This window comes from Zingiber officinale, chromosome 7B (assembly GCF_018446385.1).
Source record: "Zingiber officinale cultivar Zhangliang chromosome 7B, Zo_v1.1, whole genome shotgun sequence".
Taxonomy (NCBI): domain Eukaryota; kingdom Viridiplantae; phylum Streptophyta; class Magnoliopsida; order Zingiberales; family Zingiberaceae; genus Zingiber; species Zingiber officinale.
This window is the reverse complement of record NC_055999.1, coordinates 35,754,445-35,826,533: the sequence shown is the minus strand read 5'-3', so window position 1 is coordinate 35,826,533 and position 72,089 is coordinate 35,754,445. Positions and strand designations below refer to the sequence as shown.

At 41.2% G+C, this 72,089-nt stretch overlaps 1 protein-coding gene across 2 annotated transcripts; it reads right to left on the bottom strand.

Moving 5' to 3' along the window:
* Window positions 1-35,804: 35,804 nt before the first annotated feature.
* On the bottom strand, window positions 35,805-36,759 carry LOC122003682 (protein SPEAR1-like). 2 transcript variants are annotated; one of them, XM_042558758.1, is made up of 4 exons: window positions 36,454-36,759; window positions 36,269-36,364; window positions 36,062-36,175; window positions 35,805-35,974 (listed from the first exon to the last, which is right to left on the bottom strand). In XM_042558758.1, exons 1-4 carry the CDS (start codon window positions 36,607-36,609, stop codon window positions 35,888-35,890), a joined length of 453 nt encoding a protein of 150 aa, XP_042414692.1. In that variant the 5' UTR covers window positions 36,610-36,759; the 3' UTR covers window positions 35,805-35,887. The 2 variants fall into 2 exon arrangements, with proteins under 2 accessions (XP_042414692.1, XP_042414693.1); XM_042558759.1 differs by having other exon boundaries at window positions 36,269-36,361; window positions 36,454-36,692.
* Between the last annotated feature and the right edge of the window lie 35,330 nt (window positions 36,760-72,089).

Sequence of the window (72,089 nt, the reverse complement as noted above, 5' to 3'; positions counted from 1 at the left end):
ATAATTGGGTTAAAAGAAGTATATTTTGGGAGCTACCTTATTGGCAAACAAATCTTAATCGGCACAATTTAGATGTGATACATATTGAGAAAAATATCTTTGATAATGTTTTCAACACTATCATGGATGTCAAAGATAAGACGAAGGATAATGCTAAAGCTAGAAAAGACTTGGAGCAACTTTGTAGCCGTCCTGAATTGCATTTGATTGAGCACTCAAATGATAAAGTTTACAAACCAAAAGCATCATACACTCTGAGCAAATTACAAATGAAAGAAATATGTTTTTGGGCTAAATATTTAAAATTCCCAGATGGATATTTGTCAAACATATCTCGTTGTGTAAATGAAAGCGAATACAAGTTTATTGGGATGAAGAGCCATGATTGTCATGTATTTATGCAAAGATTATTGCCTATTGCATTTCGTGATCTTCTTTCAAAATCAATTTGGGAAGTATTAATAGAATTGAGCAATTATTTTAGGGATATATGTGTGACTACATTGCAAGTAGAGCACATGGAACAAATTGAATTAAATATTATTGAGATACTATGCATGTTTGAAAGGATTTTTTCCCCCAGCTTTCTTCAATTCCATGGAGCATTTGCCAATTCATCTTGCCTATGAAGCTAAAGTGGGTGGACCTGTACACTATAGATGGATGTATCCTTTTGAGAGGTATTTTTTAGAAAAATTTACTAATTCACGTCGATGATAGTTATATATACCTAATAAAAATGCAAAATTATTTTAAATTTTTGTATCATTTGAAGAAAAAAGTGGGTAATAGAGATCGAGTTGAAGCTTCTATTATTGAAGCTTATATGATAGAGGAAGTCTCAACATTTTGTTCATCATACTTTGAACCAAACATCTAATCATGACTAAATCGAATTCCACGAAATGATGATGGAGGAGCAGTAGATTCTTCTAGCGGGTTGCCAATTTTTATTTACCCAAGACGAGCACTTGGCTCTCGAGTTGTAGTTAGATATCATAAAGATGATGAGTTAAAAGTTGTCCATTGATACATCTTGATGAATTGTGATGAGATCATTCTACTTATAATGTAATTTCTTTAATCATAAATTTTTCTCTCATTATTTTGGCAATTGAGATTTAAAAGTCATAAATAATCACTTGATAAATGTAGAAAATTTATTGAAGTAAAGAAACAATAATATTCAGGGATCAATGACAAGGAACTTCAAATATTATGTGATTAAGAATCTCCTCAATGGTTACTCACTTATGTACGTTTGTAAATTAAAATCTTAATTTATACATCAATTTTAAATTGTTTATCACAATATTTTTAATCCATTTAAGTTTAATTTTATTTTAATGTTAGATTCAAGAACATCCTTTTGAGGTTGATGATGACATAAAGAAGCTAGCATATGGTTCAAATCAATGGGTTTAAAGTAAAAAAGGATACTTTGTCAATGAATTTAAATTCGAGACCATGGAACATGGGCATGACAAAGCAACATCAAATTATGGTGTTTGTGTGTTGGGGAGCACCATCAATGAGTATGAAGTGGACTACTATGGGGTGTTGGAAGATATTCTGGAATTGAAATATTATTGTCTTATGTAAAATCTAATTTTCAAAAACTTAGTTTATAAAGGTTAATATTTTTCAAAAGTGGATGTAAAAAAATTATTTTTCAAAACTAATTTTACAAAATATTAAATAAAAAAAAATTGAATTAATTCTCTCCCTGAACCTAACATAAAAAAAAACTATCTAACTAATTAGTTACTTACTGACTATCAAAGGATAGCAGCTTTCACTTGGTTAGTCAGGTTAAGTCAATTGTAATCAATTAGTGTTTGACTAAACTGAATAACTTAACCTGATTGATATGTGTTTTGTATTTAACGCCTTGACTTGTGTTGATGCACTGAAATAAGCATCTTAAGTCTAGGCAATCTGTCTATGCATCTCACCCCTTTCTAAGTTCAGAAATACACAAACAAGTTAACCCTAATGTGTTGGTGAGACGCTTAAACCTTAGATCTATAGGAGCATGCTTTCTAAGTGATTGATCTATTCTAAGGCTAAATCTGATTTTCAAAAATTCTAAAAATGGGAAAATTTGAAAACATAAACGTTTTTATCCTAGAATTTAAGAAAAACATTTTTTTTTAAAAATAATTTATGTAATTTAAGAATCCTAGTCTATTAATTAGAACAAGATAAGTCAATATCTAAGATGCAATATAACTAAGTCAAAATACAATAGTCACGATAAAGTACACATAGTTGCGATCTAGTCTATCGGGATGATGAGGAGAGTGGTCCGGACCCCAAGGAGCGTAACATCTATATCAGCTCAGTATGACGGGTCCGGTCATCCTCTCAGGAGCTGCATAGATCACATCGAAGGTAGGAGATCTCCTGTTGCACGTCTCGTCGTAAGTCAGAGACCTCCTGCCGCATCTCCCGTCGTAGGTCGGTGACCTCCTGCCGCATACCTCAATGAAAATCGGAGACCTCCTGACAGAGACTCGTCATAGAAAGCTCAAGTCCGGTAACTCTGTCGCCTAGAGTGCGAGGAGCGGGACGTGGTTCTCGTGCTGGGGGTGGTGTCGGGGCCAGAGCGGCCTCGCCGAATAGTGCGACCATAAACTCATCCTGCTCTGCCTCCTCCTCCTGGGCATCTGGGTCAGGCTGGTGCTGTGCCCCCCTCCGCCAAGATAGGGCACCCTCATCATCTATCTAGATACCTCTTAAAGAGAAGTTCCTAGATCCTACAACATCAAACTCGGTCAGGACTCGAACATCACCTCTGGTGATGTCAATACGTAGGGAGGCAATATATGCTGTCAAAATGTGACAGTATGACATGTGAATTCATGCATTGGTGGTGACTCCAGCTGAGTAGATAATAGTCTGAAAGATATGTAGGCTAATGTCTATATCTCCTTACCGAGCAGGAGGCGTGCCCGTCCGGATAAGAAGCATCCCTTTGACACGGGAAAGCTAAGTAAAGGGAGATTGCTCGGTGTAGTATTGTCGAGCGGACGTGTCTCGGTTGAGCTACCACTACTCGGCCCACAGTGGGACCCACCCGTATGTCTCCTCGTACTCTTTTGGATGTTTGTGTCACTGACAATAGAGCATGTTCCGCTGGTAAATCGTACGATAGAAGCTTCTAGATTGTTACATCAAAGATATGCATACTCGCTTAAGGAAAGATGTCAGAGGCACTTTTTGACTTATCTTGTCCTAGGACACTTGGAAAAACATGCATATGCTTTGAGATATGCACACAGGTACTACAGTGACACTATAAAAAGGGGTTACCAACGATAGGAAGAGGTATGCGCAACATTATCATTTTACACGCTCTTTTGCTACAACATTCCTATTGTTTTCTACATCGCTGGAGACTGACTTGAGCATTGGAGGGTCAATGCCGGGAACCCCTTCTCGGCTCTGCACTAATGCTTTTGTGTTGTAGGAGTACATGAAGTCTTCATCGCGTCAAACTCCGAGCTACATCCCTAGCTTTCCATCTTCTCCATTTTCGGACAAAAACATATTATTTATTTTTATATATTTTTAATTATTTATTTTCATGTCAATTATATATAATTTTATATAAAGAGAGTTTTATTATCCAAGAAAGTAACACAAAGAAAATTCATCATTTTTCATGAGAGAGTTATACCATTAATAAACTTTTGATGTGGTTCATATTGACATTCTAGTATCCTTTTAAGGTGTTTTGTTTATAATCCATATATTCAGTTCTTTTAACTGATTAAAGTTCTAGAGGTGATCGATCTGGTCCCATAGAAAGTTTTTACTAACTATCAAGATAAATTTGAAAGTGTGCATGACTCCTCGCCTAGTAGCCAATATCCCAATTTTTTATTCCACTGGAGGAAAATATCTTACAATGTGTTGTAGTTAAGAATCGAACTGATATTTGATTAATCTACCAAACGTATACCTTGTCGCTGCACCATCGTCCAAGGGACCATTTTAATGTGCAATTAAACCATAAGATATGGCAATTAGTGATTAGTGACCTTAAGTTGGTAAATTTTAACAAATATAAATATTAACTAAGTTACCTGATCATGTCCGAGAGTCGAGGTGAAGGACGCTGGGGACGTGGGGCTCCTGTTGACCGTGTGTGGACCTCCGATGAGACTAGCCTGTAAGCACAAAAGTGTCAGTGTCGAGCCAGGGAGTGGTTCCCCGAGGATGGCCCTCCGACCCTCAAGTTAAATCTCTGGCGAAAGCAGCAAGCAAGCAAAGAAATGAAAGTGGCAGCATAACTGTAGCTACAGTAGAATGAGCATACCTTTGTCGAAGCCTGGAGTCCTTTATATAGGACTCCCAAGGGTGCGTGTGCATGCTCCTCGAGGTGTGCACGCATCTCAAAACTTCCCCTGATGGGACATGTCAGAAAAGTGTACCTGACATCATACCGCAATAGTCCGAGCATATCTTGACAAGACAGTGGAAGCTTCCGCCATACGATTCTCTGTCTGATCATGCCACCAACCATGCTGTCTGTCTGTAGCGTGAGTCTTGAGGAGGATATCAGTCGATCCTACCTTTGTCTGTTAGTGGGTCGAGCGAGTGGGCCGCTCGGCTAATTCCATTGTCTAGGTCGAGCGGGGAGACCGCTCGGCTACTTCCACTGTCTAGGTTTGCTAGGTCGGGTCTGCGCTTCGCTGGCTGTGATTTGATCTACGGCCGATCCGGATGTCCGCTCGGCACATGCCCAGTTGCTCGGCACATGACTTGTCGGTCGGCACCTGCTTTGGTGATAGCCTTTGAGTGTCGGAAGCTCTGTGTGAGACCGAGATATAATAACGTCGGACCAGCCATTCCTTAGTCCGACCGGCTAATGGGGTTGCCCGGTTGGACGCTAGCCTAGGGGCATTGACCGTCTTGACTTTGACCTTCCACATGGCATTGACCTCCTACGGGGCAGGGCCCAACCTTATCACAGGATCACATGGCTCCCCCTCAAGTCTAGTAGAAGGAGGCGACAAATCCGACTGACTGGACAAGGTAGTCTGGTGATTGGTTGGCCGATCGACCAGTATGTTGGTTGGACCCCGACCGATCTATATAGGACCGATATTTAGGGCCGCTCGGTGTTCTGAGGGTTTGCGCTTGGAATATTCTTCCTTCGGTGATTTTAGATGAGTGCGAACTGCTCGGTCAATGCTGACGTAACCCAAATCTCTTCAGAATTCGTGCAAATCACCCCCATTAAGGTCGAGCATGCGCCCACGTCTAATAATGGCACCCATTAAATGTCGCCTTGTGAGAGTGTGCCACAAGTCATCGCCGTGATCGCTATGCATCCGAGGTGATAGCTACCCTGTGGGAGCCTTCCATGTGTCACCGCCGCACGTCCGAGGTGATAGATGTTGGTGTGACGTCTGGCAGTTTGAATTCAATGGTTGGATTTGTGCTTCGATGTTTGTGACCTAGATCAGATGGCTCCAATCGACCGAGCCCGACCTATAAAAAACCGTACCACCGCCTTCGTCCCCACTTTGCGTCTCCTTTTCCTACGGCTGTCGGCGACCCCGAGCGACCAGTGCTCCAGTGACCTTGCGCTTCTCGGCGATGATCCACTGCTCTCTGCGGCCCCCTTTCTCTTCCTTGTAAGCCTCCCCAAACCTCTGTCATTGATCTTCCACTATTCTTTCTCCGCCACGCCACTGTTTCGGCGACTGTTTTACGTTTTTCCTTCCTTTTGTCCATCGAGCTTTCTGTTTTTCGATTTTCCAGTGATGGAGGGCTCTTCTTAGCTGTCCAACCCCGCTCCCGATCTCTGGTACAACACCATGGAGACTCAGTTCGACGCGGGCGATGCTGCGAACCTTATAAATGCGTTTAACCTCCCCTCTGACCACAAGATAATCCTAGCTTACCAATCCGATTAGCCCCCTAACCCGCCGACCGGCACAGTTTGTTTCTTCCGAGACCAATTCGTGGCCGGTCTTTGATTCCCCATCCATCCCTTCATAATCGAAGTCTGCAACTACTTTCATGTCCCTCTTGCCCAACTCGTCCCCAACTTATTTTGCCAGCTGTGCGACGTGGTCGTGTTATTTTGAGTGCACGGAATTCCATTAACCCCTTGGGTATTTCACTAATTTTATTATCCCAAGCAGTCAGAGCTGGGCACCTACCTCTTCCAGTCCTGGGTTAGTCTGGTCTTTTTCGATAAAATGCCAACTTCCAATAAACATTGGAAGGATTAGTTTTTCTATATGCGACTCCCCGAGCGGCCGAGCTTTCGTACCAAGTGCCAGGTCGGACTGCCACCTCAACCAGTCCTGCAGAAGTACTGAAGTCGGTCAGACTACCATCACGCAACTAACCTGCTAGTTGGCCTAAAATTTAACATCCACAAGCTATTGCCGGAGGGTGTGATGTATATTTTCGGACTCAAGCCCGATCCGAATGAAGCTCCCGAGCAGCATAGGTATGAAATTTCTCGGCCTTCTTCTCTTGAATCTAATTGATTCTTTCCTTCTTTCACAGTTGACATCATGTTGCGCGCCCGAGCAGCTGGTCTGATGAAGATGAAGAATGCTGAGATAGAGGCAGTAGCGGTGAAAGAGATGGCGAGCCTCGGTCTGACTTCGGTCGGCTCTCATGAGGGCCAGAGCGAGGCAGCGTAAATTGAGGGAGAGGGTGCCGCCGATCAGACGCCCCGTACTAAACTAACTGTAGACCCACTCCCTCCTGAGTCACAGCCTGCCACCCAGGTCAAAGGCTCGGGGTCCTCTAGTGCCTCTATCCAGGCACAAGAGACGCCGCACAACCACCCCATCCCATTTGGCTACTTCGGTAGTGCGTTCTCCCGAGCGAGGTGGCACCTCTTCTCCGGTCATTCCTGAGATAGTGGAAGCCATTTCCTCTGATCGGACCCCCTCATTTGTTGATCTGCCGCCCGAACATATCGCAATCTAACCACTCGCATCTCTTCCTCTGGCTCGACGGAGGGTTCTACGATCCGGCATCCTTCCGGCCTCGACCTCCCAAGCTTTTGGCCCCGCGGCTTCTTCTCAGTCAGTGCCAACCAGTCGGTGCTCCATAATGGCAATCCTCCACCTCTCAACGGAGGAGTTTTTGGCGGCCGACGATCAACCGCGAACTCCGGAACATCAAATACTCATCTGCGGGCCACTCGCCATGGTTTAGGAGGAGGCTCAAGCACGTGTTGTAACCATGCCTCCAGGACTACTCGCCGACAGCCACCTGCAAATGTCCACTGGGGTATGTATGCAATGATCTATTCATGATTTTACCTCTGCTCAGTCTTAACATTCTTTCGTTCCGTGACAGTACTAGGTGGAGAGCGTGGCAATGTGTTGATGTCTTACCTTCGTGGAGGATGAGTTGAAGAAGCTCAAAATCTCTGGTGGTGCCTCTTCCTCCCAGGGGCCATCCACTGCCCAATTGCAGGCCGATCTGGAGAAATCCAATAAACCCCTGGAGGCTGAGCAAAAGAAGTCTGCCAATCAAGCCATCATGCTAGGTGGGCTCGAGACTCAGGTGAAAACTTATGACCACAAGATCAAGCTGGCCACCAACAAGAAGAATCGTGCCATAGCTGACATAGAGCTGAAGAACTAGGAGGCTCGGAATTTAGCCGAGAAGCTTAGAGGGTAGAGGACCTTTTGACCGCCGAACGGGACATCTGTTCAGTTAGGGAGGCTGATCTCCAAGGGAAAGTGAGGACCCTCGAAGGTGCTCTGGAGTCCTCCCTCGCTACACTGAAGTCTTACCAGGATGCCAAACTGAGCCACTTTGAGACCATGAAGCAAGAATACCTCCGCTCAGAGAAATTTACCAACAAAGTTGTTAATCGGGTCGTCCGGAGTTTCGAGCTGGCCATAACCGAGACGTTCAACCAGTTGTAAGTGAATGGGCATATCTCTGCCTCTCTGACTGATGGTCTCGTCGATTGGGCCCAGCTGAACAAGTCGATGTCGGATGACATCTTTGACTATCTCGAGTGAGGAGGGATCCTGTAACCTTTGAATGTTTGACTGCTGCTCGGCAACTTTTAGTTTGTTATCAATGAAATCATTTTGCAATTCTTCCTCGCATGTTTTCTTGTCTATCACAGAGCTTTCGACTATATAGGCCCGAATGGGTGTCCTGCTCACATTTTAATCATTGATAAATTCATCAAGGTCATACCTCTAGGTTTTAAGGTCCCCGCTCGACCCTAGGGTTTATAGTCGCCGCTCGACTCTAGGGTTTAATGTCGCCGCTCGATAATTTGGCGAAGGCTGGAGTTTAAGGTCATCGCTTGACCATCAATGGAGAGTTGGGTTTAATGTCACCGCCCTATGAATTGGTGAAGTCTCGGGTTTAAGGTTGTCGCTTAACCGTCGGTGGAGACCTGGGTTTAATGTCACCGCTCAACGATTTGATAAAGACTCGGGGTTAAGGTCGCCGTTCAACCGTCGGTGGAGACTTGGATTTAATGTCATCGCTCGACAATTTAATGAAGTCTCAGGTTTAAGGTCACCGCTCGACCGTCGGTGGAGACCTGGGTTTAACGTCGTCGCTCGACGATTTGGCGAAGGCTGGAGTTTAAGGTCGCCACTCAACCATCGATGGAGACCTAGGTTTAACTTTGCTACTCGACAATTTGGCGAAGGCCGGAGTTTAAGGTCTCCACTCGATCATCGATGGAGACCTGGGTTTAACGTCACCGCTTAACGATTTGACTTGCCGTTCGGCACGATCTTTGGCAACCTTTTGCTTTTGATTTCAGTTCTGCACTCAAATGGCGCATGGATAAAAGGAAATACATTGATTACATCAGCGCACCTCTTATCGGCTCAGTATGCTGGAGATGGTTTGCGCTCCACGGACGTTTTAATCATCGTCTATCCTCATACTCTAGGTAGTAGGCGCCCAAGTGGAGCTTCTCCATGATTCTGAAAGGTCCGGCCCATGGAGCTTCCAACTTGGTGATATCACCAACCGACTTTACCTTCTTTCACACGAGGTCGCCGACCGGAAATGATCTTGGGATCACCCTTCGATTGTAGTTCTGCCTCATCCTTTGTCGGTAGGCCATCAACCGGACGGTGGCTTTAGCACGTGCCTCTTCCACCAAGTCCAGCTCTGGAAGTCTCCACTCGGCGTTGTCTCATCATAGTGTTGTATCCGGTCAGATTCTACTCCAACTTCAACGGGGATGACCGCTTCATCACCATACACCAAGTGAAAGGGGGTTGCTCCCGTTCCTTCTTTGGGGGTCGTGCGGATCACCCACAGTACGCTGGGGAGTTCATCCACCCAGCTCCCTCCCATATGGTCGAGCCGTGCGCGTAGGATTCGCAATATCTCCCGATTGGCGACTTTTGCCTACCCATTACTTTGAGGATATGCTACCGAGGTGAAGGCTTGCTGGATGTCATACCCCTCCCACTATTCCCTGAGTTCTTGACTAACGAATTGTCTCCCATTGTCCGAGATGAACCAGCGAGGGATGTCGAATTGACAAATGATGTGCTGTCATATGAACTTCATAATCATCTGTTCGGTTATCCTGGCCAGCGACTTGGCTTCAACCCACTTAGACAAATAGTCGACCGCAACAAGAAGGAACTTCCGCTGACCTGTCGCTATTGGGAAGGGTCCAACGATATCCATGCCTCAATGGTCAAACGGGCAAGACACAGTAGATGCTTTCATTTCCTTGGTCAGTCGATGTGAGAAGTTGTGATACTACTGATAGGACAAGCATGTGGCAACTGTCTGAGCGACATCCTCTTGAAGGGTCTGCCAAAAGTATCCAGCCAAGAGGATTTCCCTTGCTAATGAGTGGTCGCTCGAGGGCTCGCCGCAAGATCCTTAATATATCTCTTGTAGTATGTACTCGACATCTTCTGATTCGACGCACTTAAGCAGAGGTCTGGCGAAGGCCTTTTTGTAGAGTTGATCCCCGATCAGATTGAACCGATTGGATCTTTTTCTCAATAAGTTTGCCTCTTCCCGATCGGAGGGTGTAGCTCTTGATCGCAGGAATTCTGCCAGTGCCGTTCTCCAGTCGCTTGGGAAGGTGAGCCCCTCCATCCGATCAATGTGGGCCACCAGGGACACCTGCTCGATCAGTTGTGATATGACAATCGGGGATAGGGAGCTGGCTAGTTTGGCCAATTCGTCTGCAGCTTGGTTCTCCGTGCGGGGGATCTTTTGTTTGATGACCTCCCGAAAATTAGCCTTCAGCTTTTCAAAAGCTTTAGCGTAGAGCTTGAGCCTTATGTTACTTATCTCAAATGTTCCAGTAAGCTGCTGAGTGACTAATTGAGAATCCGAGTGAATGAGAACCTTAATAGCTCCGACGTGTCAAGTGGCTTGCAGACCGGCTATCAGCACCTCGTATTCGGTTTCATTATTTGTTGCCCTGTAGTCCAGCTGAACGGACAGTTGCATCCGTTCGTCCTGAGGGGAGATGAGTAGTATGTGTAGGACCGTTAGATTCGATAGAGGGGGGGTGAATATCGATTCGAAAACTTAGAGTATAAACGCAGCGGAAAAGTAAAATAGACACAGATATTTTTTACTTCGTTCGGAGCCTGTGACGACTCCTACTCGAAGGCCCGTGGTCCTTGACCACTTTCGTTGGGCAATCACTAACAAGTCGAAATATGATTACAGAATAAGTACAGGAAATGCTAGTGAAAATAAAGCAATACCGACAAGGAAATTAAATAAAAACGGAAGGAGCACTTTGTCGGAGCGTTGTTGGCGTCGCACTGAACGTCGAGTAGCAAGACCAGCAGTAGAAGAGTTCTCAGATGAAAATGATTCTGAAGCTCCTGTCTGGGGCTTCTTTTATATGCTGTTCCAGGCGCCTGGATCCCTTCCAGGCGCCTAGAATGTGACGTAGCTGCTCAAACCGAGATGCTCCACGTGGCGATGCGCAATCAGGATAAAGTTTACCTCCCGGGCGCCCGGACCTCCAGGCGCCTGGATTCCTTCCGGGCGCCCGGACCCTGTTTTCCCGCAGAATTCGTCCTGCACGACAAACGTTAGTCCGGAGGCAAATATATATCTTGTAAAACAGATTGTTAGCACAATCAACGTTCAACAAAGTAATAGCAAAGAGTATGACTTAGATTCCGTCTTTCCGAGACCGGAATCTAGTCACGATCTCGACTTAGACATCCGAAATGGATCTAAGCTGGATCGACGCCTAATGTTCCCTTCCCGGGAACGCGTCCTCGCAGTCACTCCCCTCACTTCCTCGCAGTCACTCCCCTCCAGTGACTTACCTCACTTACCTGCCAGACGTCCGGTCAGCCCTTCGACCCGTCTGGACTTCTCGCCAGCTATCCGGTCAGCCCGTCGACCTAGCTGGACTTCTCGCCAAGCGTCCGGTCAGCCCGTCGACCCGCTTGGACTTCTCGCCAGCTATCCGGTCAGCCCGTCGACCTAGCTGGACTTCTCCTGCACACTCGATCAAAGTGTCAGACAACAACAAAACTAACTTAACCTATTTGTCATTCATCAAAACCTGGGTTAAATCGTTAGTGCTAACCGCACCAACAATCTCCCCCTTTTTGATGGAATGACAACCTGGTTAAGTTAGTGAAAACATATGCAAGAAATAACATGCATTTATGTGGTTTTAAAGTTAGTTTGTATTTTCAAATTGGTTTAGCTAACTTAACCACCTAACCCTCCCCCTTTGGCATTCATCAAAAAATAAGCAAGGGTAAGCAATCATAGTGTAGAGTTACTGTAAAAAGTAATCAGATTTTGAAACATATCTAAGTTTGGTTCAATTTTTAACACCAAGTTAAAGAATAGTCAAGTTGACTTGGGGGAGACAAGTTGAATTTTGAAAAGTATAAATTTAAAGTTAATCAAGTTTAACTTTTCAAGTGTATAAATATTTTCAAATCAGGTTTTTCAAATTTACTTTTCATGTTTAACTAACATTTACTTTTCAATAAGGTAAATTTTCAACTTCGATTTTTTAAAAAACAAAGCAAAAATTTAAACAAGTAAGAATAATTTTTCAAGAAGTAAAATTTTTGCCAAAATAAATTTTTAAGGATAATTTGATAAAAGCTAAGTTTGGAAAGTTGAATTTTCAAGCATATGTTACAAAAACTGAATAAGTTTAAATTTGCTATATTCAACTTTTAAAATCAGGTTTAAAAAATTAGGTGAGATTAAATTTAGTTAATTTTAACTTTTTGAAAACTGGTATTTTTAAAAATAAGTTAGTTTAAAAATATATTTTTTTTAAAATAAAGTTAATTTCTCTCCTTGAACTTGATACTTAAATTTAACCAGCTGTCTAACCAATTAGGTACTAACTAACTATCAGAAGATAGTAGCTTTCACTTGGTTAGTCAGATTAAGTTGATTATAACCAGTCAGTGTTTGACTTGACTGATGAACTTTAATCTGATTAATATCTGAGTTGTATTTAACGTCCAGACTTATGCTGATGCACTGAAATAAGCATCTTAAGTCCAAACAGTTGGCCTATGCATCTCACCCCTTTCTATGTTTGTCAAACACAAGCAAAGTAAACCTAAGGTGTTGGTGAGATGCTCAAAAACTAGTCCTATGGGTACATGCTTTCTAAGGATTCAAAACTAGTCTAAGGCCAAAACTATTTTTGAAAATCTAAAAATGGAAAGTTTTGAAAACAAACAAGTTTAACTTATTAGTTAAAAAACATTATTTTAAAAATAGTTGAAAAAGAATCCTAGTATATTAAGCACATCCCTAATTTTCGCCGTAAGTTGCTAAATTCACTTTCAGGGAGTGGTTTTGTAAAAATGTCAGCTAAATTTGATTTGGACTCAATGTACTTGAGTTCAATATCACCTTTAGTAACATGATCCCTGATGAAGTGGTGCCTAATTTCAATATGTTTGATTCTTGAATGATGCACAGGATTCTTGGTTAAGTTGATTGAACTTATATTGTCTATTAATACTTTTACATTTGTGATATTTAAGTTGAAATCTTTTAGAGTATGCATCATCCATAATAATTATGCAACACATTCGCCTATAGCTATGTATTCTGACTCAGTTGTAGATAGAGCAACACAATGTTGCTTTCTACTAAACCAACTAACAAGTGATGGACCTAATAATTGGCATCCACCACTTGTGCTTTTGCGGTCTAATTTGCATCCAGCATAATCTGAGTCAGAATATCCTATTAGTTCAAAATTATTTGTCCTAGGATACCAGATTCCTACATTTGTTGTTCCTTTAAGATATCTAAAAATTCTTTTAACTTGTGTCAAATGGGATTCCTTAGCACAAGTTTGGTATCTAGCACACATACTAACTGCAAATCGGCTTGCAGTTAAGTACAGTAGGCTACCTATTGCACTTCTATAGTGTTTTAAATCAATTGGTTTTCCATTTGGGTCACTGTCTAAGATTGTGTTTACTGCCATAGGTGTTTTTATTTCTTTTGTATTTTCCATTCCGAATTTTTTAAGTAATTCTTTGGTGTATTTATGTTGATAAATATAATTTCCTTCATTTGTTTGTTTGATTTGTAATCCTAAGAAATAGGTTAATTTTCCCACTAAGCTCATTTCAAATTCTTTTTCCATTAGATTAATAAATTCTTCTAAAAATTCTAAATTTGTTGAGCCAAATATTATATCATCTACGTATATTTGTGCAATAAATATGTCTGTATTTAATGATTTAACAAACAAGGTTGGGTCAATTTGACCTTGTTTGAATCCTTTAGATGTTAAGTAAGATGTTAGCCTCTCATACCATGCCCTGGGTGCTTGTTTAAGTCCATATAGTGCTTTCTTTAATTTAAAAACATAATTAGGGTGTTCTAGACTTTCAAACCCAGGAGGCTGACCTACATAAACTTCTTCTTTAATTAGTCCATTGAGAAAGGCAGACTTAACGTCCATTTGGTATAGTTTGAATCCCTTATGGGCTGTATAACTTAGTAACATTCTAATAGATTCTAATCTGGCTACTGGGGCATATGTTTCATCATAGTCAAGTCCTTCAACTTGACTAAATCCTTTGGCAACCAGCCTAGCCTTATTTCTAGTAATTTCCCCAGTTTCACTTAGTTTGTTTCTGAATACCCATTTTGTTTCTATTATTTTCTTGTTCTTAGGTGGTGGAACTAGGTCCCAAACTTCATTACGCTCAAATTGGGCTAGTTCTTCTTGCATAGCTATAATCCAATCTGGGTCTAGTAGGGATTCATCCACAGTTTTGGGTTCAATTTTTGAAATTAATGAAATTTGACTTAGGTTTCTAAAGGATGATCTGGTTTGAACTCTTAAGTCTGGGTCACCAATTATTTGATCAATTGGATGATTTGGGTTAACCCTTATTGTTCTAGGAGGTTGATTCTCTTGATGTTGTTCCTCTTCTTCATGACTTAGAGTTTGGTTGGTTTCTGGAACAAACTCAGGTGTTTGTGTAGATCCTATGTCTTGTTTAGTTTATTCAAACTTTACATTAGTAGTTTCTTCAATTTTTAAGGTAACCTTATTGTAAATTCTGTAGCCTCTACTATTTAGGGAATATCCTACAAAAATTCCATTTTCAATTTTAGAGGTGAATTTTCCTAAGTGTTCTCTTGTATTTAAGATAAAAACTGGGCACCCAAATACCTTAAAATATTTTATATTTGGTTGTTTATTATAAAACAATTCAAAGAACGTTTTGTTATGAGTTTTATTTATTGTTGTTCTGTTCTGTACATAGCAGGCTGCTGCCCAAAAGTATTTAGGTAGGTTATACTCATTTAACATTGTTCTAGAAGCTTCAAGTAAGATTCTATTTTTTCTTTCTACAATTCCATTTTGTTGGGGGGTTTTAGGGCATGAGAACTCATGATGGTAACCGTTTTCTAGACAAAAACTGTTAAAGTTGTGATTTTTAAATTCTCCCCCGTTGTCACTCCTAATTCTTTTAATTTTAATATCTTTTTCGTTTTCAATCTGTTTGCAAAAATTTGTAAAAATTTCAAAAGTTTCATCTTTATGTTTTAAGAATTTGACCCAAGTAAACCTAGAATAATCGTCTATAATTACTAAGCAATATAAGTTTCCATTTATAGATTTGACTCCATGGGAGTCAAAAAGGTCTAAATGTAGAAGTTCTAAGATTGAGTTAGTTTGTGGTTGATTTGTTTGTTTGTGGGTTGATTTAGTTTATTTGCCTTGTTGACAAGCATTACATATGGTTGAATCTAAGTTAGGTAACTTTGGTAAGTCTTTTACAAGTCCATTTAGTTTACTTATATTTCTAAAGTTGGTGTGAGACATCCTCCTATGCCATAACCAAGTTTCTTCTTTTTGTGTTAAATAACACTTAATGGAAGAAATGGTTAAGTTGATGGCATAGATGTTGTCTTTTCTAAAGCCTTTTAGGCTTATGGTAGGATTATCTAGATGTTTGATTAAACACTCTGTAGATAAAAATTTGACCTTATACCTAGTATCACACAATTGACTTATACTTAGAAGATTATATTTAAAATTTTCAACAAGTAAAACATTTGTAATTATAAAGTCTAATTTTAATTCAATATTGCCTATACCAATTACCTTGAGTTTGTCGTTGTTTCCAAAGGCAACTGTTCCTAGGCTTCTGTAAGTGAGTTGAGTGAATTTGGTGTGATCTCCAGTCATATGTTTGGAGCAACCACTGTCCAAAATCCACTTGGTTTCCTACAGTAAGTAGGATTTAAAGTTAGTCTTTTGAGCATGCAAAAAATTAAAATTTTGAAATTAATTTTTTAAGTTTAAAATTAGAATTTTGAAATTAATTTTTAAGTTTAAAATTTTGAAAATAATTTTTAAGTTTAAAATTTTGAAAATAATTTTTAAGGTTAAAATTTTGAAAATAATTTTTTTTTTTTAAGTTTAAAATTTAGAAAATAATTTAAAATTTTTAAAATAATTTTTTAAGTTTAAAATTAAAATTTTAAATTTAGTTAAAAATTAAAATTTTGAAATTAATTTTTTTTTTTTAGGTTTAAAAATAAAATTTTGAAAATATTTTTTTTTTAGTTTAAAATTAAAATTTCGAAATTAATTTTTTTTAGGTTTCAAAATAAAATTTTGAAAATAAATTTTTAAGTTTAAAATTAGAATTTTGAAAATAATTTCTTAAGTTTAAAATTAAATTTTGAAAATAATTTTTTAAGTTTAAAAATAAAATTTTGAAAATAATTTTTTTTTTTAAGTTTAAAAATAAAATTTTGAAAATAATTTTTTAAGTTTAAAATTAAAATTTTGAAATTAAGTTTAAAATTAAAATTTTGAAATTAATTTTTTTAGGTTTAAAAATAAAATTTTAAAAATAATTTTTTAAGTTTAAAATTAGAATTTTGAAAATAATTTTTTAAGTTTAAAATTAGAATTTTGAAAAAGAATTTTTTAAGTTTAAAAATTTTGAAAATAATTTTTTAAGTTTAAAAATAAAATTTTGAAAATAATTTTTTTTTAAGTTTAAAAATAAAATTTTGAAAATGATTTTTTTTTTTTGAGTTTAAAATTAAAATTTTGAAATTAATTTTTTAAATTTAAGATTAAAATTTTGAGATTAATTTTTAAGTTTAAAATTTTGAAAGTAATTTTTAAGTTTAAAATTTTGAAAATAATTTTTAAGTTTAAAATTTTGAAAATAATTTTTAAGTTTAAAATTTGGAAAATAATTTTTACGTTTAAAATTTTGAAAATAATTTTTAAGTTTAAAATTTGGAAAATAATTTTTAAGTTTAAAATTTTGACAATAATTTTTAAGTTTAAAATTTGGAAAATAATTTTTTTTTTAAAGTTTAAAATTAGAATTTTGAAATTAATATAAATTTTAAGTTCTAAAATAAAATTTTGAAATTAAATTTTTAAATTTAAGATTAAAATTTTGAGATTAATTTTTAAGTAATTTTTTTTTTAAGTTTAAAATTAGAATTTTGAAATTAATAAAAATTTTAAGTTTTAAAATAAAATTTTGAAATTAATTTTTTAAATTTAAGATTAAAATTTTGAGATTAATTTTTAAGTTTAAAATTAAAATTTTGAAATTAATTTTAAGTTTAAAATTAAAAATTTTAAAGCCTTATTCATCTCACCCGATCTATATTTTCAATCAGGGAATCCTATGATTTCGTGAGATGAAATTGGATTTTTAATTATGGAGTTTTGGTTTAACGTGTGTTAGATTCAGATTTAGTTTTGGTTTCCACAAATAGGCATTCTTCGGATAAACTTCTAAGCTTGGTGAGTCACATGGACATCATTAGAAGTAACCAACCTTTCGAGGTTTTCCGAATAGTCCTATCCACGGAACTTAGTACTAAATCTTGGTCTAACTGGTTAGGATTCATTTAAGGGTAGCTTCGGTCAGTTCCACTTGGCCAAATGCACCAGATCGAAGCCATATCTTTCTAGACATGCGATGCCCAAGCTTCCCTAACGTACTATCATCCAAAATTTCACTAGTACCATGATTCAAGTTAAACTTGGTCTCTTTTTAACTAATCTTAATTACCCTGCCGGGTTGGTAAATTTTGGGTTACCCTGTCGGGTAAGTTAGTTTTGGAGGTGCCAGCTATTCTGGAGCCTCCCCCTGAATTATTGGCCTTTAATAAATTTTGATTTTAGGCTTGTGTCGATTCTTTTTATAGTTATGGTTAACTTGGTGATAATTTTGTTGATTTTTAAACTGTTTAGATTTTGAATTTGATTTAGGTTTGTATTTTGGATTTTGGTTTGGTTTATTCGATTTTATATAATGTATTTTTTCTTTAGGTATATAATATTGATTAAGTCCTACTTGCGTGATCAGACACGCTTTCGGAACCCAAGCTAGATTGGTTGATTTGTATTGGGTTATTAATTATTTGAAGGTTTTATTTGAATTCGACTTATATCCTAGTCCGGTTTTATTATAACATGCTTTTTGATTATTTAGGATTAAGTCTAAATTTTTTGATCTTGTTGTAAATTTTTCTAGCATTTCTTTTAAATTTTTAACATCATTTTTTAATGATAGATTCTCCTCCTCAAGTCTTAGATCTTGAGTTGGATTTGAATTTTTGATTTGTTCCTTGAGGTTTTGATTTTCCTCAAGAAGTGATTTGTTTTCATTTTCTACTTTAGTTAATTTACTATTTAAACAAGAGATGATTCTAAAAAATTTTTTGTTTAAATTAAAATATACCTCATTCGAGCTTTCGGAAACGAGTACGGACTCGTGGCTTGTTTCGGGTTCAGACCCGTCTTCATCTTCCGACTCATTTTCTGTTTCGGCTTCGCGGGCCATCAGTGCGAGGTGGCTCTGATATTTCTGCTCTTCTTCCTCCGATTCGTCCGAGGAGTCGTCCCACGTTGCTTTGAGTGCCTTCTTTTTGGTTGGCTTTGGTTTGTCGAACTTCAATTTTGGGCATTCGTTCTTGTAATGTCCCTTTTTGTTGCAGCCGTAGCAAGTCACGTTCTTTTGTTCTGAGGGAGAGCTGATCTTTTGAAGGTCATTTTTGCTGAAGCTCCTCTTTCTCCTGGTGAACATTTTTCTTACCAAGTTCACCAGGTGTTCTTCGTCTTCGGAGTCTTGGTCAGATTCTTCGTCAAATTCAGGCTTGCTTTTCTTTTCTTTGGAGGAACCTGCAAATAGAGCTATACCTTTCTCGGCTCCAGCATTAGTTTATTCGTGTAATTCTAATTCACAGAAAAGCTCATCTAATTTTAATTCAGAAAGATTCTTAGAAATTTTGTAGGCATCCACTATTGATACCCACAAACTATTACGTGGAAAGGCGTTTAATGCGTACCTTATTAAGTCTCTGTTCTCCATCTGGTGGCCTATTGCATGAAGCCCGTTGAGGATGTCCTTGATCCTCGCGTGGAGTTGATTCGCTGTTTCTCCTTCCTCCATTTTTATATTAAAAATTTTATTTAAAAGCATGTCTCGTTTTGTTACCTTAGCGTCGCACGTTCCCTCGTGCAGTTCGATCAACCTGTCCCATAGCTCTTTAGCGTTTTTGTGTGGACCGACTCTGTTCAGTTCTTCTCTTTTCAATCCGCACTGTAGAGTGTTGATCGCTTTATTTTCTGTTGATGCTTTTTTCTTCAGATCTGCTGTCCAGTCTTCAGGATCCACTAGATTCCCGGAGTTGTCCACTGGAATTTTGTAGGGTCTCGTAATGCTCATCCACTGGTCGAAGTCTGTTTTGAGGTAGACCTCCATGCGCTTCTTCCAGTATGGAAAGTCGTCCCCATTGAAGAGTGGAGGTCGCACTATGCTGAATCCTTCTTGTTGGGACATTCTGTGCACAGGTAAATAACCAAAAAAATATCCCAAGACTTGGTCTTGGATTAGTAGTGCGGGAAGAGAAAAATAGTAGAAAAATCTAGATTGGTATTGCACCAATTTAGTTTTAAGAAAAATAATAAAAAATGATAAACAAGTTTGGAGTTTGAGTGTAAAACTGAAAACCGAAAAAAGAAAAAAAATTTCACCCCCAGTCTGATTGGTGGTTGCACCAAATCAGAGCGGTACCTGCTCTGATACCACTTGTAGGACCGTTAGATTCGATAGAGGGGGGGTGAATATCGATTCGAAAACTTAGAGTATAAACGCAGCGGAAAAGTAAAATAAACACAGATGTTTTTTACTTCGTTCGGAGCCTGTGACGACTCCTACTCGAAGGCTCGTGGTCCTTGACCACTTTCATTGGGCAATCACTAACAAGTCGAAATATGATTACAGAATAAGTACAGGAAATGCTAGTGAAAATAAAGCAATACCGACAAGGAAATTAAATAAAAACGGAAGGAGCACTTTGTCGGAGCGTTGTTGGCGTCGCAATGAACGTCGAGCAGCAAGACCAGCAGTAGAAGAGTTCTCAGATGTAAATGATTCTGAAGCTCCTGTCTGGGGCTTCTTTTATATGCTGTTCCGGGCGCCTGGATCCCTTCCGGGCGCCTGGAATGTGACGTAGCTGCTCAAACCGAGATACTCCACGTGGCGATGCGCAATCAGGATAAAGTTTGCCTCCCGGGCGCCCGGATCCCTTCCAGGCGCCTGGATCCCTTCCGGGCGCCCGGACCTCCGGGCGCCCGGACCTCCGGGCGCCCGGACCTCCGGGCGCCTGGATTCCTTCCGGGCGCCCGGACCCTGTTTTCCCGCAGAATCCGTCCTGCACGACAAACGTTAGTCCGGAGGCAAATATATATCCTGTAAAACATATTGTTAGCACAATTAACGTTCATCAAAGTAATAGCAAAGAGTATGACTTAGATTCCGTCTTTCCGAGACCGGAATCTAGTCACGATCTCGACTTAGACATTCGAAATGGATCTAAGCCGGATCGACGCCTAATGTTCCCTTCCCGGGAACGCGTCCTCGCAGTCACTCCCCTCCAGTGACTTACCTCACTTAGCTGCCAGACGTCCGGTCAGCCCGTCGACCCGTCTGGACTTCTCGCCAAGCGTCCGGTCAGCCCGTCGACCCGCTTGGACTTCTCGCCAGCTATCCGGTCAGCCCGTCGACCTAGCTGGACTTCTCGCCAAGCGTCCGGTCAGCCCGTCGACGCGCTTGGACTTCTCGCCAGCTATCCGGTCAGCCCGTCGACCTAGCTGGACTTCTCCTGCACACTCGATCAAAGTGTCAGACAACAACAAAACTAACTTAACCTATTTGTTATTCATCAAAACCTGGGTTAAATCGTTAGTGCTAACCACACCAACAGTATGTTGATCCCGCTTTCCTACCGAGTGGACGACCCATCCACATATTTTTTTCAGATTGAGTCGGGCTAAGGATTTTGTACCTCCGTGATGAAATCTGCCAAAGACTGTGCCTTGATGGTTGTTCGGGGCTGATACTAGATGTCGAACTCGCTGAGCTCTGTTGTCCACTTGATCAGCCATCCTGAAGCCTCAGGATTAAGGAGGACTCTCCCCAAAGGACTATTGGTCATCACAATGAAAGTGTGCGCGAGGAAATATGGGCGGATCCTCCGAGCGGTGAGCACTAATACGAAAGCAAGCTTCTCGAGACCAATGTAGTGAGACTCAATGTCTTTTAATATATGACTTAGGAAATACACTGGTTGTTCTTCGCTATTCTACCGGACTAGTGCTAAGCCGACAGCATGCTCGGCCGAGGACAGGTAGATTCAGAGCGGCTCACCGGTAGTTGGCTTAGCCAGTACAGGCAACGAGTTCAGATACACCTTGAGTTCCTCGAATGCTCGGTCGCACTCCTCATCCCACTGAAATTTAGTGGCTCGGTGCAATATCTTGAAGAAGGGCAGGCTTCGGTCGGATGACTTGGAAATGAACCGAGACAATGCAGTTATCCGACCGGTGACACGCTGGGCTTCCTTCAGGTTTCTGGGGGGGCGGCATATCCTGTAGCACCTTCACCTTGCTATGGTTTGCTTCAATTCCTCGTTTGGTGAAGATGTAGCCCAGTAATCGCCCGCTCTTCACGCCAAACAAACACTTGTTTGAATTTAGCTTGATCCCATACGTCCTCAGCGTTTAGCACGTCTCCATGACATCTGCACATAGATCAGCAGCTTGGAGGGACTTAATTAGTATATCGTCCACATATACCTCCATATTGCAGTCGATCTACTACCGAAATACTTTGTTCATCAGTCTTTGATATGTGGCCCCCACATATTGAGGTAGGGGGTAGAAGTCCTTTGGGCAAGTCTTATTGAGGTCCCGGAAGTTGATTTTGACCCTCCACTTGTTCCCGGGCTTGGGGACCAACACAGCATTGGTGAGCCAGCTCGGGAACTGAACTTCACGTATGTGGCCGGCCTCCAGGAGATTTTCTACCTCAGCTCGGATGATCAAATTCCGTTCGACATTGAAATCTCTCTTCTTCTGCTTTACCGGCCGAGCGTCTGGCCGGACGTGCAATTCATGTTGGGCGACGTTCGGGGAGATGCCAGGCAGTTCATGCGTCGACCATGCAAACACGTCATGGTTATGCTGGAGGCATGCGATCAGTTCAACTTTCTGCTCGGCCTAGAGATCAGCGGCAATGAAGGTAGTTGCTTCCGCTCAGGTCGGATGGATCTGTACTTCTTCCTTCTCCTCGTAAATCAAAGTAGGGGGTTTTTCAGTTATGGCGTTTACCTCCAGTCGGGGTGCTTTCCATGCGAATTTCGCCTCCATCTTGACCATCTCGACATACCAACACCGAGCAACCAACTGATCACTCTTTACCTCTCCTACCCGATCCTCCACCGGGAACTTAATCTTCTGGCAGAAGGTTGAGACGATCGCTCGGAATTCATTGAGGGTCGGTCGCCCCAAAATGACATTATAGGTGGAGGCAGCGTCCACCACGATGAAGTTCGTGACCCTCGTCCTTCGAAGCGGATCCTCTCCCAGTGATATGGCCAACTTGATTTGGCCGATCGGCTGAACTTCATTGTCGGTGAGCTCGTACAGCGGGGTTGTCATCGGTAGCAGCTCGCCCTGATCGATTTGGAGTTGATCAAACACCTTCTTGAAGATAATATTGACCGAGATGTCTATGTCAATGAATACACGGTGAACGGTATAGTTTCCAATTACCGCTTGGATAATGAGGGTATCGTCATGCGACACTTCAACTCCTTCGAGATCTCTGGGGCCGAAGCTGATCTCGGGCCCGCTCGCATTCTCCCTATTGCAGCCAACAGCGTGGATCTCCAACCGCTGAGCGTATGATTTTTGGGCTCGGTTGGAGTCTCCGCTGGTCGATCTGCCAGCTCTAATGTTGATCTTGCCTTGGACCACATTGCTCCTGTTCTCCTCCTCCCGAGTGGACGATCTGCTTCGCTCACGTGTGGCTTGATCGGGCTCTATGCTTCTTCGATGGGGCTGCTGCGATGATCTCCTTACTTCCTCTCGTCGCCTGACGTTCTGATGCCCATGTCGTCAGTTAGGAGAGGGAGACCGGTGGTGATAACTTCTGGGCACCGGTTGGGCAACCGGATTGAATCCGCGACAATCGCGGGTGTTGTGAGTTGCTGACTGGTGGAAGGAACAAAACATGGGGGGTCCATACCTTCCCTTTGTTGGGTTCGTCGGGCCGCGAAAACCGCTTTTTCGCGTCGCGGAAACCCCGAGTCACCCAAAGCCATGGATCTCGTGCAAAGATTCGTAAACAAAACTTTTCAAAAAACCTTTTTCTTGTACGAGTTTGTAAAAACTTTAGATCTACACTAAAATTAAGATCATTACCCTTGTAGCGAAGCCCTTTGCGTTCCCGCTCGTCCAAGGTGCCGGATCTCTAGACCGTCAAGTGTACGGTCCTCTAGAAGTATCCACACGAACAATCCTTGATGGAGAAGACCAAACAAAGGTGTGCTAGCACCTTGTCTTGTTCGGCCAAGAGAGGAGGAGAGGGAGAAGAGAGAGCTCTAGAGGAAGAAGATGACTTAATCACACTTGAATGAAAAATGAATATTTTCATTCCCCACTAGAGTGGCCGGCCACATCTTGGAGGTGTAACTCCCCACATTAATTCCAATTAATGTGGAGACCATTAAGAGTTGTAACCCCCATGAGGTGGCACTCTAGGATGATGTGGATCAACACTATTGGTTCACATCTTGCCACCTCACTAAATGACATGGCAACAAGTGTAACCTCCTCATTTAATGTGGGCCGGCCACATTAAATGCTATGGAGGCTTGTAACCTCCATGAGGTGGCACACATTGATGATGTGGAGCAATCCTATTGGTCCACATCTTGCCAACTCACTAGTGATGTGGCAAAAAGTCAAGTCAAACATGACTTTTCTCTTCCTCTCAAATCAAGTCAAACTTGATCAAATCTTCTCATGGTTGATCTAATCCAACCATATAATTCAAGCCAACTTAATATAATGAATCTAATTCATTAAATTAAGTTGATTTAATGAGTCATAATCTAAATTAGACTCATTGAATACATGAATCAACTTGAGTCCAACTCAATTAGCCCAATTTGGATTACTCTTAATCCAATATGATTCATCAAATGAATCTAATCCTCTTGGTTCATCATATGAACCAAATCTCCATCTAATTGTCCTTAGTGTGTGACCCTATAGGTTCTTGTAACGTTGGCAATGCCCTAAACCCATTTAGGAGCATAAGTAATGAGCCGTATCTAGCAACACATCATTACTACCCAAGTTACAAGAATGTCGAGATCCGACATCACCTTGTGACTACCAATTGTGACTCCTCACAAATATATGACATTGTCCTTCTATCCTAGGCATCTAGATTGATCAATGTGAGGCATAGACCGTGTCATCCTCTAATCAATCTAAATCTTGAACTCCAAGTAGACTCACTCGATCAAATGAGCTCAACATCTAATGTTGACTCATTTGGGCATGGCCATGCACTTAGTGGTCTCACTCTATCAAGAATAGCGATGTCGCTCCCGTCATATGGGAGGGATAGATCACATCTACATCACTCACATCCCTCTGCATAATTCGTTACATACCCAGTAATCGCCTTTATAGTCCACCCAGTTACGGGTGACGTTTGACGAAACCAAAGTACATAACTCCTTATGTAGGGATCCATGGTGACTTCAGGTCCAAGGACTAATAGTCATACTAATAGCCACATGAGAAAGTATATGACACTCATATAACGATCCATGATACTTTCTCATGGCGGGTCATTCAGTATACATTCTCCAATGTATACCCATGTGTCAGCTTGATATCTCTATATCCATGACTTGTGAGATCAAGTCATCGAACTGACCTAAATGCTAGTCTTATTGCATTAACATTGTCCCTGAATGTTAATACTCGACTAGGAATGATTTAGAGTAGTGCTCCCTATATCATCTCACTATCGATTCAACTAATCGATTGATATAGGTATGAACCTTCTACTCAAGGACGCTATTATACTTAGTCTATTTGGCACTAATACAAATAAGTATAATAACCAAACAAATACCTTTATTAATATACAAGAATATGATATACATGAGTCCATACAATCATCAAAAATGATTGGCTCTAGGGCTCTAACTAACAATCTCCCACTAGCACTAGTGCCAATCAGTATAGGCTCTAAGGCCTAAAGACCTCGTGTGACCATCATGTTTCCTCTGTGCCAAAGCCTTGGTCAAGGGATCTGCGATGTTAGCCTCTGTAGGTACTCTGCAAATCTTCACATCTCCTCTATCGATAATCTCTCGAATGAGATGGAAGCGCCGTAGTATTGGTCCATTGGTGTGAGCGAGGTTCCTTTGCATATATAGCTCCATTGTTGTCACAATAGAGCTCAACTGGTCCGATGCTAAGAACCACCCCAAGTGATGAACTTGCGGATCCAAACCGCCTCCTTTACTGCCTCGATGCAGCAATATACTCGGCCTCTGTTGTAGAATCATCATCGTGTCCTCCTTGAACTCTTCCAGCTCACAGCACCACCATTTAAGCAAAACACGAACCCTGACTGCGATCGGTAATCATCCTAATCGGTCTGGAAGCTAGCATCACTGTAACCCTTTACAGTTAGCTCATCATTTCCTCCATATATCAAGAAATATTCTTTAGTCCTTCTTAACTACTTAAGAATATTCTTGACCGCTATCCAGTGACTTTCACCTGGATCTGACTGGTATCTGCTCGTCATGCTCAAAGCATACGAGACATCAGGTCGAGTACATAGCATGGCGTACATGATCGATCCTATGGCTGAGGCATAAGGGATCTGATCCATGCGGTCTCTCTCCTCTCTAGAAGAGGGACCTTGAGTCTTCGAAAGACTCACGCCATGTGACATCGGCAGAAATCCCTTCTTGGAGTTCTGCATGGCAAACCGAAGGAGTACCTTGTCAATATATGTACTCTGACTTAGGCCAAGCAATCTCTTAGATATATCTCTATAGATCTGTATCCCTAGAATGCGGGATGCCTCACCTAAGTCCTTCATTGAGAAGCAACTCCCTAGCCAGGTCTTGACAGACTGAAGCATAGGGATGTCCTTCCCAATGAGTAGTATGTCATCCACATACAATATGAGGAAGACAACTATATCCCCTACAACCTTCTTGTAGACACAAGGCTCATCTTCGTTCTTGATGAAACCAAACTGTTTGATTGCATCATCAAATCGAAGATTCCAGCTCCGAGAAGCTTGCTTTAGTCCATAAATGGACCTATGCAGCTTGCATACTCTGCTAGTATGCTGTGGATCTACAAAACCCTCAGGTTGTGTCATGTACACATCCTCGAGTAGGTTTCCATTCAGAAACGCGGTTTTGACATCCATCAGCCATATCTCATAGTCATGGTAGGCTGCAATAGCAAGCATGATTCGAATGGACTTAAACATCGCTACTGGAGAAAAGGTTTCATCATAGTCAATACCATGAATCTGCTTGAAACCTTTAGCTACCAAGCGACCCTTATAGATAAGTCCATCCATGTCAGTCTTTCTCTTAAAGACCCACTTGCACCCAATGGGTTTTACCCCTTCAGGTGGATCAACCAAAGTCCATACTTGGTTGGTGTACATGGATTCTATCTCGGATCTCATGGCTTCTAGCCATTTCTCAGAATCTGGTCTCATCACAGCTTCTTGATAGGTGGTAGGCTCATCCTCTATGAGCACAATGTCATCATGGTCAGACAAGAGAAATGAATATCTCTCAGGCTGACGACGTACCCTATCAGACCTGCGAAGAGGTATGTCTACTTGAACTGGTTGTTGTTCCTCAACTCTTTGTGAAACATCATCCACAACACTTTGTGGTTCCAGTTCAATTTCCATCGAGGCATCAGTGCTACTGTTCGCATCTTGAACCTCTTCAAGATCGAACGCGCTCCCACTAGTCTTTCTAGAAACAAAGTCCCTTTCTAGAAAGACCCCAGTCTTTGCCACAACTACCTTGTGCTGACTGGGAATGTAGAAGTAATATCCCTTAGTTTCCTTGGGATATCCAATGAAATAGCACTTGTAAGATTTGGGTCCTAATTTGTCTGAGACTTGACGTATTACGTAAGCCTCACAACCCCAAATCCTCATGAAAGACACCTGGGCATCTCTCCCAGTCCATATCCTATATGGTGTCTTTATCACGGCCTTTGATGGAACTCGGTTGAGTATGAAAGCTGCCGTGTCTAGAGCATATCCCCATAGATATGTCGGAAGATCTGTGTGACTCATCATAGATCGTACCATATCTAATAGGGTACGATTCCTCCTTTCGAATACACCATTCCATAGTGGTGTTCCAGGAGGAGTGAGTTGAGATAAAATCCCATACTCAGCTAAGTAGTCACGAAACTCATGGCTTAAGTATTCACCACCTCGATCGGATCGAAGTATCTTAATACTCTTGCCAAGCTGGTTCTGTACTTCATTCTTGAATTCTTTGAACTTTTCAAAGGATTCGGACTTATGTGTCATCAAGTACACATAACCGTATCTACTGAAGTCATCAGTAAATGTGATGAAGTACCTATAACCGCCTCTAGCAGCGACATTGAAAGGGCCACATACATCACTATGTATGAGTCTTAACAAATCAGTCGCTCTCTCGCTGTGCCCACTAAAGGGAGTCTTGGTCATCTTGCCTCGTAGGCATGACTCGCATATCTCATATGATTCAAAATCAAATGAGTCCAGCAAACCATCCTTATGGAGCTGGGATAAGCGCTTGTCATTTATATGACCTAAGCGACAATGCCAGAGATAGGTGTGGTTCATATCGTTCGATTTGAACCTCTTGGTACTAACGTTATAGATAGAGCTCTCAAGGTCTAGAATATAGAGTCCGTTCATCAGAGGTGGACTACAATAGAACATATCGTTTAAATAGACAGAACAACATTTGTTCTTTATTATAAACGAGAATCCTTTCTTGTCCAAACAAGAAACTGATATAATGTTCTTAGTCAAGGCAGGCACATAACAACAATCGTCTAACTCTAGTATAAGCCCAGAGGGCAGAGATAGAAAATAAGTCCCTACAGCAATAGCAGCAACCCGTGCTCCATTGCCTACTCGTAGGTCTATCTCGCCCTTTGTCAATGCTCTGCTATTTCTTAGTGCTTGTACATTAGTACAAATGTGCGAAGCACATCCGGTATCTAATACCCACGACGAAGAAATAGAGAGGTTGACTTCTATAACATTTATACCTGAAGTAGAAATCTTATTTCTCTCCTTGTTAAGATCTTCCAAGTATCCTGTAAAGTTCCTCTTCCAGTGCCCTGCTTGTCCTTGATATAGTTGACGAAGATGTGCAACCATATCGTAAGCACCCATCAACTCATGTTGCTTCTGAAGCTCAGAGTTCATGGTTGTGAGCATTAGACAGGACACATCGAATGCATCATCTTGATGCTTCTTGTAAGCATCTCGGTCTGCTCGCGTGGCAGTGGCAGGAGGAACCTCCGGAATGGGCTGCTCCAGAACGTACAGTTTACATTCTTGGGTGAGAATTATTCTCAAGTTCCTGTACCAGTCCAGGAAATTTGCTCCGTTGAGCTTGTCCTTCTTAAGGACAGAACGCAGAGAGAAAAAGTTCGTGTTCGACGTCATGGTTATCTACAACAGAAAATTTGCAGAAATAAATATCATATTCTTTTAAATCATCTAATTATGCCTTTAATTAAATGATGCTCCCACTGAATTCTATAATTCTTGTGGGACAAGATCCACATCATACTAACCATTGAGTTAGCTTTGGCTAATACGCCCAAGGCTTAGTATGATCGGTAGGTAACGATTACCAATTACATCTCTATGCAACTCTTGTTTATAAAATCAATATCCGTATTTATATTAAAACTCGAGTTAGCTTTGGCTAATACGCCCGAGAGTTAATATAGATGTGATTTTGACCTATCTTTTCCAACCGTTGGAATAATGCCTATAGTTAACTCGATCCAACCGAGTAACTAGGAATACTCAATCTAATTGAGTTCGTATTCACCCATGCATTGATAGGCGGGACCAAGATTGTCCCTCCGTACCCTACCAAGATAATATATATTGCTCTTCTTTGGCAGATTCAACAATACATGTGATCGAGGTAGTGATAGGTATCACGGCATGGTTAGGCATTTAGAGTTGGTTCGATCGAGATCTAATCTAATCGAAAAAGGATGCATCTTGTGCACGACTTAGATCTAATCTAATCGCAAGGGTGCATCATGTGCACGACTTAGATCTAATCTAATCGTAAGGCACTAATTAATTAATTACTTATTAAACATGCATCATATACATAAGCAATTAACTAATTAATCTATTTGTGATTTAGTCATGACCCTACTACGATCTTCTCAAGCCAATGAGAAGATCGAATGGTCAACCTAGGGTCAACAGCTTCTCCAAGCTCCTCCCTTTGACCACCTTGTGTTGCTCGTGCCCGCCTCGGAACTCCGTCTCGTGTGGACCCTCCACCGCTCCAATTTGTACATTACAATTTGAAACTCGAGTTACATTCGAGTCTAAATCTAATTTACAACCAGAATAAGATAAAAATACAGCACACACAATCATATGACGGCACACAGGCCGTATTATGAATTACAACACAAATCCAATCTTATTGGGTATTTTGGGCCATGACTATAACAAATTAATATATAATTCAAAATTATATATTTTTATAATTTTTCTGTAATTTTAAAAATAATTTTTACAATTTTTTTAAGTAAAATTTCCCGGCGGTCCCGTTTAGCGGTTTCGGGCGCAATCGCAGAACGGATCCCCTTGCGGGGCCCAGGGGCAGCGCCCATACCCGCGATCTAACCATCGCGAGGGTTCCTTTGCGATCCAACAGCGCCTAAACCCGCTGTCCCAAAACGATTTGGGTCGAGACATTGCCGTTTCGGAAAAATCTTCCCGGCGGGTTCGTTTTTAGCGATTTCGGGTGCAATCGCGGAGCAAATTCCCTTGCGGGGTTAGGGGCAATGCCCCTACCCACGATCTAACCATCGTGAGTTGCTCCTTTGCGATCTAATGGCACCCGACCCCGCTGTCCCAAACGGATTTGGGGCAAAACGAAGTCGTTTAAAAGAAAACTTTCCGGTAGCTTCCTACAAGTGCCGAGACACTTGTGCTTCACTTCTACGGAAAAATTACTCATAAAAACTCTAAAAACTCAATTTTTACAGAAAATCACAGAAGGTATATTTTTCATAAAAATACAAACGAACTCGTACAAGTCTTTGCACGTGGCTCTGATACCACTATTGGGTTCGTCGGGCCGCGAAAACCGCTTTTTCGCGTCGCGGAAACCCCGAGTCACCCAAAGCCATGGATCTCGTGCAAAGATTCGTAAACAAAACTTTTCGAAAAACCTTTTTCTTGTACGAGTTTGTAAAAACTTTAGATCTACACTAAAGTTAAGATCATTACCCTTGTAGCGAAGCCCTTCGCGTTTCCGCTCGTCCAAGGTGCCGGATCTCTAGACCGTCAAGTGTACGGTCCTCTAGAAGTATCCACACGAACAATCCTTGATGGAGAAGACCAAACAAAGGTGTGCTAGCACCTTGTCTTGTTCGGCCAAGAGAGGAGGAGAGGGAGAAGAGAGAGCTCTAGAGGAAGAAGATGACTTAATCACACTTGAATGAAAAATGAATATTTTCATTCCCCACTAGAGTGGCCGGCCACATCTTGGAGGTGTAACTCCCCACATTAATTCCAATTAATGTGGAGACCATTAAGAGTTGTAACCCCCATGAGGTGGCACTCTAGGATAATGTGGATCAACACTATTGGTCCACATCTTGCCACCTCACAAAATGACATGGCAACAAGTGTAACCTCCTCATTTAATGTGGGCCGGCCACATTAAATGCTATGGAGGCTTGTAACCTCCATGAGGTGGCACACATTGATGATGTGGAGCAATCCTATTGGTCCACATCTTGCCAACTCACTAGTGATGTGGCAAAAAGTCAAGTCAAACATGACTTTTTCTCTTCCTCTCAAATCAAGTCAAACTTGATCAAATCTTCTCATGGTTGATCTAATCCAATCATATAATTCAAGCCAACTTAATATAATGAATCTAATCCATTAAATTAAGTTGATTTAATGAGTCATAATCTAAATTAGACTCATTGAATACATGAATCAACTTGAGTCCAACTCAATTAGCCCAATTTGGATTACTCTTAATCCAATATGATTCATCAAATGAATCTAATCCTCTTGGTTCATCATATGAACCAAATCTCCATCTAATTGTCCTTAGTGTGTGACCCTATAGGTTCTTGTAACGTTGACAATGCCCTAAACCCATTTAGGAGCATAAGTAATGAGCGGTATCTAGCAACACATCATTACTACCCAAGTTACAAGAATGTCGAGATCCGACATCACCTTGTGACTACCAATTGTGACTCCTCACAAATATATGACATTGTCCTTCTATCCTAGACATCTAGATTGATCAATGTGAGGCATAGACCGTGTCATCCTCTAATCAATCTAAATCTTGAACTCCAAGTAGACTCACTCGATCAAATGAGCTCAACATCTAATGTTGACTCATTTGGGCATGGTCATGCACTTAGTGGTCTCACTCTATCAAGAATAGCGATGTCGCTCCCGTCATATGGGAGGGATAGATCCCATCTACATCACTCACATCCCTCTGCATAATTCATTACATACCTAGTAATCACCTTTATAGTCCACCCAGTTACGGGTGACGTTTGACAAAACCAAAGTACATAACTCCTTATGTAGGGATCCATGGTGACTTCAGGTACAAGGACTAATAGTCATACTAATAGCCACATGAGAAAGTATATGGCACTCATATAACGATCCATGATACTTTCTCATGGCGGGTCATTCAGTATACATTCTCCAATGTATACCCATGTGTCAGCTTGATATCTCTATATCCATGACTTGTGAGATCAAGTCATCGAACTGACCTACATGCTAGTCTTATTGCATTAACATTGTCCCTGAATGTTAATACTCGACTAGGAATGATTTAGAGTAGTGCTCCCTATATCATCTCACTATCGATTCAACTAATCAATTGATATAGGTATGAACCTTCTACTCAAGGACGCTATTATACTTAGTCTATTTGGCACTAATACAAATAAGTATAATAACCAAACAAATGCCTTTATTAATATACAAGAATATGATATACATGAGTCCATACAATCATCAAAAATGATTGGCTCTAGGGCTCTAACTAACACCCTTTTGGTTTTGGATGCCCGGAGGCCACGTGCTAAACTGCATGAGGCCTTGCTTCTTGGTGTAGTCGTGTCCCTTCGGCTCGGGGTCCTCGCGGTGGCTGATGGCTGATCGGCGGCCTCCATTCACTCGGCGCCGATGGTTCGGACGGCGTTTCCTTCCTCCTTGCCGCCCGGGCCTCTTCCACATTTATGTATTCGTTGGCCTTCTTCAGCATGTGGTTGTAGTCCTGAGGTGGTTTTCGGATGAGAGACCGGAAGAAATCTCCGTCCACGATCCCTTGGGTGTACGCTTGGAGAGACTCTCTGGGGTTTTGCTTCATGGAGAACAAGCTGACGCTCGTCTTCTAGTAGCGCTTGCTGCTAGCGAAATGATGTAGAAGGTCGTTCGGAAGTCCTTGAAGTTTTGGATGGACCCGTCCGGCAGCCTTCTGAACTATCGTTGTGCCGAGCCGGAGAGCGTGGTGAGGAAGACTCGGCACTTGGCTCCCTCTGTGTACTGATGAAGAGTAGCAGCGTTATCGAACTTACCAAGATGGTCGTCCGAGTCGGTCGACCCGTTATATTCTCTGATCGCTAAGGGAGCGTAGTGCCTTGGGAGAGGATCTTATAGGATTGCCTCGAAGAACTGGTGGTTGATCTGCTCAGGCGACGAATCAGCTCGGGCACCTTGCCTTTCCTTGCGTTTCACACGGGTGCTTCATCTGAAGAAGAGTCCCTTCCTTGATTGGCTTGAGTAATCTCGGAGGGCGTTTGAAACAAGGCTCGGTGGAATGGAATAAGCGTGGGTGGAGCCTCCCCGTGAGTGTCGGTCGGCCCTTTATTCTGCCTCCAGATGGACAATTGCTCAGGTCGGTCTTCATGGGCCGCTCGGCCTCTTGAGGGCGATGTTGCTTGTTGAGCTAGCCGATCGGCTAGCGCTCTTTGCTGCAGCTGCTCGACTAATTTTGTCGCTCGCGATTGTACAAGTGCGTCAAGCTCCTCCTAAGTGAGCGTCACCGTGTGAAGTCGTCCAGCTTCTTCCATCCTCTCGGCTCGGATGCAGGTGCGTTCCCACAGACGACACCAAATTTGATCATGTCCGAGAGTCGAGGGATGGATGCTGGGGATGTGGCTTTCCTGTTGACCGTGCGTGGACCTCCGATAAGACTAGCCTACAAGCACAAAAGCGTGAGTGCCGAGCTACGTAGTGGTTCCCCAGCGATGGTCCTCCTATGCTCAAGTCAAATCTCCGACGAAAGCAGCAAGCAAGCAAAGAAATGAAAGTGGCAGCATAACTGTAGCTACAGTAGAATGAGCATACCTTCGTCGAAACTTGGGGTCCTTTATATAGGGCTCCCAGGGGTGCGCATGCACGCTCCTCGAGGTGTGCATGCATCTCAAAGCTTTCCCTGATAGGACATGTCAGAAAAGTGTACCTGACATCATACCTCAATAGTCTGAGCATATCCTGACAAGACAGTGGAAGCTTCTGTCGTATGATTCTTTGCCTGATCATATCGCTAACCAAGCTGTCTATCTGTGGCGCGGGTCTCGAGGAGGATACCAGTCGATCCTGCCTTTGTCTGTTAGTGGGCCGAGTGGGTGGACCGCTCAGCCAGCTTTTGTTTGCTAGTGGGCCGAGCGGACGACCGTTTGGCTAATTCTGCTGTCTGGGCAGAGCGGGGAGGCTGCTCGGCTACTTCCGCTGTCTGGGCCGAGCCGCTCGGCACATGACTTGCTCGTCGGCGCCTGCTTTGGTGATAGTCTTTGAGCGTCGGAAGTTCGGTGCGAGACCGAGCTGTAATAACGTCGGACTGGCCATTCCTTAGTCTGATCGACTGATGGGGTTGTCCGGTCGAACGCTAGCCTAGGGGCATTGACCGCCTTAACTTTGACCTTCCACGTGACGTTGACCTCCTACGGGACGGGGTCCGACCTTATCATTGGATCATTACCAATAATTAAAACACCTGAAATATAAGTTTTAAATTGTTACAAAATCATCCAATTGTGTGGGGAGTTCAAAGCAAACAAGTTGTTTTTTTTTATCTTGAAACAACCTGAAATCAGCTTGTTTTAGTTAAAATCAACTCAAAACTCACCTTATATCTAACAGATCATTTTAAAAGGAAGTTATGCTTGCTTTATTTTGTTTTTCTAAAATTATAGTCAGTATAATGATTATATATATCTCAAAGGTGGACTAATAACAACGAATCTATTGAATGACATTCAAACTTTTTTCTTTTTTCAAAAGTTCATCTCTAAGGGTAATAGGCTGTCACAATTATTGAATTATTTGTAATAAATTTTTGAAAAAATAATTCTAGACACAAATTATGATCCTTGACTACTATTGCAAATTTAGCGACAATGGAACTATCTTTAACGGCAAGATCAAGATAATAATTTTTTTCTAGCAAAAAAGCCCATCAACGATGACTTTCTTGATATCTATGATGGCATAGGCCGTTACAAATGCTTTTATTTTTTTAAAGTGATCGGGAAGATATCCCATATTTAGTTGGTTGGAAATACGACTTTTGTGCTATTCTAGATTAGAATTGCTAATATATGTCCTTTTGCAATGTTTTGAAGTTATTGAGATGGGCTCGTCTTGGATTTCAAAGTGTTAGTTTAGGGCATATATTTCTTCTCAACTCACATTGGTTTATACCATTGCAATCATTCTCTTCTCATTCAGCTAGTTCATCCTTCCCCTTAGGGTGTTTTTCACCTTTGAGTACTTGATGCCAATGATTTACATCTCACTTTAGTCTTTGTTGTCGCATCCTTATAAGGTTCCTTGGTTGTTATAACCTTGCTTTTTAAAAGAGGCATCATTGCCTTTGAACATCCCTTGCATTGGTTGAAGATGTCAATTAATACTGTTGCAATATGGTAGTTTGATATAAGTTTAATCCAACTAATGCTCCCTTCAACAAAATGCCATAAATTGTAATATGCCCACTTTCGCATCCTTGCTTGGGGTTTTCTCAAGAGGGAACAATACTAGTGCATGGATCTTAGTTGGATAGATGGGTCAGGCATGCTAGGGTTGTTCTTCTTCCTTTATCCATGCATGGATAGTTTTCCACCAATGGCACAAAACTATTATGGTGAAATTACCATAACAATCAAATTTACTTTCTCAAATGGATCATTGAAGAGTTAAACAAAGAGGTCTAGGTCAAAGTTAAATCTAACCAAAGGGAAAGGTTGTAGAGCATCTAGATGCATGAGAGTGTGATCGCAAATGTGTTTTATTCACCCGTGGACAAATGTGATCTTTCTAATTAACTAAATTTTATTGTTCGAGCAACCAATCAAAAAGTTGATCTTGTGTGACCTAGCTAGATAGAGATCACATATTTGAATTTCGAAAATAATCTCTTATAGAATAGATAAGACTCTATATAATAGCCTCTTTCCTAAAATTCTACATGGACAGGAGCTTCATTACCAGGATACTTTTTTTCTAGAGCAACCAACCAATCAGACATAGCGCGTAGAGTTATAGAGGTATGTTTTGTACTTGAAAAACAACTATAAAATTAGTACATAGATAGCTGAGAAGAGCTCAATGATTAATCTCTTTAATTATTTGCCCAATGTTTAATGAACCATTTTTCTTATAAACATCTACAAAACCATTCATTATTCCAACATTGACCACTGAAATCACCAAAGTCATAATCTAAGCTCCAAATCAATTTCTTGCACATCACGGGAGTTGTGCCTCGTACAAAAGGACCTATCATGATTGTTGCTCACGATCTACACAAAACCAGAAGAGAGAAAAGTTATTAATTATCTCCAAATTTATAGGTTCATATGGATTAAGGTTAAGTAGGCATGCAATACCTGTGTGGTCCGTTCAAAGAGAGATAGCGTTGGCAGCTCCCCTTGATTAAGAAAGGAACTGGAATTAAATGTATTATATGCTGTGCCAATCTCTGCGTTCTCTCCAAACCCAATCTGAATTAACAGAAAATTAATTCGCCATTAACTCTCCTATAAAGATGGAAAGTTAGAATTGAGCTTTGTAAAGCTAGCTAGATATATACATACCATGACACTAGAACAGGGATCAAACATCGAAGAAGATGAAGTGGTAGAAGGGGGAGATGAAGGATACCCTGTTTGTAGTCTGCTGCCAGAATCCTGCTAAATCGATCAAGGGGGAAAAGAAAAATAAGATCGAGATGCATGAAGACAAACAAGAACATTAGATGAAACTAGAGAAAAGATAAAACCTTGTGGAGATCACCCCTCATCTGATTCTGCAATATGATCTTCTCCAACTGAGCCACCCCAAGTCCTCTTTGCGGCTGTTTTCGCTTCTCCGAACCATTCTTCTTCCCTCTCCTCCTTGAGGATTCATTACTCCTTCCACAGCCTAATCCAAGCATTTTGTTCCTATACACCAATTATACTGAGAAAGAGAGAGAGAGAGAGAGAGAGAGAGAGAGAGAGAGAGAGGGATTGCTTGTTGTAGGGCTCTTGAGGAAGGCTATATATAGAGAGAGAAAGAGATGGGCTAATTGTTTTGCTGAAAATTAACCAGATAATTACTGCATCGTGGATTTGATTATCATAAGATCTTAACATAAGATTGTGTGTTCAAAGTCGATCATATATCTCCGAAAAGATTCACAGTTATGTGTGAGATCTATAATTAAATAATCAGATTATTTTAGCCAAATTATTTCACAGTAACATAAATAATCATTAAAATACCGGTTTAGATCCTCACGATCTTTTTTATATTATAGCCTCGTTGCAACTCCTTTCACGTGGATGTATATGATATTTTATTTATGTTATCTTTGACAATTTGCCCTCCTCAATTTTAAATTGTGTTACAAGGGAACTCAAGTTCAAAGCTAAATTGCAAGAAGAATCAGACGCCTTTAATGGTCAAACATATTGACAGTTCACTTACGATATTTAGATTAAATTAAGATCCTTGATAAGAGATTAAGTAGTTTTTTTTAAGGAGTAAACGACTCGGCACCACAAAGTTGGTGGTCTCTTTGATCGGAGTGGCCGAAGGTGCATAAATTAATTCCTCGCTGCATTATTAATTGTATAAACTATCGTGCAGTAGTTTGATTCTGAGGGATGGAGGAGGATATTTTATGAAGAGAAATGGTGATGCAAGATATGGCAGGCTGGACAGGATACGAAATGCTATTTTATAAATTCACACGAAGTGTTGTTTAAACTGTTGGGAAATTATTTTATCAGACCTCTGAATATATTCTTAATTCCAACGGGGGGAAAAAATCTCCATATATACTAATTAAACTGATGTTAATATATTAGAGTATGTTGAAAAATTGGAACTAAGAAAGAATTAAGGGTACTGTTATACAGTGCATAACGATAGGATCCGATAAGGTTAGGTAGTCGGAAGTCAAGGGGACGTGACAGTCAGAAGTCAAGGGAACGTGACAGTTAAAAATTAGGGAAAGAAGGAGTTAGACCACCTGGCATCATCAGCCGTAGAATGCCCGGTCGGGTGCTTATAGATCAGGATCCCAGATCAGAAACATAAGACATAGCCTGAAGTAAGATCTAACCTTCCTCGACTGATCTGGTTTCCTCAACCCGATCTGCATAGATAGGCTTGGTACTTGCCGTAAGACAACTCCCAGTCGACCCTTCAGTACTCCAAGCGTGAAAGATGAGACCCTCGTCGTAGCTCATCTCCCTCATCAAGACTCGGGCCGGCGTCACACCCTAATGGTCAGCCCGAACTGCCCGTACGTAACTCAACCCAAGCGGGACAGAAGGCACTAGGCGACAACAATGTCAGGGAATCGTAACTGCCTGTCAAGGAATAATTGTCATATGTCAGAAAATATTCCAGTGGTCTGTTGTCATTCATCTATGAATATAACATTCTCTCAATCTATAAGAGGGCACCACGTGTCCTCCATCACCTGACAAGCCTTGACACCCGACATTCTCTGACAGTGGTCAGGTTCCAGAGGTACGCAATGTCATATAAAAAGGGAGGTCCTCTCCCTTGTGCAGGTACGCTCTCTGGCGCATTCGCACTTCTCTTCTACAGTTTTTTTCCTTCGTACACTGTTCTTCTGGGCAAAAAGTACCTGACTTGATCGTCGGAGGGCCTATGCCGAGGACTTTTTTCCTAGTTTCGGGTCTCTAACGTTCCGTGTGCTTGTCAGAGTGTGCGTAGAACCTAAGTACCACTGATTTCATCACCGCCATCCTTCAGTCCCACGTGGGGGTCCATTTTCTTGGGCACATATGCAGGGGTGTCCAAGTCGCCTCTTCGTCGACGCTAGTGACATCTCAGCCGACCTTCGTCTGACTCGGATTCCGGACAGGATCAATTTGGCGACGTCTGTGAGAACTTCCTTTGCTTATTCTGGAGCGTGAAGATAGAGGATACCAGAAAGATCAACGTCACCATGATAGCAGGAGAATATGAACTATTCAAGGAGGCTAAGAGGTGGACGACTTCTAAAAAATAGACCACCGAGACTTAACACCTACACAAGATGCCCACAGTTTCCAAGGACCCAACCCATGTCTCGAATAGAGGATCTAAAAGAAAACAGCTTGAGGATTTCCCTCAAGCCTTCTATCAAGAGCCCTGCCCGGACTATTACAACAAGGACCCGGACTATTATAATAAGAAATAGCAACCATAGGCCTCCATACCTGAGAGCTCCCCGCCTAGAGATTCAAAGAAGGGGAAAGTCATAGTCCTCCGAGAGGAGCCTAAGGAGGTGCCTAAGGAGCAAGTGTCATTCTCTCTAAGAATACTCGAGGAAAAGCTACCGAAGGGGCACAAGCCCCCAGCTATTAGAGAGTATGATGGTAGCAAGGACCTGGAGGATCACCTCCGAAAATTTCAAAACGCTGCGTTGTTACATCAATACAGCGACGCCATCAAATGTCGAGTATTCTTAAATACTCTGATCGGCTCAGCGCAAAAATTGTTCGATGAATTGTCGAACGGGTCCATCACCTGCTTCCAAGACTTCAAAACCATTTTCCTGTGCTATTTCGCTAGTAGCAGGAAGTATCAGAAGACAGAGCATTGTCTCTTTGCCCTCAAGTAAGGGTTTATGAGCCCTTGAGAAGCTATATCAAACGCTTCAATCAGGTAGCCCAGGACGTCCCGTCCGCTACCTCAGAGATATTGATGAGCGCCTTCTCCCATGGTCTGGTTCTTCCGGGCTCTCATCCAAGAGCCAATACGGAACTTTGATGAGATGCTGGGGAGGGCAGCCAACTTCATCAACGTAGAAGAAGCCCAGGTAGCTCGTCTGAAAGCAGACAAGGCGCCCACCCCTGCCAACAAGCTGGAGAAAAGGCCGCCCTAATCTATAGCTCAGTCTTTTCCCCGCTCTAAGGATAACCGACCAGGATTCCCGCCCGGTCAAGACTCTAGGACGACTTAGCCGGTAGAAGCTGTCCAAATCCCAAGACTTGGGTAGTGGGGGCCCCGCTATTGCACTTACCATAGGTCTTATATCCATGCCACCGGGGATTGTATCCAGTTCACCCGTGACTCTCGGTGCGCAGCTGAACTAGGCCTGCCTCCACCTGAGATCGCGCCCAAGATTTAGAGGCTGCTGGCTAGCCAGCCTACTACAGTAGGTCAGTCAGGTAAATTCCTGCCTGAAAATATAGGTCAGGGAAACCAGCAGCCAGGTCGGGGCAAGGAGCTAGGGAATCCTTGGAGGAGGAGAACAGGGAAAATGTGACCATGCAAAAGATCGGCATAATCTCCAGAGGTCCCACAGATGGAAATTCCGCTAGGGCTCGGAAATCTCATAAACGCCGCTTGGAGATACATGCTGTAGGATGCAGCTGGGAACAAGCTGTTGAGCCCATAATCAGTTTCGGGCAGTAAGACTTGGAGGGATTGGAGCTCCCGCATGATGATGCCATAATAATCAAAGCCATCATAGCCAACAACCGCATGGCCAGGATTTTCGTTGATACCGGAAGCTCTGTCAACATGCTGTTCAAGAATGTGTTCGAGGGCATGCAAATCGACGTCAGTGAGCTCCAGCCCGTAGCCACTTTATTATACGGGTTCACCGACAATGAGGTAAAACCAATGAGCCAAATCAAGCTAGCCATATCTCTGGGTAGTGAGCCCTTAGTGAGGACATGGAGAAGCACTTTCATTGTGGTGCATTCACCATCCTCTTATAACGTCATCCTGGGAAGACTAACATTGCATGAGTTCTGGGCTGCAGTCTCCACGTTCTATTAGAAGATTAAATTCCCTGTGGGAGACCAGGTCGGGGAAGTCAGAGGCGAGTAACTGATCTCTCTTAGGTGTTACATCGACATGGTGAAAATGGAGGCCCGCAAGGCTCAAAGAACCTCGGATGGCGGAATCCACATCATCTAAGAGGATCTTCTACCTATGGCAGAGGAACCCATCCCTTAGGAAGAGGTCCATCTCTATTCAGAGCGTCTGGAGAGCATCGCCTGCATATCAGGCAATCTGCCGATTGAGATCAAGATAGATCTTAAATGCCTAACATGCAATAAGGACATCTTTGCTTGGTCCCTTGAGGAGCTACCGGGAGTCAAGCCCGAGGTAGCTGAGCACAAGCTACACCTCTTGCTTGATTCCCGACTGGTCAAGCAGAAGTAGCAGAACTTTTTAGCCAAACAAAATAAGATCATCTGAACTGAAATGGACCAGCTCTTGAAAGCAAGACACGTTAAAGAGGTACAGTTCCCATCCTAGCTCTCTAACGTGGTCCTAGTATACAAACCTAATAATAAGTGGAGAGTTTACATCGACTTCAGAGACTCAACTGAGCTAGACCTAAGGATTGCTACCCGCTACCAAGGATCGACCAGATGGTGGATTCAACCTCGGGCTACGAGAGGATTTGTATGCTTAATGTCTATCAAGGATACTACCAGATACCTCTCGCCCAGGAGGATTAGGAGAAGGTTAACTTCATCACAGCCGATGGTACTTTCTGTTATACAGTTATGTTGTTCGGTCTATGCAACGTAGGAGCTACTTATCAACGGATGATGGATAAGATCATTCAAGAGCAGATAGGGTGGAACATAGAGGTTTATGTAGATGGTATCCTCGTCAAATCCACCTTGGCAATAAATTTGATTTCTGATATAGAAGAAACTTATGGCACGCTGCGACACTATGGGTTGAAATTAAATCCATTGAAGTGCCTATTTGGAGCTTGAGGGGAAAATTTCCTAGGGTATCTCATTACTGAACGAGGAATCAAAGACAACCCGGAGAAGGTTCAAGCCCTCCAGGACATGCAGGCACCCAGGAATATGAAGGAAGCACAGAAGCTGGTATGCAGAATAACTACGTTGTCCAGGTTCATATCTCGATCTGTAGACTGAGTGCTCCATTTTTCATAGTACTCAGAAGGGCTGCCAATTTTCAATGGGATGACGAGTACAGCAAAGCTTTTGAGGAATTAAAACAACATCTAGAGACCTTGCCCTTGCTGTTTAAGCCTAATGCTGGAAAACCGCTATGGGTGTACTTGTCAGCTATCCCTGAGGCCATGGGGGCAGTTCTAGTGAAAGAGCAGGACGACGCGCAACAGCCCATGTATTTCTTCAGTCACCTATTAAAAGAGGTCGAATCTCGATGCACGATGATCAAAAAGTTAGTTTACAGATTAGTTCTCATGGCTCGTTGCCTTCGACTTTATTTTTTAGCACACCCAATCATGGTCTTAACCAATAGCACCATGGGTAAGGCCCTTACCAATATGGAGATAGTCGGTCATCTCATCAAGTGGGCAACGAAACTTGGAGAGTATGATATATAGTATCAACCCCGAACAGTAATTAAAGCACAGGCTTTGGCAGATTTTATCATGGAGATCCATCAGTTTGACTCTGAAGAAACATGGAAGGTATACGTGGATTGATCATCCACTCAACAAGGAAGTAGCCTGGAGATACTCCTTATATCCCCTGAAGAAGATATTATGCAACTAGCGGTCTGGCTAAACTTCAGAGCTACTAATAACGAGGCGGAGTATGAAGCCTTACTGGTTGGATTGTAGGCAGCTTAGCACGTCGGGGTCACCCAAGTGATCATTTATTCAGATTCTCTATTGGTAGCTTAGCAAGTGGCTATGAACTTTGAAGTTAACAATGAGAAGCTGTAGTTATACAGAGAAGAATATGAGAAAATGAAGGAGGGCTTCAAGGAAGTCATAGTGACCAAGATTCCCTGGTTAGATAACCAAAGGGCAGATGACCTAGCCAAAATGGCCAACTCTTTGACCACTTGGGTATTGGATAGGTCAATAGCTCAGAGCTTCCTGATAGCCCAAATTAACCTACAGAACAATATGGATAAGTCAATTGACTGGAGAGCGCCAATAATCATTTATCTTCAATAAGGTGTCTTACCTGCTGAGGTGGAAGAAGCTAGATCGATCAGAAAAAGAGTGCATGCGTATGCATTGATAGGGGACCATTTGTACAAGAGGGCATTCTCTCGACCATTGCTTAAATGCTTAGGCCCGAATGAGGTAGAATATACCCTACAAGAGGTGCATCAAGGATGCTGCGATAACCATGCAGGAGGAAGGATGTTGGTTCACAAGAGACTCTTGACCGGGTATTTTTGGCCCACCCTTCAAAGAGATGCTTAGCATTTAGTAATCACCTGCCTCTCTTGCCAAAAACATCAGAACTTGACCCATCTACCAACCGAGATTTTGAAAACCTCAACAGTCTCGTGCCCCTTCGACCAATGGGGTATGGACATAATGAGACCTTTCCCTATCTCTCCTGGGCAGAAGCACTTTCTACTTATGGTGGTGGATTAATTCTCCAAGTGGGTGGAGGCAGAAGCCCTGGTCAGGATAATAGAGGGAGCTGTCATCCAGTTTCTATGGAAGAAGATCTTGTGTCGATTTGGAATCTCACACAATTTGGTCTTAAACAATGGTCGGCAGTTCTAAGGATGCAAGATTTAGGAATGGCGCTGAGGATTTGACATCACTCAGGCTTTCACTTCTGTGGCCTATCCGTAGAGCAATGGGCAGACATAGGTCACTAACTGGGAGATAGTACACGGGTTGAAGGAAAAACTAGACCATGTGGGCAGCGATTGGGTCGAGGAGCTCCCCAGCATTCTTTGGGCATATCGCACCAATCCACGAGAGAGTACAGGACTCACTCCCTTCCATCTCATCTATGGCAATGAGGCAGTCGTGTCAGTCGAGGTTGGAGTTCCGTCCAATCGATGATTACTGTATAACCCTGAGAATACTGAGCGACGACTTCTAGAGTTGAATCTAATCAGTGAAACTCGTGAAAGGATGGCTACCCGATTAACCGCATACCGACAAAGGATGCGGCTAACCTATGACAAGAAGGTGATCCCCTTCTTCTTCGGATAAGGGGATTTAGTATGGAAAAAGATCAAACCGGTCAGAGAGGTAACTAAGTTAGCATCCCAGTGGAACGGTCCTTATAAGGTCATTAAGAAATTAGCATCTGGTGCCTACTATCTCTATAGGACGCTCAAGGTAGAAGCTTGGATTGTCCTTGGAGTGCTAATCACCTTCAACCCTATCGTATCTGAGGGTGTTATTCCTTGTAACAATGGTTGTTTGATAGAAAAATCTAAGGCCTCGAGATGGGCACTATAGGCATATGAGCAAAATCCCTGGTCAGTTGAGCCTGACCTGGATTAAGCTTTCAACGAGGCACTTCGGAAGTCTTCAAGTCACAAACGAAGGACTTAGTTAAGTCCTATTACCAGCCTCAAGCAAAGTTGTGTCTACCTCAGCTAGGGCGGGTGAAGATCTAAAAGGTCTTTCACAACAAGCTCTTTGAGCTCATGACCTAACGAGTTCTGCCACACTTACATTTATAGACCCTTATACACACAGATCCAAAAAGCCCCAATACAAAGCGGGAACTAAAAACCTCGGACAAGTTTTTATACTTACAATGTGTTAAGGCAAACAATAATTTAAATTCGGAAAAAACATCATAGGGTATTTCTTTGATAATTCGCTGATGGTCTAGGAAATCCTTAGGGGGGTCAGATGACAAGTACCCTTCCTCTTAGAGTCGTTGGACTGCTCCTATTGGTCCATAGACTAGTGATTGGATAAAGCGATCTCCTACCTAAGAGTCAAACTCCAGAGAGTGCAGGTATTCTACCCGATCAATCAACTGGTGCTCGCTCTCTCCCTCCTTGTAGGTTTCGAAGGCCTGAGTTTACTGAGACAATGCTGATCGAGCTTGAGACAGCTCTGCTCACAAAGAGTCCAGCTCTGTAACCTGAGATTCTAAATCCCTTCTATGGTCTATGAGGAGTACATCCTTAGAGTTAAGTTCCTTGGTCAGGCGGTCCATCTCTTGCCTATGCATGAGTCTGAAGTCCTCTAAGGCTGCCATTTGTTAGGACAGCTTTGACTATGCCTTCTCCTTGAGGGTCAGCTCCTCTTGGTACATAGTTTCAGATGACTAGTGGAGAGCTTCTAGTCTCTTCATGTCATCCTGGAGTCGGTCAGTCTCTAGTTGGGCTTGGCCTAGGATCTATTCCTGGGATGCATTTACCTTTCTTAAGGCCTCCTCCTCTGTCTTTAGCTGGAACACGACCATAGAAGGACAAGAAAGTTGAGACTCCAGGTCTGCAACATGATCCTTTAAGATCTTATTCAGCCGATGTATATGCGAGAACGTCTGACTCAAGCATATCGGCTTGGCAAATATCTATTCATGTAAACAGGTAGTCAGGATAGGAAGAGAGGAGTAGTAAGAGAAAGTGAAGACGTATCACGGTGGGACTTTTAAGAACATATCCACCTAGGCAGACAGTGAGAGGATATCCATTTGTTTTATAGTCTACTCCCAATGAGCCGCTAGTTGTCCTCGCAGTAGGATAGAGCTAGCCTGGGCGGTGGGGTTGCGACGCAATCCCCACTCAAAGGGCATAGTAGCGCGAAAGCAGGAACGCCAGGACGGAGATGATCTGGGAGCAGTACCGCTAGGGTCAGGTTGAGAGAAAGTAGGCCCAGATTAAGTGGAGAGGCTAGGTTGAGTAGAAGAGGAAGGTCTAGGAGAAGAAGGCCCTGTCGGGGCGGCCGATGTAGATTGTAGCTTCAGATCTATCTCTTCTTTAACAACCAAGGCCTTCCCTCGATCGGCTCCTAACTGAGCTTCTAGAGGAATAATAGGGTCGCGCAGGTGATGTGGATCAGGAATGGAAGATGGCGTTGTCCTGGGCAAGGAGGTTGTGGCATGTGCTCCGGCTACCGGACAAGATCCAACAGGTCTACGCCTTGATCGACGCAAAAGTGGCAGATTGTCTGAGTCGGACCCCTCTTCTTAAGTCCAAGGGCGACGAGTGGGAGGAGCAGGATGAGTCCACCACGCAGGATCTGGAGTAGAGTATACAGTAGGCGTTGCCTGAGGGGTAGCAGAACGAGAGATAGTAGTAGCATCCACCGCTAGAGCGAGTAAAGTAGAATGTGAAAGGTTCTGCCTACCCAAGATTATGCGCCCTCAATGATTTATTTCCAAAGTGCTTAGGGGGAGGGCCCTAGTCAAAGATGATCTGGCGAGAGTGTCGACTACAACAAAATGAAAATTAGCATGAAAGGCAAGAGATAGGTAAGGTGAAGATAATGTTTACCAAAAGAGTGTGATAGCTCTAAAGGAACGAGACTCAGCCTGAATAAATACAGGACATTTTCCATTAACAAGATGCTCAGATTGAAGCACTAGCCCTCTAGTTGCGACGATGACTCCACAAAAATAGGGTCTGAGCGGTAGTCTCCTAGAGGAGGCGCCGAAGGGACATAGAAGCGTCACTTAGTAGGCCACTCCACAACAGAGGGGAAGCGAAGGAAAAAGTATTTATATTTTCACTCTATTCCCGAAGGGGGTAAGGGTGCAAAATGGTTGGTCTGGGTGCGAGCCTGGAAGCAGAAAAGACCCTCACTATGACGCCAGGGAGTGAAGAAGTAGTGAAATAGGTGAGGAGTTCAATGAATATCACACAAGTCACAGATGAGAACGAACCCACACAGGATCCGAATGAAGTTGGAGGTGATTTGACAAAGCGAAATATGAAAATAGAGATTCACATTGGAAAAGAAGGGGTGGATAGGCAAAGATTGACCACAACCTGTTCTTTGAAAAAAGTCACATAGCCCTAAGGTGGTCGGAAAAGTCGATGGACCTCAGAGGGTATGATAATGTGCATAGTTGTGGACACTTCGTACACGAAGCAGAGATCGTCTAGATCTACATCACTAAAGGTTGAGACACCAGGGGCATACCTAGGTAGGGGAGAATCCAAGGAAAATTTAAGGTCACAAACAGAAGGTCGGAAAGCAAAAGCACGAAAGGAAGAAAAGAAGGGAAGGCGACTTCAGCTATTAGTGGGAGGGACAAATGAGAGAAGCGGACTATGTAAAGCCTGAAAAATTCCTGAATTTATTTTAGAATTATTCTATGATTTTTCTGGAATTTTTAGATATTTTTCCGGAATTTTCCGAGTAGCGGAAGTAGCAAAAATAATTGGAACCGTAAAATAGCCTAGGCGGGAATCGAACCCAAGACCTATGGTGTAAGGGATAATGTTAGTAACCAGTTGAACCCAGCAGGGCCGTGCTGAGAGAAAGGAGAAACGTTTATATTTATATTAGAGTTGGACCGGAATTACCACTTGATATAAATAGGAGGTTTAAGTGGGTTTGATTTATTTGGATTTAGTTGGTTCGGCACATCTCCTCCCCTCCAAACCTCACGCCGACGCCACCCTCTTCTCTTCCTCCTTCTCTCGGCGCCACACCAAGAGAACTCTAGGGTTCTCCCCCTAGGGTCCTAAGTGCATCTTCCGGCGACGACTCCAACACGAAAAAGATTCTTCTCCGCGAGAGGAACGCGAGGACGTAAGCGGTTCGTCGAGAGGATCAGTTTTCCGGAAAACCTAGCGAATAGAATCGTAAGAAAATCTTGCGATTGAGGTAAGAAACCCCTCACCTGCAGTATAATTGCTCTCGCTTGTTAGTTTTGGCGTTAGTTCAGTAGTTTTACAGTTTTCAGTTTTAGGGTGTGCTTTTAGTTCACACCAAGCATTCGGTAGAATGCTCAGTTCAGAAGGATGCACCAATAGGCGTCCTAACAGCATGTAAAATGTATTAGAAACATTTTACTCAGTTTATTATCAGTTATTACAGCTAATGGATCAGATATCCATTGGGTGGGCTCCCACAGTAGCCTCTAGGTTCAGATAACCTAGCTCTAGGTTCACCTAGCCATTAGACATATTGAAATAAAAAAAGAAAATTATGAAATTTATTTTACTTTTATTCATTGTACTTGGATCGTTTGACTATAAAGTGTAGTCCCAAGGTTGGAAACTCAGTAACCTAGATTCATATCCTCGATCAATGGGATGCGCACACAGTAAGTACAGTTGCCAGGGCCTAGCAGCATGTTTAGTATTTTCATCTATTATTATATATAGTTTTCCAAATATGTAATCAGTGATGGAAACACTATCTTAGTTTCAGTTTCAGTTGATTATCTCAGTTAAGTTTCATGATTTGAGTTCATGACCAGTTAGATGTATATGCATGACCAGTTCAGTATGTATGCTTAGTTTCAGATACAGTATGCTATGCTCAGCTTGTTTGTATGCCATGATCAATTCAGTACATGTTTGTATGCCATGCCATGTTGCCATGCTCAGTTCAGTTTTCAAATAGCATGTTTTGAAACCATACTCGCATCGTTGCATGTTTTTGTGAGGTAGATGGTTTCTTACTAAGCTCTAAGCTTACAGATACTATTTTCCTTATACTGCAGATACAGGTAAAAGGAAAATGGACTAGCAGTGGAGGCTGGAGGGCAATGCAGATGAGGATGTGTGTGGAAGGAACTGGAATAAAAGACCCTCTGGGGATTTAGCATTTACTTTAGCACTTTACAGTTTATTAGTTCAGTTTTCATGTTTTAGGCACTTTTGAACCTTAGCAAGTTTGAGCAATTAGAACTTTTAGAAATTCATATCTTCATGCACTTTAAGTTGTTAAAATGCCATGAATCAGTAAACCTTGCTTTAGCTTAAGTTTAGAATTGTTACTACATGTTGCTAGAATGTTTATTATACATTAGATAGTTGTAGTGTGAGGTTTTGGCACGAACCAGTGCTGAAATCAGAGTTTCTGATTCGAAATCAGAAACCCTGATCGGTCAGCCGACCGATCGGGAATGAGTTGGTGTCACTGGATCGGTCAGCCGACCGACTCAGACACGAACAGAGAGTTGGCAAGGGTTATGGATCGGTCAGCCGACAGGCTCACTAATCGGTCTCCCGATCGATCAGGGTGTTCCTGGATCGGTCGGTAGACCGATCCAGTTGCGTACAGAAGCGAGGTAAGCTTATGGATCGGTCAGCCGACCGATCCAGAGGGTGCCTCCATGCCAGTATCAGCTGGAACGATCTGTGAATCGTTCCGACGGCTCAATCGACACACGGATCGGTTGAAATGTCTGATTACAGCTAGCAGGACATTCGAGAGGCATAGATTGTCTCTCCTAGCATGTGTACAACACTTAGATACTCTTAGAATGTCAGGTTAAGACTTTACAGTAATTAGTTTAGCAAATTTCAAATTTGCTCAGTTTTCCGCACAGTCAGTACAGCAGTATTGTAGCGATTCGCCTTACAGCCTAGTCAATAGAAGGCGGGTCGTTACAGACTATTTATAGTAGTCAAGGGAGATGCTTAGAAGAACGCCTCGACATTAGCGACAATCATGTGATCCATAGACGAGGTAGTTGATGTCAGTCATAGGCGTGGAAGTAATGTTGGCCGTCAGATCATCTTGGAATCTGGTGCGGAAGTGGTCTTGTCAAAAAAGGCCGGATAAAAGGACACATAGTAAAATTGGAGTGGAAGTCTATATGACATTAGAAATAGGCGAAGCTACAGTGAGCCTCCCTCGGGCCAATAGGAGGGCTCAAAAATCATTGGAGGCTGCAACCAATCGAGTAGTTATACTACGTGACCTGGTCATGGAGATGGAGCGGTTAGTAAGGATTAAGTGCCCAAGAAGGGGGAATGATCCTTGCAGAGGCCTGCCCAAGTGACAAACCAATCAGGCATTCATGAAGGGGTCAAACACTTGACAAGTTACTTACTCATATAAAGTAAAATGCCTTAAGGTCTTGGATGGACTCCCTTAGATACTCTAGCACTACATTTCACACTGATAACAGGTCCACCCATATAACCCATACACAATTTCTTGAAGAAATTTCAAGATTAAGGTCGCAGCGAAGTTTGAAGATTTATATCATTCAAAATCAAAATAAAGGCAGTTACAAGGGAACACAAACTATTCGAATGAAGGGAAAGCTTCATTAGGCAACTCATTCAGGAGACGAGCCCGATCCAGGAAGTTTTCAGGGGGAGTCGACCGGAGACTGCAGCAAGGTCCTGTGTCACCATAGCAAAGCATTTGGTCGATGAGATTGCCTATCTTCAATCCAAACTCTTTGGAGGCTAGGAAGGAGGTCTTGTGAGCAGCTAGACGCTAGCTCTTGCCCTCCTAATAATCCTTCAGCTCTTCCCCAGCTTTGTCTATAGCAGCTTGTGCCTTGGCTAACTCCTGGCGTGAGGCCACCGTCTCTGCCCTCGCAACTGAAACCTCCGCCTGTGCAGATTTGAGAGCAGCCTGAGCTGCATCCAACTACTTCTAAAGGACGGTCTCCCGATTAGTGCTGGCAGATAGCTTTGCCATTTTATCCTCCAGGTCTGTCTTTAGAGAGGTGTATGCCTCTTGGAGCTCCCGCAGCTGTGAAAAGAGGGTGGTCACCTCTGCGTCCTTCTCCTCCAAGTCAACCAAGATCTGGACGCGCCTCAGGCCCTCAGACTTGAGCTTGGACTCGCTGTCTTTAGGGCGGTCTGTAAGGACTGCACCTTCTCTGACTCTACTTGAGCCATGTTCCTAGCAGTTCGAGTTTTCTCCTTGGCCACCTGCAGGTTAGATTGGATCAAGCTCTCAGTGGTTGTCTGGTCAAAAGCATGGCTAGCGGTCGTAGGAGATGTTATCTCCTGAATGCGAGCCCTCAAGGATTCATTCTCCCATAGAAGACTAGCAATGAACTGGAATAGGCTCAGCCACGTGACATAGGTCTGTAGAAAGTGCCAGTGGGATTAGCAATATTTCAAGGACGTGAAAGGGAAGCAAATAAAACTTACCGACCCTAGTCGTTGGGAGAGATGGTCGGCTAAGTCCAGTTGGGGGCATTCCAAAATCTGGTCGACCTAGATTTTTGATGAATCAGCTAGGGCTCCGTGAATTTACACCTAACCACAGTTGGGAGAGGTGATAGCAAAGGGAATGGAGCACAACACCTGGAGGGATGACAGTTGGATTGAAGAAGTAAAGGCGTACCGTCCTTTGAGATGCTCCTTGGGCCAGAAGAAGAAGGAGCCAGAGGCGGTTGCTGGCTCGAGGACGGAGGAGCAGAAGGCATAGAAGTCCCGAGCAGACCTTCCATTCAGGTGGTTGTCTGCTCCTGGGTGGGGACTGGAATAGGAGAAGAGGTCGCAGCCTCTGATGAAAGCGGAGTGCTCATCCGAGCTGGAGTTTTTGCTTGGAGGACACCCGTGATAAGGGCAGCCTCTGAGGTAAAGATTAGACTGATAGAGTCACACACCATCTTTTGCGTTGAAGGCATAAGCGTTGCTCGGGAGCTGGAGAGGGAGCCCTCTCACTAGCTACTATCCCGCTGGGGAGTGATTCAGCTTTAGGGGCCTCAGGGTCCCCTGACTGTTGAGAAGTAGCCTCTGCTTTGGCGCTGGCCTGGAGAACCTCTTGACTAGCCATGATCTCCCTACCTAGTTTCCATAGGGTCATGCTGGGCATCGCGGAAGAATTAAGGGCAAAGGTACGAAACATGATGACTTCTGCAGACTAAGGAAAATACCTCAATTAGTGGAGATATGCAAGGGAAGTCGAGTGATCTTACCAAAAGGTGCACTCAGAGGCATCTGGATGGGGCTTAGCCCAAAAGTGTATAACACGCTCTCCCATAGCAAAGAAGAGAGTCGCAACTACACTTTGTCCAATTTTTTAGAGGTAGTCAAACAAGCAGGCTGGTACTAATAATCTCTCAACTTGAAGGGAGAGGGAAGATTAAGATGCCATTCAACTAGCCAGGTCACAGACTCGGGCAATTGGACATAGAAAAAGTGGGACTTCCAGCCTTTACTTAAGGAAGGCATACCCTCGAAAAATCTATACCCGGTCCTAAACTGTACCATGAAGACGCCAGGCCCTGATCGCTTAAGAGAATAAAAATGGTGAAAGAGTTAAGGAGTCAAGGGGATTTCATACAGACAACATAAGATCACCATTCCGTACATGACGGAGAAGGCATTAGGGGCGAACTATGATAAGGGGACACCAAAGTACTGACTCAAGGAAGAGAAGAAAGAGGGGATAGGAAATCGGAGACCGTCGAGAAGATGATCTTTGAAGAAGGCCACAAAGTCGGTGTTGTATTTAATAAATATAATCATGCACACACATAAAATGCCCTTGACATGCCCAAGGGTCCAATCACACACAATCACATTAAGCCATAATAGTTGGAGTCTGCAACCACAGAGTTAGCATATCCTACTATTATCCTGCCTAAAATATGTATGACATGTGCATAATTAAATTGAAAACCAAACACACAGAAGGCAAACCCTAGCTCTGATACCAATTGTTGGTTAGTCCTAGGAATATCGTATCGGTTCCCCTGTACAAAATTTTTTTACAAGTTCTGAACTTTTCCTAACAGCCTATTGTGTTCTTTAGATATTAAATTCGGAATCGCAAACGGAACTTAACATTATTGATTCTAAATTTAACTTATCTGTTCTTAGAGGTTTAGACTTGGATCGCAAACGATACTTAACATTATAGATCTAAGTCCACCTATGTTACAAATTCAATTAAATATTTATTTCGGAAATCGACTCTTAGGTCAAACATGGCGAGGCACTTGACCTTCTTGGGTATGGGAACATCCACCATTGCCTTGACAAAGCCTCTTAACGAAATTCAATATTTAATTTCCTTATATAACTCTAGGTTTAACCAAAAAGAACAATCGAATCACAAGATCGAAAAATAAAAGAAACACAAATTCGAAACAAATCCGAATATCTAGAATCTCTAGACTCTTGTGTTTGTAATTCATACAAAGAAAAACTAGTATGATGCGAAAAATAATTACTAGTTATACCTTTCTTTGTATGCAACAACCTCTTGATCTTCTACCGTATTCCTCTTCTTATCTCGGACGTCGTGTGGGTGATGATCTTCTAAGACGAGAACCATCCAAACCCTTCTTCTTCCTTCTTCCAAGTTTCGGCCAAGCAAATTTCTCCAAGAGATAGCAAGTCTCGGCCAACACCACCAAGCTCCAAGGGATGCTAGAAACAAAGCCTCCTTTCCCTCCTTCTTCTCCTAGCAAGATCCGGCCACCTTCCAAGCTCCAAGAGATGATGAGGTTTAGCCAAGGAGAAGAAAGAAAAAGGAAAAGGGAGAATAAGAGGGTCGGCCACACCAAGGTAGAGAGGAGAGGAATAGAAGAGAGTTCACTTTGTGAAGGCACCCCCTCCCTCTCTTTTATAATTCTTGGTCTTGGTAAATAAGGAAAGTTTTAATAAAAACTTCCTTATTTTCTTTATCATAAAAAGGAAATTTTAATTGATAAAAAATAATTTCCTTTTCTTTTATTAAAGTGCCCGGCCACCTCTAATTCTCCAAGTAAGGAAAGTTTTAATCACAAAAATTAAAACTTCCTAATTTATTTCCGAAAATTTTTAAAATAAAAATTTCTCTGTTAATTTTTCCCTTCATGGTTGGTTATAAAAGGAAATTTTATAAATTAAAATCTCTCTATTAAAACATGTGGATGATTTCCAAAAAAGAAAGTTATCTTTAAAATTAAAATCTTCCTCTCAATCTACAAATAAGGAAAGATATCAAATCTTTTCTTAATCTTTTGTAGAAACTATAATAGGAAAAATTTAATTTTAAAACTCTCTTTTAAAATCATGAACATGGTTTTATAAAAGGAATGTTTTATAAAAAATTAAAATCTTCCTTTCAATCTACAAATAAGAAAAGATATCAAATCTTTTCTTAATCTTTTGTAGAAACTATAAAAGGAAAGATTTAATTTTAAAACTCTCTTTTAAAATCATGAGGATGGTTTCATAAAAGGAAAGTTTTATCAAAAATTAAAATCTTCCTTTTAACTACAAATAAGGAAAGATATCAAACATTTCACTTAATCTTTTGTAGAAAGCTATAAAAGGAAAGATTTAAACTTTAAACTCTCTTTTAAAATCATAGTATCCACATAAGAAATATTTAAAAAATAAAATCCTTTTTAATTTAATGTGACCGACCACACCAAGCTTGGATTCAAGCTAGGGTCGGCCACACAACTTGGTTCATCCTATTTGCTTGGCCGACCCAAGCTTGGGTTCCAAGCTTGCTTGGCCGGCCACCTTAGGATGGGTATAAAGGTGGGTATAGGTGGGTATAATACTTTATTAATAAGAGGCTACGATAGGGACTGAGAGGAGGAATTGGTTTTGATCTCCCGATGAAATTAAGCTTCCTGTGTTTGCCCCGAACACCCAACTTAATTTCATCAATAATAATTCATTCGACTAAAGAATTATTATTGAACTACTGCACCAATCTCAAATTACATTTTGGGCTCCTTCTTATCATGAGTGTGTTAATCTCCCTGTCTTTAAGATGTCGGATGTCCACTAATTAATTGAGTTACTAGCAACTCACTTTAATTAATATCTTAGTCCAAGAGTAATACCACTCAACCTTATTGTCGTGTCGGACTAAGTCCACCTGCAGGGTTTAACATGACAAGCCTTATGAGCTCCTTTTGAGGACATTATCAACCTATATTACTAGGACACAGTTTCCTTCTATAATCAATAACACACACTATAAGTAATATTGCTTCCCAACTTATCTGGTTTATTGAATTATCGAGCTAAATCTCACCCTTTGATATAAGTTAAAGAAATAAATACTAAATATATGTACTTGTTATTATATTAGGATTAAGAGCACACACTTCCATAATAACTAAGGTCTTGTTCTTTTATTAAGTCAATATAAAAAGAACTTACCTTAAATGGTCATGCTCAATACACTCAGAGTGTACTAGTGTAATTTATCAGTCAAGTTAAACTAATAACTAATTACACTACACTATTCCAATGGTTTGTTCCTTTCCATCTTAGTCGTGAGCTACTGTTTATAATTTATAAGGAATTGATAACATTATCTTCTGTGTGTGTCACCACACACCATGTTATCTACAATATAAATTAATTGAACAACTACACATAACTTATAAATGTAGATATTTAACCAATATGATTCTTATTTCTAAGTAAATGTTTATACAAAAAGCTAGGCTTTTAGTATACATTCCAACACTCACGCCTCCAGACTCTCTCCCCAGCGTGAGTTATAAGTGAGCATACTCTCACACCCAACAAACTCTCAGTCGAGATTCTAGACCCCCGCCTCAACGTGAGTTATAAGTAAGCATGCTCTCATATCCAATGACCTCTCAATCGAGATTTCAGACTCTCGCCTCAGCGCGAGTTATAAGTGAGCATGCTCTCACGCCAACGACCTCTTAGTAGAGATTCCAGACTCTTGCCCCAATGCAAGTTATAAGTGAGCATGCTCTCATGCCTCCAGACTCTCTCCCTAGTGTGAGTTATAAGTGAGCATGCTCTCATGTCTCTAGACTCTCACCCCAACGCAAGTTAAAAGTAAACATTGTCTCACGCCCAATGACCTCTCGGTCGAGATCCCAGACTCTGGCCTAGTGCGAGTTATGAGCGAGTATACTCTCGCGCTCAACAACCCATTGGTCAGCTTTCTACACTCTCACCCCCACGCGGGTTATCAACAAGCAGAACTTTCACTAATTACCTCTCGGGGTTTATATAAAGTAAGAAAGTGCTTGTGGGGAAAGGAAGAAAGTGTTGGGATTTTCGAGCCGTAAAAACCGCTTTTTGTGTTGCGAAAACCCCGAAATCCCATGCCACCGGATTCGTGTGAAGATAAAAATTTTGTGTACATGTTTTTCCGTCCTAGATCTACATAAGATCTACATGGTTAAGAGATTACCCTTATAGCGAAGCCCTTTGCGGATCCCCGAACTCCTTTGCTGCTTCCGATGCAGCAATATACTCGGCCTCTGTTATAGAATCAGCAACTGTGTCCTGCTTCGAACTCTTCCAGCTCACAGCACCACCATTCAAGCAAAACATAAACCCAGACTGTGATCTATAATCATCCTGGTCAATTTGGAAGCTGGCATCACTGTAACCCTTTACAGCTAGCTCATCATCGCCTCCATATATCAATAAATATTCTTTAGTCCTTCTTAATTACTTAAGAATATTCTTGACTGCTATCTAGTGACTTTCACCTGGATTTGACTGGTATCTACTCGTCATGCTCAAAGCATATGAAACATCAGGATGAGTACATAGCATGGCGTACATGATAGATCCTATGGCTCAGGCATAAGGGAGCATATCCATGCGGTCTCTCTCCTCTCTAGAAGAGGGACTTTGAGTCTTCGAAAGAATCACACCATATGACATCGGCAGAAATCCCTTCTTAGAGTTCTGCATGGCAAACCCTAGTAATACCTTGTCAATATATGTACTATGACTTAGGCTAAGCAATTTCTTAGATCTATCTCTATAGATCTGTATGCCTAGAATACAGACTGCTTCACCTAAGTCCTTCATTGAGAAATAATTCCCTAGTCAAGTCTTTACAGACTGCAGCAAAGGGATGTCGTTCCCAATGAGTAGTATGTCATCCACATACAATACAAGGAAGACAACTGTGCTCCCTACAACCTTCTTGTAGACACAAGGTTCATCTTCATTCTTGATTAAATCAAACTGTTTGATCGCATCATCGAATCGAAGATTCTAGCTCCGAGAAGCTTGCTTTAGTCCATAAATGGACTTATGCAACTTGCATACTCTGCTAGTATGCTGTGGATCTACAAAACCCTCAGGTTGTGTCATGCACACATCCTCGAGCAGATTTCCATTCAGAAACACGGTTTTGACATCCATCTGCCAGATCTCATAATCTTGGTATGCTGCAATAGCAAGCATGATCCGAATGGACTTAAACATCACTACTGGAGAAAAAGTTTCATCATACTCAATACCATGAATTTGCTTAAAACCTTTAGCTACCAGACGACCCTTATATATAAGTCCATCCATGTCAGTCTTTCTCTTAAAGACCCACTTACACCCAATGGGTTTAACCCCTTCAGGTGGATCAACCAAAGTCTATACTTGGTTGGTGTACATGGATTCTATCTCGGATCTCATGGCCTCTAGCCATTTCTTAGAATCTGGGCTCATCACAGCTTCCTGATAGGAGGTAGGCTCATTCTCAATTAGCATAGCATCATCATGGTCAGACAAGAGAAATGAGTATCTCTCAAGCTGACGACGTACCCTATCAAACCTGCGAAGAGGTATGTCTACTTGAACTGGTTGTTGTTCCTCAACTCCTTGTAGAACAATCTCATCATCCACAACACTTTGTGGTTCCAGTTCAACTTCCATCAAGGCTTCAGTGCTATGGTCCATATCTTGAACTTCTTCAAGATTGAATGTACTCCCACTAGTTTTTCTAGAAACAAAGTCATTTTCTAGAAAAACCCCAGTTTTAGCCACAACTACTTTGTGTTGATTGGGAATGTAGAAGTAATATCTCTTCGTTTCCTTGGGATATCCTATAAAATAGCACTTATCGAATTTGGGTCCCAGTTTGTCCAAGACTTGATGTCGAACGTAAGCCTCACAACCCCAAATCCTCATAAAAGACACCTGGACATCTCTCCCAGTCCATATCCTATATGGTGTCTTTATCACAGCCTTGGATGGAACACGGTTGAGTATGAAGGCTGTTGTGTCCAGAGCATAGCCCCAAAGAGATGTAGGAAGATCTGTGTGACTCATCATAGACCGTACCATATCTAATAGGGTACGATTCCTTCTTTCAGATACACCATTCCACTGTGGTGTTCCAGGAGGAGTGAGCTGGGATAGAATCTCACACTTAGCTAGATAGTCATGAAACTCATGGCTAAGTTATTCTCCACCTTGATCTGATCGAAGTATCTTAATACTCTTACCAAGCTGGTTTTGTACTTCATTCTTGAATTCTTTGAACTTTTCAAAGGATTCTGACTTATGTGTCATCAAATACACATAACCATATCTACTGAAGTCATTAGTAAATGTCATGAAGTACCTATAACCACCTCTAGCAGCGACATTGAAAGGTCCACATACATCACTATGTATAAGTTCTAACAAGTCAGTAACTCTCTCGCTGTGTCCACTAACATCTTGCCCAGTAGGCATGACTCACATGTCTCATATGATTCAAAATCAAATGAGTCCAGCAAACCATTTTTATGGAGCTGGGATATGCGTTTGTCATTTATATAACCTAAGCGACAGTGCTAGAGATAGGTTTGGTTCATTTGATTTGAACCTTTTGGTATTTACGTTATAAATGGGGTTCTCTAAGTCTAGAATATAGAGTCCGTTAATCAGAGGTGCACTACAATAGAACATATCATTTAAATAAACTGAACAACATTTGTTCTTTATTATAAATGAAAAACCTTTTTTGTCCAAACAAGAAACTGAAATTATATTCTTAGTAAGAGCAGGCGCATAACAACATTCATCTAGTTCTAGTACAAGCCCAGAGGGCAGAGACAGATAGTAAGTCCCTACAGCAACAGCAGCAACCCGTGCTCCATTGCCTACTCGTAGGTCCACCTCGCCCTTCGTCAATGCCCTGTTATTTCTCAACGCCTGCACATTAGTACAAATGTGAGAAGCACATCCGATATCTAATACCCATGATGAAGAAATAGAGAGATTAACTTCTATAACATATATACCTGAAGTATAAGGCTCGCTTCTCTTCTTCTTAAGATCTTCCAGGTACACTTTGCAGTTTCTCTTCCAATGCTCGGTCTGACCGCAGTGGAAATAGGTAGCATCCTTGGCAACCCCTCCTTTGCGTTTTAGTGCCTTTCCTTTTACCTTGGCTGGGGACTTTCCCTTACCTTTAGACTTGGCCTTGCCTTTTCCCTTTTGCACCATCAAAATGGAGTTGGGCTTAACCTTCTTAAGGTTGATCTCAGCAGTTCTCAACATACTCAGAAGCTCAGGCAGTGGCTTGTCAATTTCATTCATGTTGTAGTTCATGACGAATTGACTGTAGCTCTCTATCAAGGATTGCAAGACCAAATCAGTGGCCAGCTTTTGGCCAAGGGAGAATCCCAACCTCTGTAGGTTTTCTATGTACCCAATCATCTTGAGTACATATGGACCTACGGGAGTCCCGTCTTGCATCTTGCACTGAAACAGTGCCTTAGAGATATCGAATCTCTCGTGCCTAGCTTGTCCTTGATATAGTTGACGAAGATGTTCAACCATATCATAAGCACCCATCAACTCGTATTGCTTTTGAAGCTCAGAGTTCATGGTCGCGAGCATAAGATAGGACACATCTAATGCGTCATCTTGATGCTTCTTGTAAGCATCACGGTCAGCTCACGTGGGAGTGGTAGGAGGTGCCGCAGGAATGGGCTGCTCCAGGACGTACAGTTTTCATTCCTGTATGAGAACAATTCTCAGGTTCCTGTACCAGTCTAGGAAGTTAGCTCCATTGAGCTTGTCCTTATCAAGGACAGAACGCAGGGAGAATGTGTTCGTGTTCGACGTCATGACAGTCTATAACAGAAAATGCATAAAATAAATATCATATTCTACTAATCATTTAATTAGGCCTTTAACTAAATGATGCTCCCATTGAATTATAGAACTTTTGTAAAATCAAGTCATAGATATGGTCAAACCACACCTACTAGATTCTAACTAACTAGCTATAATTCTTGCGGGACAAGATCCACATCATACTACGCCTTGAGTTAGCTTTGGCTAAATCACCCAAGACTTAGTATGATCGGTAGGTAACTAATTACCAATTACATCTTTATGCAACTCTTGTTTATAAGATCAAGATCCGCATGTATATTAAAAATTGAGTTAGCTTTGGCTAAATCGTCCAAGAGTTAATATAAATGTGATTTTGACCTATCTATCAACCATTGGAAAATGCCTATAGTTAAACCTGATCCAATTGAGTTTAATTAGTTTTACTCAATCTGATTGTGTTTGTACTCACCCAGGCGTTGATATGCGGGACCAAGATTGTCCCTCCACACCCTACCAAGATAATATGCGTTGCTCTGCTTTGGCAGATTCAACAACAACATGTGATCGAGGTAGTGATGGGTATCACGGCATGGTAGGCATTTTGAGTTGACGCAATTAAGATCTAATCTATTCGTTGATGTGTATCATATACGCGATTTAGATCTAATCTAATCGTGGTGCATCATATACGCGATTTAGATATAATCTAATCGTTAAAGCACTAATTAATTACTCTACTCTAGCATGAATCACATACACACACACAAGAAATTAATTAAATTGTGATTAGTCATGACCCTACTACGATCTTCTCAAGCCAATGAGAAGATCGAGCGGTCAACCTAAGGTCAACAGCTTCTCCAAGCTCCTCCCTTTGACCGCCACGTGTTGCTCGCACCCTCCTCGTAACTCTTCCTCGAGTTGACCTTCCACAGCTCCATTTTGTACATTACAAAGATGAAACTCGAGTTACATTCGAGTGTAAATTATTTTACAACAGGAAATAAAATTGATAGGCACGACGCGCAGGTCGCATATCAAATATACAACACGCACAATCACACAAAAATGACACTCATGCCATATTATGAATTACAACACATGTATCCAATCCAATTGGGGTTTTTGGGCCATGACTATCACAAATACATACATAATTCTAAATTATGTATTTTATATAAATTTCTACAATTTTACTACTATTTTTACAATTTTATGAGTTACAATTTCCCGACGGTCCCGTTTAGCGATTTTCGGGTGCAATCTCGGGACAACGCCCCTTGCAGGGTTAGGGGCAGCGCCCCTACTTGTGAAATGAGTCTCACGAGTGTCCTACTACGATCTTATAGCGCCTTAAGCCGCTGTCCCAAAACTATTTGGGCGAAACCTTGCCATTTCAGAAGGTTTTTCTTGGTATACGAAGCCTACAAGTGACCAAGCACTTGTTGCTTCGCATCTCCAAGAAAAATACTCATAAAAACTATAAAAAACATAAATTTACAGAAACTTACAGATCTGATATTTTTCATTAAAATATAAACTAAAACATGTACACGCTTTGTACGTGGCTCTGATACCACTGTTGGGATTTTCGAGCCATAAAAATCGCTTTTTGCATTGCGGAAACCCCGAAATCCCATGCCATCGGATCCATGCGAAGATAAAAATTTCGTGTACATATTTTTATATCCTAGATCTACATAAAATCTACATGGTTAAGAGATTACCCTTGTAGCGAAGCCCTTTGCGAATCCCTCTCGTCCAAAAGTTATCGGATCTCGAGTGTGTTCAAGTGGACACACCTCTATACGTATATACACGAACAATAGAGATGGAGAAAACACTTAGAGTGTGCTAGCACTCTAAAGGTGTTCGTCCAAGGAGGAGGAGAGGGAGAGCAAGAAGAGAGGAGGAAGAAGATGAAGTTACACAAAACAAAATGTAACTCACAAAATGAATTAAAGTGGCCGGCCACTTCAAAGAGGGGTTTATAAACTCCATGGAATACCAAGAGTCACAACTCTTGGTCTCCCTCATGAGGTAGCACACACTCATGTAACCTTTGATGATGTGGCACATCATCATTGTCCGGCCCTATGCCATGTCACAATGACATGACATTTAGTCAAGTCAAGGTCAAGTCAAACTTGACTCTTCATCTTCCTTCTCAAGTCAAGTCAAACTTGACTTAAATTCTCCCATGGTTGATCAAATCCAACCTTTGATTCAAGTCAATTTAATTTAGTGAATCTCTATCCATTAAATTAAATTGATTCAATGAGTCATAATCTAAATTAGACTCATTGGACACATGACTCAAATTGAATTCAACTCAATTAGTCTAATTTGGGTTACTCTTAATCCAACTTGGTTCATCATATGAACCTAATCCTCTTAGTTCATCAAATGAACCTAATGTCCATCTAATTGCCCTTTGTGTGTGACCCTATAGGTTCTTGTAACGTTGGCAATGCTCCTAAACTCATTTAGGAGCATAAGTAATGAGCGGTATCTAGCAACACATTATTACTACCCAAGTTACAAGAATGTTGAGATCCAACATCACCTTTGTAACTTCTAATTGTAACTCTTCATAATATATGACAAATGTCCTTCTATCCTTGACATCTAGGTTGATCAATTTGAGGCAAAGACGGTGTCATCCTCTGATCAATCTAAATCTTGAACTCCAAGTAGACTCACTGTAATCAAATGAGCTCAATATCTCATATTGACTCATTTGGGCATGGTCATGCACTTAGTGGTCTCACTCTATCAAGAATAACGATGTCACTCCCGTTATATAGGAGGGATATATCTCATCTACATCACTCACATCCCTCCGCATAATTTGTTACATACCCAGTAATCGCCTTTATAGTCCACCCAGTTACGGGTGACGTTTGACGAAGCCAAAGTATGCAACTCCTTATGTAGGGAACCATGGTGACTTCAGGTCCAAAGACTAATAGTCATACTAATAGCCACATGAGAAAGTATATGACACTCATATAATAATCCATGATACTTTCTCATGGCGGGTCATTCAGTATACATTCTCCAATGCATACCCATGTGTCAACGTGATATCTCTATATCCATGACTTATGAGATCAAGTCATTGAGTTGACCTACATGCTAGTCTCGTCGCATTAACATTGTACCTGAATGTTAATACTTGTCTAGGAATGATTAAGAGTAATGTTCTCTATATCATCTCACTAATCGATTCAACCAATCGATTGATATAGATAAGAACCTTCTACTCAAGGACGCTATTATACTTAGTTATTTGGCACCAATACAAGTAAGTATAATAACCAAAACAAATACCTTTATATACATAGAAATATAATACAATAAGTCCATACAACAATCTGTTGGTTGCTACTCGGAAAACCTATAGGTTCCACTGTACAAAAATTTTGTACAAAGGTCTGAACCTTTTCCTAGCTACCATGTGTTCTTTTAAATTAAATTTTGGATCGCCTGCGGAACTTAACACGTTTGATCCAAAACTTAATCTATTTGTTCTTTTAGGTTTTGACTTGGATCTCCTGCGGAACTTAACACGTTCGACCCAAGTCTCCTTAAGTTATTAATTCCATTAAATATTAATTTCCATAATTGATTCCCAGTACTGATGTGGCGAGGCACATGGCCTTCTTGGATATGGGAGCAACCACCACCGACTAGACAAAACCTTTTATAGAAATCTAATATTTAATTTCCTAAAATAACTTTAGGTTAACCAAAAAGAACAATCAAATCACAAGGAAAAGAAAAAACAAAAGAACACAACATCGAAAAACATATTCGAAATTCTAGAACGTAAGCCTCTTGTATTTGGTATTATTTCCATAAATAACTAGCATGATGCGGAAAGAAAAATTACTAGTTATACCTTGTAGAAAAACCTCTTGATCTTCTATCGTATTCCTCTTCTAACCTCGGACGTTGTGTGGGTAACGATCTTCCGAGATGAGAAATCACCAACCACCTTCTTCTCCTCCTAGCTAGGTTTGGCCACAAAGAAAGAAGCTTCACCAAGGAAGAAAACCAAAACACCAACCAAGCTCCAAGAGATGCTAGCTTCCTCTCCTTCTTCTTCTTCTTCTCCAAGTAGTATCCGGCCACCACAAGAGCTCTAAGGGAATAGAGGGGTTCGGCCACCACAAGAGGAAGAGAGGGAAAGGATGGCCGGCCACACCAAGGAACAAAAGAGGGAGAGAAAATAATAAAGGTTGTATCTCATGAAGGCACCCTCACCCCTTCTTTTATATTCCTTGGCCTAGGCAAATTAGGAAATTTAATTACAATAAAATTTCCTCAATTTCCTTGACATGATTTAATTGAGAAAAATAAAATAAAATTTCCCCAATTGAAATCTTATGGCCGGCCACATCAATGAAGGAAAAAATTAGACAAGTTTTAATCAACAATTAAAACTTCCTAATTTGTTTCCGGAAATTTTAAAAAATAAAATTTCTCTTTAAAAATCTCTTCATGGTTGATAAAAGGAAATTTCTATAATTTTAATTTTATCAACATGTGGATAATTTTAAAGAGAAAATAAAATATCTCACCAATCTACAAATTAGGAAAGAGATCTAATCTCTTTCTTTAATCTTTTGTAGATCTTTTACAAGAGAGATATTTTAATTTTAATTCTCTTTAATAAATTATTTCCTCAACATAATAAAAATTAAAATTAAAATCCCTTTTTAATTTAATTTGGCCGGCCCTACTAGCTTGGGTTCAAGCTAGGGTCGGCCACCCAATTTTATACCTAGGCCGGCCCTAGCTTGGTTCCCAAGCTAGCTTGGCCGACCCCCAATTGGTGGGTATAGAAGGTGGGGATAGTACTCTATAAATAAGAGGCTATGATAGGGACCGAGAGGAGGAATTGGTTTTGGTCTCCCGATAAATTTAAGCATCCCGTGTTCGCCCTGAACACACAACTTAATTTTATCAATAATAATTCATTCCACTAGAGAACTATTATTGAACTACCACACCAATCCCAAATTACATTTTTGGGCTCCTTCTTATTATGAGCGTGTTAGTCTCCCTGTGTTTAAGATATCGAATGTCCACTAATTAAGTGAGTTACTGACAACTCATTTAATTAATATCTAAGTCCAAGAGTAGTACCACTCAACCTTATCGTCATGTCGGACTAAGTCCACCTGCAGGGTTTAACATGACAATCCTTATGAGCTCCTCTTGGGGACATTATCAACCTAGTATCTCTAGGACACAGTTTCCTTCTATAATCAACAACACACACTATAAGTGATATCATTTCCCAACTTATCGGGCTTATTGATTCATCGAACTAAATCTCACCCATTGATAAATTAAAGAAATAAATATCAAATATATATGCTTGTTATTATATTAGGATTAAGAGCACACACTTCCATAATAACTGAGATTTTTGTTCCTTTATAAAGTCAGTATAAAAAAATGACCTCAAATGGTCCTACTCAATACACTCTAAGTGTACTAGTGTAATTATACAGTCAAGATAAACTGATACCTAATTACACTACGACCTTCTAATGATTTGTTCCTTTCCATTTTGGTCGTGAGCTACTATTTATAATTTATAAGGTACTGATAACATTATCTTCTGCATGTGACACCACATGCTATGTTATCTACAATATAAATTAATTGAACAACTACAAACAAATGTAGATAATTTGACCAAATGTGATTCTTTATTCAAAACAAATGTTTACAAAAGCTTAGGCTTTCAGTATACACTCCAACAATCTCCCACTTATACTATCATGACTGTCGCCTACCTCACATCCTTTCATCACATGTTCGTCTTTCGCCGGAAGGGCCTTAGTGAAAAGATCTGCCAGGTTATCCGCCGATGCAATCTTGGCGATGACAACTTCTCCTCGCTTCACGATATCTCGTATCGTGGTACTTGCGCTCTATATGTTTACTTGCCTTATGAGCTCGTGGTTCCTTCGAGTTTGCAACTGCACCGCTATTATCACAATAAATTGTGATGATTTTAGGCAAACCAGGAATCACATCTAAGTCCATTAGAAAGTTCCTGAGCCATACTGCTTCTTTAGCCGCCTCAGAGGCTACTACATACTCGGCTTCCATGGTTGAGTCGAAACGCATTTCGCTTAACACTCCTCCATGAAATGGCTCCACCTCCTAAAGTAAACACATAGTCGATGTAGACTTACTATTATCCCTATCTGATTGGAAATCTGAATCCGCCCACAGGGAGCAGATCGTCTGCTTGGTAAACTAGCATATAATCTCTAGTCCTTCTCGTGTACTTTAATATATGCTTTACCGCAGATCAATGTCCTTGTCCAGAGTTACTCGATATCTGCTGACCATGCCCACGGTAAAGTAGATCTCGTACATAGCATTGCATACATTAGGCTTCCTCAAGCATAAGGAACTGCTTTCATGTCCTCTATCTCTTTCGATGTCTTTGGAGACATCTCTTTAGATAGAGCTACTCCATGTCTAAAAGGTAAGAAACCTTTCTTGGAATCCTGCATGCTAAAACGAGTAAGGATTGTATCTATATATGAATGTTGGGACAGACACAACATTCTTTTCTTACGATCCCTTATAACTTTGATCCCAAGAATGTGTGCACAATCTCCTAAGTCCTTCATATCAAATTGTTTGGACAACTATACCCTTACCTCTGATAATACCTTGACATTGTTGCCAATTAACAAAATATCATCTACGTATAGTACAAGAAAAACCACCACGTTTCCGTTACACTTCTTATATACACAAGACTCATCCGGACTTTGAATAAATCCATATGACTGGATTACTTCATTAAACCGGATGTTCCAAGATCTTGAAGCTTGCTTTAGTCCATAAATGGACCGATTGAGCTTGCACACTAGATGCTCTTTGCCTTTTTCAATGAACCCTTCTGGTTGCTTCATATGGATGTTCTCTTCAAGACTTCCATTAAGGAAAGCTGTCTTGACATCCATTTGCCAAATCTCATAATCCATATGAGCAGCAATGGATAAGAGTATCCGGATAGACTTAAGCATGGCCACCGGTGAAAAGGTCTCCTCATAATCGATTCCCTCTTTCTGAGTGTACCCTTTCGCAACAAGCCTAGCTTTGAAGGTTTCTACCTTCCCGTCTGTCCCTCTTTTCCTTTTGTAGATCCACTTGCATCCAACGGCTTTTACACCATCAGGTGGTTCTACAAGCTCCCAGACCTTATTAGAGTACATAGACTCTATTTCAGAATTCATTGCCTTTTGCCAAGATGCTGCATCTATATCTTGGAGTGCTTCGTCATATGTTCGTGGATCAGGTTCATGTTTACCCGGGATCAAGTTCGAAGACTCTCCCAAAAACATGAATCTTTCAGGCTGCCTTACAACCCTCCCACTACGACGAGGCACTGTCTGTGGTTGTGTATCATGTGTGACACGTGTTGCAGTCTCTTGTGGTACTTCATCTTGTACTGTTGGTACTGAAGTAGACGTGTCCTCTCTAAGTTCTTCTAAAACAACTTTGCTACTGGGCTTGTGATCCATTATATAGTCTTCTTCTAAAAATTGGGCATTGGTGCTAACAATGACCTTCTGGTCTTTAGGACTATAAAATAAACCACCTTTCGTTCCTTTGGGATATCCTACAAACACGCGAACTTTTGTACGGGATTCTAACTTATCAGCATCTGGTTTCAACACATGTGTTGGACTACCCCAAATCCGAATATGTCTTAGACTGGGTTTTCGCCCATTCCACAATTCTATGGGAGTAGAAGAAACTGATTTAGAAGGTACTAAGTTCAGAATGTCGCTTTGTTTCCAGAGCATATCCCCAAAATGAATTTGGTAATTCTGAATAACTCATCATCGATCTAACCATCTCCATAAGAGTCCTGTTCCTTCATTCTGCTACACCATTCTGTTGGGGTGTTCCAGGTGCAGACAATTGGGATTGGATCCCGGCCTCTGATAAGTAATTCCTAAACTCTCTCGCCACCACTATCAGACCGTAGTGTCTTGATACTTTTACCTAGTCGTTTCTCCACATCAGCCTTGTATTCTTTGAATTTATCAAAGCACTCGGACTTACGGCGCATTAGGTAAATGTATCCATATCTTGAATAATCGTCTATAAAAGAGACAAAATATTCAAAACCACCTCTTGCTTGGACAGACATAGGACCACACAAATCAGAATGAACCAATTCTAACACTTCTTTGGCTCTATACCCCTTTGCCTTGAACGGCCTCTTGGTCATTTTACCTTCTAAGCAAGATTCACAAGTTGGAAAATTTTTCAACTCTAATGAACTCAAAAGTCCATCGGCTATAAGCCTCTGAATCCTACTTAAGTTAATATGACCAAGCCTTAGATGCCAAAGATATACTTGGTTCATTTCCGAAGGTTCTTTTCTCTTATTAGAATTAGAAGATGAGTTATAAATTTCCATGTTTTGCTTTGTGGAAGAAATTGGATTTAAAGTATACAAATTGCCAACTAATGCACCAGAACAGATAATCACTTTATTTCTTTTAATAACTACATCGTTACCAAAGGAAACTGAATATCCATCTAAAAACAGTTTAGAAACTGAAATTAAATTCTTTCTAAAACTGGGTACATAAAGACAATTTCTTAAAATCAAATTTCTATTTCTACTAAAAGATAAGTAGACGTCTCCCACTGCAACAGCTGCCACCTTAGTAGCATTGCCCATGTAGACGGTAATCTCTCCTTCAGATAGTCGTTGGGCTGCAAGGAATTGCAGACATGATCAGTGGCTCCCGTATCTACACACCAGGTGCTGGTAGATAACACCGCTAAACATGTTTCAACAACTAGAGCATGAGATATACCTTTGTTTTGGTTCTTACGAGGACAATCCGCCTTCCAATGTCTTGCAGATGAAGCACTTGCCCTTGGGCTTCTTCACTCCATCTTTAAATCCCGTCTGAGATTTATTCACTTTCTTTCTTGCCAACTTGTTTCTTATTCTTCTTTCCTTTCGGTTTAGAAGTAGATCCATTTTCGACATAGTGAATTTGAGAATTGTGACGAAATAATCCTTCTGCAGTAGTTTCCCTAATGAATAAATCCTTTTATTCATATTATAGTTCAAGGTGCTCAAAACTTCTAGGTAGCGTTGGAGGATCATATCGATCTGGGTTTCCCCATCAATTTCTCCTCCAAGGATGTATCTCGTTCGGATAAGCCATCATCTTTAGGATATGATCCCTTAGAGTACCCTCTTGCATGGTGGCTGTCATTATCTTTCTCATAGCTTCTTGTCTAGAAGCCCTATCCTGATGACCAAAGAGTTCCTTGAGATTGTTCATAATATCATAAGCTGTTGGTAAATCTTGATGCTGATGTTGCAATACATTTGACATTGAAGCCAAAATGTAACACCGCACCATCTCATTTGCCTTTACCCATCTCTTATGATATTCAATCTCCTCTTGGGTAGATTCACCAGTGGGTGCATCAGGACAAGGTTCAGTCAGTACAAATTTATAGCTTTCAGCAGTCAGAACAATGTCCAGGTTCCAATCTATGTAATTAGGTCCAGTAAGTCTATTTTATTGAAGTATGATGGACAATGGGTTGAAAGTCATCCTAAGAATCACAAATAACTTTTGGTCAGAACTCTAAATTTAGAATAATATTGATTCCTCAAACAATACTATTTTAAATTAACCAACACCTCATAACACCGTGAATTTTGTATGCCACGTTAGTGTGGACGTATACAAATTCAACATTTGTAAAAGGAGGGTTTTAACCCATTTTATTATCTTGTCAACCTAACTTTTGACAAATAAAATTAATAGTTGGTATTATTTGGTCACACAAATAATAGCAGTGACTCCGATGGGGAGGATACTATTAGATGTGTCTAAGTGTATACCATTACTTGACACTAAGTCCATTAATAAGATTATGCCCCTTCCGTTGGGGAAGATCACACGCTCTTAATTAACTTCCTATAGTCATCCAAAAATGGAAGTCTGTTCTAGTGATCCGCAAACAAGCTCATCCGTTATGGAGGAAGGCACTCAGAGCCAACGCGCAAGCTTGTTTGCATCACTTACAAACCAGTAATGGAGACCATGGGATTTACTTAAAAATCCCTCTCCCACTTAGTTATTTATAAATGAGGAATTTTAACTATGCTAGCCTACTAAACTTGTAAACTATCATGCACACATAGCACAATATAAAAGCAATAAATAGAAAATCTATTTTTCAACTATTATGGCTTTTATCTCTAGTTGTCCTCCGTGTGTTGTCATCCCAAGCTGCTGCCATATTTGGCCACCGCTACCGGGTCTAGCTGTCGCATCCATCTTGCTCCTTGTTCCGCTGCGCCTCTGGTACTTAGAAGGTTCCACGCTTTGCAAGATTCGATCCGCGACATAAATAGAATTTTACATTTTTGATCCTATATTCCATAAAAGGAATGTACATGTATCTAGATCAAAAAAAAAAATCCTAATAAAACTAAATACAGCTCCTGCTGTATTTTAATACAATCATGCACACACATATAAATGCCCTTGACATGCCCAAGGGTCCAATCACACACATAATAACTAAAAGTCATAATAATTGGATCCTGCATCCACAAAGTTAGCACATCCTACTATTAACCTGCCTAAATTATGTATGACATGTGCATAATTAACCTAATACCAAATACACAGAGGCAAAACCCTAGCTCTGATACCAATTATTGGTTGCTACTCGGAAAACCTATAGGTTCCACTATACAAAAATTTTGTACAAAGGTCTGAACCTTTTCCTAGCTAACATGTGTTCTTTTAAATTAAATTTTGGATCGCCTGCGGAACTTAACACGTTTGATCCAAAACTTAATCTATTTGTTCTTTTAGGTTTTGACTTGGATCTCCTGCGGAACTTAACACGTTCGACCCAAGTCTCCTTAAGTTATTAATTCCATTAAATATTAATTTCCATAATTGATTCCCAGTACTGACGTGGCGAGGCACATTGCCTTCTTGGATATGGGAGCAACCACCACCGACTAGACAAAACTTTTTATAGAAATCTAATATTTAATTTCCTAAAATAACTTTAGGTTAACCAAAAACAACAATCAAATCACAAGGAAAAGAAAAAACAAAAGAACACAACATCGAAAAATATATTCGAAATTCTAGAACGTAAGCCTCTTTTATTTGGTATTATTTCCATAAATAACTAGCATGATGCGGAAAGAAAAATTACTAGTTATACCTTGTAGAAAAACCTCTTGATCTTCTATCGTATTCCTCTTCTAACCTCGGACGTTGTGTGGGTAACGATCTTCCGAGATGAGAAATCACCAACCACCTTCTTCTCCTCCTAGCTAGGTTCGGCCACAAAGAAAGAAGCTTCACCAAGGAAGAAAACCAAAACACCAACCAAGCTCCAAGAGATGCTAGCTTCCTCTCCTTCTTCTTATTCTTCTCCAAGTAGTATCCGGCCACCACAAGAGCTCCAAGGGAATAGAGGGGTTCGGCCACCACAAGAGGAAGAGAGGGAAAGGATGGCCGGCCACACCAAGGAACAAAAGAGGGAGCGAAAATAATAAAGGTTGTATCTCATGAAGGCACCCTCACCCCTTCTTTTATATTCCTTGGCCTAGGCAAATTAGGAAATTTAATTACAATAAAATTTCCTCAATTTCCTTGACATGATTTAATTGAGAAAAATAAAATAAAATTTCCCCAATTGAAATCTTATGGCTGGCCACATCAATGAAGGAAAAAATTAGACAAGTTTTAATCAACAATTAAAACTTCCTAATTTGTTTCCGGAAATTTTAAAAAATAAAATTTCTCTTTAAAAATCTCTTCATGGTTGATAAAAGGAAATTTCTATAATTTTAATTTTATCAACATGTGGATAATTTTAAAGAGAAAATAAAATATCTCACCAATCTACAAATTAGGAAAGAGATCTAATCTCTTTCTTTAATCTTTTGTAGATCTTTTACAAGAGAGATATTTTAATTTTAATTCTCTTTAATAAATTATTTCCTCAACATAATAAAAATTAAAATTAAAATCCCTTTTTAATTTAATTTGGCCGGCCCTACTAGCTTGGGTTCAAGCTAGGGTCGGCCACCCAATTTTATACCTAGGCCGACCCTAACTTGGTTCCCAAGCTAGCTTGGCCGACCCCCAATCGGTGGGTATAGAAGGTGGGTATAGTACTTTATAAATAAGTGGCTATGATAGGAACCGAGAGGAGGAATTGGTTTTGGTCTCCCGATAAATTTAAGCATCCCGTGTTCGCCCTGAACACACAACTTAATTTTATCAATAATAATTCATTCCACTAGAGAACTATTATTGAACTACCGCACCAATCCCAAATTACATTTTTGGGCTCCTTCTTATTATGAGCGTGTTAGTCTCCCTGTGTTTAAGATATCGAATGTCCACTAATTAAGTGAGTTACTGACAACTCATTTAATTAATATCTAAGTCCAAGAGTAGTATCACTCAACCTTATCGTCATGTCGGACTAAGTCCACCTGCAGGGTTTAACATGACAATCCTTATGAGCTCCTCTTGGGGACATTATCAACCTAGTATCTCTAGGACACAGTTTCCTTCTATAATCAACAACACACACTATAAGTGATATCATTTCCCAACTTATCGGGCTTATTGATTCATCGAACTAAATCTCACCCATTGATAAATTAAAGAAATAAATATCAAATATATATGCTTGTTATTATATTAGGATTAAGAGCACACACTTTCATAATAACTGAGGTTTTTGTTCCTTTATAAAGTCAGTATAAAAAAATGACCTCAAATGGTCCTACTCAATACACTCTAAGTGTACTAGTGTAATTATACAGTCAAGATAAACTGATACCTAATTACACTATGACCTTCTAATGATTTGTTCCTTTCCATTTTGGTCATGAGCTACTGTTTATAATTTATAAGGTAC

Excerpts from the sequence above, each read along its gene's own strand:
- LOC122003682 (XM_042558758.1), bottom strand. The coding sequence starts at position 36,609 with ATGCTTGGATTAGGCTGTGGAAGGAGTAATGAATCCTCAAGGAGGAGA. Across the intron at positions 36,365-36,453 it reads TGAGGGGTGATCTCCACAAG|CAGGATTCTGGCAGCAGACT; the intron begins GTTTTATCTTTT and ends TGATCGATTTAG. Across the intron at positions 35,975-36,061 it reads TCTTTGAACGGACCACACAG|ATCGTGAGCAACAATCATGA; the intron begins GTATTGCATGCC and ends GGTTTTGTGTAG.